General features: G+C 54.5%; 2 protein-coding genes across 7 annotated transcripts; one reads left to right on the top strand and one right to left on the bottom strand.

Moving 5' to 3' along the window:
• Positions 1 to 8,597: 8,597 nt before the first annotated feature.
• DGCR6L (DiGeorge syndrome critical region gene 6 like) lies at positions 8,598 to 14,108 on the top strand. Of its 2 annotated transcripts, XM_003801718.3 has the most exons (5): positions 8,598 to 8,812; positions 8,896 to 9,056; positions 12,560 to 12,660; positions 13,142 to 13,282; positions 13,599 to 14,108. In XM_003801718.3, the coding sequence occupies exons 1-5, from the start codon at positions 8,703 to 8,705 to the stop codon at positions 13,680 to 13,682; spliced, it is 597 nt and encodes a 198-aa protein (XP_003801766.1). In that variant the 5' UTR covers positions 8,598 to 8,702; the 3' UTR covers positions 13,683 to 14,108. The 2 variants fall into 2 exon arrangements, with proteins under 2 accessions (XP_003801766.1, XP_012668158.1); XM_012812704.2 differs by having other exon boundaries at positions 13,142 to 13,675.
• Positions 14,109 to 14,733: 625 nt separating this feature from the next.
• On the bottom strand, positions 14,734 to 35,665 carry LOC100963160 (proline dehydrogenase 1, mitochondrial). 5 transcript variants are annotated; one of them, XR_001161791.2, is made up of 15 exons: positions 35,373 to 35,665; positions 31,059 to 31,267; positions 25,770 to 25,804; positions 25,287 to 25,436; positions 24,303 to 24,367; positions 24,036 to 24,152; positions 23,492 to 23,571; positions 22,679 to 22,760; positions 21,076 to 21,168; positions 20,819 to 20,965; positions 19,347 to 19,522; positions 17,710 to 17,808; positions 17,013 to 17,130; positions 15,388 to 15,476; positions 15,085 to 15,311 (listed from the first exon to the last, which is right to left on the bottom strand). XR_001161791.2 is itself a non-coding variant. In XM_012812701.2 (15 exons), exons 1-14 carry the CDS (start codon positions 35,643 to 35,645, stop codon positions 15,418 to 15,420), a joined length of 1,755 nt encoding a protein of 584 aa, XP_012668155.1. In that variant the 5' UTR covers positions 35,646 to 35,665; the 3' UTR covers positions 15,085 to 15,311; positions 15,388 to 15,417. The 5 variants fall into 5 exon arrangements, 4 of the variants coding, with proteins under 4 accessions (XP_003801765.1, XP_012668156.1, XP_012668155.1 ...); XM_012812701.2 differs by having other exon boundaries at positions 15,388 to 15,528; XM_003801717.3 differs by lacking the exon at positions 17,013 to 17,130 and having other exon boundaries at positions 14,734 to 15,311.
• Positions 35,666 to 60,998: the final 25,333 nt, after the last annotated feature.

The following is a 60,998-nucleotide window of genomic DNA, read 5'->3' as shown; positions in this document are numbered from 1 at the left end:
AGGATTGAATGGCAGGTCTACTTTTACTTCCCTAAATGTTCTCCAAATTTCTTTCCAAAAGGAACGTATTAGCTTCCATTCCCACCAGCAGTGGAGAAGTGTTCCCTTTTCTCCACATCCACACCAACATCTGTAGTTTTGGGATTTTATTATGTGGGCTAATGTTACTGGAGTTAGATGATATCTCAAAGTGGTTTTGATCTGCATTTCTCTGATGCTTAAAGGTGATGAGCATATTTTCATGTGTCTGTAGACCATGCGCCTGTCTTCTTCAGAGAAGTTTCTGGTCAAGTCTCTTGTCCACCCTGAAGTGGGATCACTTGTTCTTTTCTTATTAATAAGTTTGAGTTGTCTGTGGATTCTGATTATCAAACCTGATAGGTTTGATATAGTCAGAAACATAACCTACAAATATCTTCTCCCATTCTGAGGGCTATCTGCTTACTTTACTTACTGTATTCTTGGCTGTGAAGAAGCTTTTTAGTTTGATCAGATCCCAGTAATGTATTTTTGGTGTTGCATCAATTCCCTGGGGGGAGGGGTGCTCCTCCTCATAAGAATTCTGCCAGACCAATTTCTTCAAGTATTTCCCCTGTACTCTCTCCAAGTATCTTTATAGTTTCATGTCTTAAATTTAAATCTTTTATCCAGTGAGAATCAATTTTTATTAATGGTGAAAGGTGTGGGTCTATTTTCAGTCTTCTACAAGTCACCAGCCTATTCATCCAGCATCATTTGTTAAATAGAGAATCTTTCCTCCTATTTATGTTTTTGATAGACTTATCAAAGATCAAATGACAATAAGTGTCTGGTTCATCTATTGGTTCTCTATTCTATTCCATACATCTACCTCTCTATTTGTGTGCCAGTACCAGGCTGTTTTGATCACTATAGATTTATAGTATAGTCTGAAGTCTGGTAGCATGATTCCTCCTGATTTGTTTTTATTTCGGAGTAATGTCTTGGCTATTTGAGGTTTTTTTCTGTTCCCATATAAAACAAAGTAGTATATTTTCCAGCTCTTTAAAGTATGACAGTAGTGCTTTAATAGGGATTGTATTAAATTTGTATATTGCTTTGGGTAGTATGGACATTTTAACAATGTTGATTCTTCTCAGCCATGAGCATGGTATGTTTTTCCATTTGTTAACATCTTTAGCTATTTCTTCGAGTTTCATAGTTCTCTTCGTAGAAGTCTTTCATGTCCTTTGTTAGGTAAATACACAGATATTTAATCTTTGGCACTACTGTAAAAGTAGTCCTTGACTATTTCTTTAGCTGGACTATTCTTAGTATATATAAAAGCTAGTGATTTGTGAGTATTGATTTTGTATCCTGAGACGCTGCTATATTCCTTGATCATTTCTAAGAGTTTTGTAACTAAGATAGATTCTCACTGGATTAAGGACTTAAACTTAAGACATGAAACCATAAAAATACTCGAAGAAAGTGCAGAGAAAACACTTGAAGAAATCGGCCTGGCGAATTTTTTATGATACAGACCCCATGGGCAATTGAAGCAACATCAAAAATACACTATTGGGACCTGATTAAACTAAACAGCTTCTGCACAGCCAAGAGCACAGTAAGTAGGGCATGCAGACAGCCCTCAGAGTGGGAGAAAATATTTGCAGGTTATGTCTCTGACAAAGGTTTAATAACCAGAATCCATAGAGAACTCAAACTTATTAACAAAAAAATAACAAGTGATCCCACTGCAAGGTGGGCAAAGGACTTGAAGAGAAATTTCACCAAAGAAGATAGGCATGCAGCCTATAGATATATGAAAAAATGCTCACCAGCCTTCATCATTAGAGAAATGCAAATCAAAACTACTCTAAGATATCACCTCACTCCAGCAAGATTAGCCCATATCACAAAATCCCAAAACCAGAGTTGCTGGCGTGGATGCGTAGAAAAGGGAACACTTCTACACTGCTGGTAGGAATGCAAACTAATACGTTCCTTTTGGAAAGATGTCTGGAGAACACATAGAGAACTAAAAATTGACCTGCCATTCAATCCTGCAATTGCACTATTAGGTATATACCCAGAAGATAAAAAATCACATTACAATAAAGATATTTGTATCAGAATGTTTATTGCAGCCCAATTCATAATTGCCAGGTCATGGAAGAAGCCCAAGTGCCCATCGATCCACGAATGGATCAATAAACTCTGGTATATGTACACCATGGAATACTATGCAGCCCTAAAGAAAAACGAAGACTTTACCTCCTTCATGTTTACATCGATGGAACTGGAAAATGTTCTTCTTAGCAAAGTATCACAGGAATGGAAGAAAAAGTATCCAATGTACACAGCCCTTATATGAAACTAATTTATAGCTCTCAAATGAAAGCTGCAACTTAATTCTAGCCTAAGAATATGGGGAGGGGTGGGGAAGGGGAGGGAAGAAGGTCAGCTGGGTGGTGGGAGGGTTACTGGCGAGATCACCTATATATCTGTCTAACAAGGGTACAAGTGAACTTTTCTAGAACTAGAGTATAAATGTTTTGACACAATGACTAAGTAAATGACATGAAGTCTATGTTAACCAACTTGATGAAAGTATTTCAAATTGTATATGAAAACACTACACTGTAACCCATGTTTGCATTAATGTATATAGCTATCATTTAATTAAAAAAAAGAATATAAATGTCTTAACACAATAACTAAGAAAATGCAGTGAAGGCTATGTTAACCAGTTTGATGAAAATACTTCAAATGGTATATAAAATCAGCACATTGTACCCCAAGATTGCATTAATGTACACAGCTATGATTTAATTTAAAAAAAAGAAAAGAAAAGTAATGAATGAAGACTGCGACATAAAGGACATTAGAAACCAAGAAGGGGGAGGGGATAAAAACTCACCTATCGGGCACAATGAATGCTATTCTGGTGATGGGTCCCCAGAAGCCCTGACTTCAGCATTATACAGGATATCCTTATAACAAAAATACTTGTACCTCCTTAATATTTTGAAATTTAAAATGATAATAATAATCTTAAGAAGAAAAGAAAGGGCTCCACGCCTGTGGCTCAAGTGGCTAAGGTGCCAGCCACATACACCTAAAGTGGTGGGTTCGAATCCAGCCTGGCCCGCCAAATAACAATTATGGCTGCAACCAAAAAATAGCTGGGCGTTGTGGTGGGTGTCTGTGGTCCCAGCTACTTGGGAGGCTGAGGCAGGAGACTCGCTTGAGCCCAGGAGTTGGCGGTTGCTGTGAGCGGTGATGCTACGGCACTCTACCCAGGGGGACAGCTTGAGGCTCTGTCTCAAAAAAAAAAAAAAAAAGAAGAAGAAGAAAAGAAAGAAAGAAATGGGTGAAGAGACCAGCCCTGTCGTCACAGAGCTGGGGTCTCCGCGGTGCTAACTGACTTGTCTGATTATGTGCTGTTACCAACTATACTCCGCCCCTGCCCATGTCCGGCCTCCACACCCCCCACCACTCTTCCCCGCCGGAGTCACTACGGAAGGACCCCGGGAAGTACATTTTACCTTTTAATAGTTCTTACTTTATAAGCATGTTTAGGGTGGAGGAGAAAGAGAGACATTCTGGTCCCCCTCGCAGTCATAAGATTGCGCTCTGGATTCCACCGAGTTGGAGAAGAGCCCAGGGGACCTCGGGAGAGGATCCAGCATCCCCGCCCCGGCCCCGCCCCAGGCAACGCCAGGCAGGTGCGGCCGGTGCAGCAGAAGGGCACTTAGATAATTTTTTGTGAGATCCCTGCGACCACCGTTCCCGCGAAGGACGGCTGCGGAGAACAGACTCTCCGCACGACTCCTGGGCTGCGCCGGCAGGTTCTAGCGAGTCAAGCCCAGACTGCACCGCTGTACCAAATACACACCCGAAGGAATCCAGCTTGAACCAGTAAACCTATTAATGTGGGCAGAGGTGGAAGTGTCACTTTTTATTCCATTATTTCGGCGTGGAGGTCTCGCTAAATCACAAAACGAAGCCCAGGAGCTATCAGGAAAGGATTAAGAAACTTGACCATGTAAAGTCCAAACAAGATTTATCATTGATACAGCACGAGTATGCAAATGATGAACTAATGACTAAAATAATAGTCCTTAACAGTAGTCAGTTAAAAAAAAAAATCCCAGCACACTCATACAATGCAATGTTTGTGAGGTTTTTGAAATAAGGTGAATGTTGTGAAGAACTGTTAAATGAAATATGCTGTCACTTCACTCATACAAACATTAACTGGAAATTGGGCTCCTATTTAAATGTAAGACATAAAACTTTATTCAACTTTAGGGAAATGTTCTAAAAGAAAAATTGGGACCTAAAGCTAGACAAAGGTTTTAGATTTGATACCAAAAGAATGACCCATAAAAAAATGGATAAATCAGAATTCATCAAAATTAGAAATCCGGGGCTCTATGAAAGATTGTCTTAAGAGGACAAAATGATAGATCATTCTGATCTGACACAAATCAGAACAAAATGAAGGCATTCTTCGGAGATGTGGAAGACCACCACAATAAAAGAAAATGTTGAAATAAAGTCAGTCACACACATTCCCAGTGCATATAAATTTATGTTAACACTACCCTTCAGTCTATTAAGTGTGTAATAGCATGATGTCAAAAAATGTACATACTTTAATTTAAAAATTCTTTATTGCTAAACAAAAATGCTAACAATCATCTGAGCCCTCAGCTAGTCCTAATCTTTTGCTGGTGGAGGCTCTAGAAGCTATCGGCTGCTCATTGATCAGGATGGTGGTTGCTGAGTGTTGGGGTGGCTGTGGTAATTTCTGAAAATAAGACAATAATGAAGTTTGCCACATTGGTTGACTCTTCCTCACAAAAGATTTTTCTGTAGCATGCTGTGCTTTTTGACAGCATTGTACCCACAGAACTCTTTCAAAATGGAAGTCAATCCTCTCAAACCCTGCTTCTGCTATATCACTAAATTTATGTACTATTCTAAATCTGATGTCCTTTCAACAATGTTCAGAGCATCTTCATCAAGGGTAGATTCCATCTTTAAAAAAAAAAAGCACCCTACTTTCTTTGTTCACCCACAAGAAGCAACTCCTTATCCATTCAAGTCTGTCATGTCTTTTTGAGAATGAGCCCGTTAGCATTGTTATATCCTTCGTTCCTGATAATTTTCATTGCTATCCAGCCACTATCATGCCTTCCCAGGTAGCTATTTCAGAAGCAAGACAGCTGGCGTCACTCTCCTGGCCAAGGATCTTCCTAAAGCCACCTTGTGAGAGGATTCAAGGCAGAGTCTGGGCTGCATAGCAGACCACATCCTGCTGTTCCAGGGTCATGACTGTGGTGCCCTGAAGTTGCCACTCTCATAGGGAGAGGACAGTGATAACCATGAACCTGGCAGAAGCTGCAAGCAATGCCTGTATGCCATATTTAGGACAAAAGGCTATCTGGAGAGGCTGTTCATCACAGGGTAGTGACCCTGCAGTCAAAGATCCAGGCTGTGAGGGGCTCAAAGCCAGGAAGATTAATCCTCAGGTCCTTCAGCACTGTAATGAACCTTAATTGTGGGTGACTGAGAAGGATTTTCCTCAAACCAGTGGGCATGAGGGACCAATGGAGTTGTGGGTCCAGTTTTTGGAGATTGGGTGGCAGAGAGCTTCATACCTCATCAGAACTGGGGCAGGAGGTGATGGGAAACTGTCTCATGAGACAGAGAGGGTCTCAGGGTTGGGCTTGGAACAGTCTGGTGTCCTGGGAGAAGCACAGGCACGCTGCCAAGACTCACAGCAGCTGTGGCACATACCATTGCATGGCCCATGAGTATCCAGCTGGGCTCCACGGCACAACTGCTTCACCACATATACAGAAACATGAAGAGGGATACCCAACACTCAAACACAGGCCCACCCAGTGAAGCACCAGACACACACACAGGCCCCACCCCCACCCCTTCATAACACAGGCTCAGCTCTGCTTACCCAGCCACACTCAGAGACAGGGCATACACTAGTCACCACACACCAGCCTGAGGTGTCACAAAACAGCTTGGAGGACTTGGAGAGCCAAGTGGAGATGGACTAGGTAGACAGTGGCTGCAGAGTAAAGGCCCACAGTGGCCACCTCCCAACTCAGCCTGCCAAGTGGCCTTACCATGCCCACCATCCAGGGGACATGCACCCCCACTGCACTTCTGCATGCCAGTGCCTCATTCTGGAGCACACCTCCCAGGGAGACAGTGCCCATGCCACCTATCCCTGGTGCTCTTCCTTCCATATCAGGCCCTTCCCAGTGACCCAGAGGTGGCCTAGGAATTCCCATGCCTGAGTAACCCATTGTCTGTGTCAATAAGACATCTTTTATTTAAGGAATGGGAGCCCCCTTTAATTAGGCCTAAAGAGGCACAGGAATGCAAAAGCAGTCACATCTCACTGCCTCTTTGAGCTAAATAATTACCTCTTGAAGCCATTGGCTACGTGGGCTGTAGGCTAACTGATGCCAAGTAGCCATAAAATGCCATACACTGAACACCATAATTCATACCCTATTTTTACACCCGAAACAGTGGAATAGACAAACGCCAGCACACTGAGTCCAAATTAAGCAAGGGTCCTTTACTGATTGGCTGGTCTGAGAGCAGGCTTATGCCTCAAAGTCTCTCAACCCCTAGAAGCAGGGGAAAAGCTTTTATAAGGAGCTTTTGGTAGGGGAGGGGGGAGTCCTTAACGCAAGCCAAATTTCACAAGAGCCAACGCCTGGTAAAGAGAGTGCCTACCAGGGGAAGCTGGGGTTTCACAGGATTTTGCAGTTATTACTAAACTCTTTCAGCTGAGCTTCCTATTTTAAAGGGGGAGTGTGGAAAGCCCTTAGCAAGATGGAGTTAGGGCATAAACTATAGCTCAACAAAGTATATCCAATTGCTAATCAATGCTAACTCTGTAAGCCAATAAGAATTCCTGTCCAACAACTTTGTATCAGCCCATTCCTTGTCCCTCTTTGCCTGGAAAAACCTGCTGTGTCAAAGGCCAGTTGGAGCATTCTAGGCAATGTGAAATTGTGTCCTGGACAGCTGTCCTCATCCTTGGCCCAAGTAAACTCTCTACGTTAATTTTGCCTCCGTTTCTTTCTTTAAGTTTGAATGTCAATTCACACAAGGGAGGGGTGTTGCTGGGGTGGGGGTGGGGAAGCTAGTTCAGGTTAGACAAGACAATGTAACAGGGCCTTCCTGTCACCAGCTGGCCACAGAACATATCCTTATCGCACCGGGCTTCACAGCACACACCGGTTTTAACACAGATGCCCTTTGCCGACAGAGGGGTTGAAAGCAGAGGGTACAAGTGAAAGGTGCACCCAGAGTCAAAGTCCTCAGACGGGTGTCTCCACCCAGCTGCTGGTAGCCCACCCACAGGCCCCCAGCTGGCTCCTGCAGCATCCCCCCACCGCCACCTCTGCAGGCTTTGCCCCCACAAGCTCCAGAGTCACACATCAGGGTGCCCCCTCCCAGGGGACTTGCAAGGTAGGTGTTTCTGGTTCTGGGTGGTGGCCACCCTCCATACACCATGGCAATGGCCTGAGCACTTGTCATTATTCATTCCCGGTTTCTGGTCAGAAGGGATCACAGGGACACTGGGGCACGGACAGCAGCCAGCTCTGGCTACTGACGAAATAAGACTCCTGGAGGCAACTGGAGACCACAGAGAACGTCAGCGTGACCCCACGTAGCTTGAGAACCCGTCCAACTCCCTTTGTCAACCTCTCCTAGTGGAAGCAAGGTCACCTAACACAGTCCCCCCAATCAGCACGGCAGCTAAAGAGTGTCTTGTGAAACGCAAATCAGGTTGGGTCTGTGCCCCCAAACCCTTCGGAGCTTCCCACTGCTCTGAGAAAAAGCTCCTCACAGCCTCTGTAACGTGTGGCCCTGGCCCTGATTGTCAGCAGGACTTTGCACCAGCCGTTCTTTCCACCAGAACCCCGCCTGTTTATAGCTAGATCAACTCCAGCCAGCTAGAAGCCCCTCAGGGTGGGACCCTCAACGCCCAGCAAAACAGCAGGCACGGGCACCCAGCTGGTGGGGGTACCTAGGGCATAGGAGGAACTGGGAGCATGCAGTCTGGCTTCAGGGTCTAGCATGTGGTGTGAGAAGCACTAGGTGATCACGGCAGCCTCAGATGGGGACTCAGTGCCCAACCGTCCTGGCCAAGCAGCTCCAGATGTTGTCCTTTGCCAGCGTCAGCGTCCCAACTCGCAGGACACAGTGCCCCCCAGTACTAGGCTTAGACAGTGAGCAGCCCGTGAACCGCTCCTCAGTGGAACTGTGGGCGGACAGGGCCCACAGAGCCCCACTCGGGAGCGCTCCAGTGCGGGTCCAGGGGGCCGTCCGCTCAGGCTTGGTGCGGGCGTGTATGTGTGTGTGCGCGCGCGGTGGGCAATGTCTTTTTTAAATCCCGCGATATCGAGGCGATGGAGTCTGGTCTTAAAGTTGCGCGGAAGGAGAAACAAGGTAGGCGTAGGGCTAGGAGGTAATTCCTTGGAGGCCTCCGCGAAGGGCTGTTGGGAGCTCCGCTCTGAATGACGCACGAAGCTCTGCGCTTGGCGGAAAGGGCGAACCGGCGGGCGGAAAGACGTACAAATGAGCCGGGTTGAGTGGCGCTCAGAACTGTAGTTAACAGGGCGGGGCGCCGCAGAGAGCCTGGCGTAAGGGGGCGGGGCGTGCCGTGCAGCGGGTGGCGGGCGGGCGCCATGGAGCGGTATGCCGGTGCATTGGAGGAGGCGGGGGACGGGGCCCGGCAGCAGGAGCGGCACTACCAGCTGCTTTCGGCGCTGCAGAGCCTAGTCAAGGAGTTGCCCAGGTACGCGAGAGGGGAGGGGCGGGCAGGCGGCGGGCCTAGTTGGACTCGGGCGGCCCGCGCTCACCGCGCCGTCCTACCCGCAGTTCCTTCCAGCAGCGCCTGTCCTACACCACGCTCAGCGACCTGGCCCTGGCACTTCTCGACGGCACGGTGTTCGAGATTGTGCAGGGGCTGCTGGAGATTCAGCATCTCACCGAGAAGAGCCTTTACAACCAGCGCCTGCGCCTGCAGAACGAGCACCGAGGTGCGCGGGCGCGACGGGTCGGCGCGCAGGCCGGGCCCTTCCCTGAACGTTGCTGGGAAGAGGTCCCTAAGGCTGACCAGATCAAGGGCGCAACGCCTTCCCGAGTGTTTTTGTTTGTTTCTTTTTGGTAACAGATGAGCTGAAACACTATCATTTTATCTTTGCACAGTCCCACTCTTGGCTTGACATCCAAAACTCCCTGTTCAGGCTTCCCTGTGTCCCCATCCCCTTCCAGGCGGGATGGCACAAGGCATCGGTGTTTGGCCCGCCCACAGGCAGACCCTGTGGTGGCCTTTGACAGAAGTGCCCTGCCCCTATGGTCTTTTGACAGCTCTGTGTCTGGCATCACCCTTTAGGATCAGATCCCTCTCATGGCACCCCACCAGCTGCACATCACATTCTTGAAAACCGTCCTGTTGCACTCTCCTGTACTAAAGAGTTCTACTGTAGCACTAGGGTTAGCCCCTCTGGGACATTCCCCACTAGGAGGGAGCTTCCTTCCTGCAGATTATTGGGGAAATCTCCCCCTGCATTATCAGATTTCCACGTTTATTTTGTTTTTCACTTATTTTAAAAGTTGAAACATTGGCTCGGCGCCTGTGGCTCAAGTGGCTAAGGTGCCAGCCAGGTACACCCAAGGTGGCGGGTTCAAATCCAGCCCAGGCCCGCCAAACAACAATGACAGCTGCAACTAAAAAATAGCTGGGTGGTCCCAGCTACTCAGGAGGCTGAGGCAGGAGACTCGCTTGAGCCCAGGAGTTGGAGGTTGCTGTGAGCTGTGATGCCACAGCACTCTATCCAGGGGAAGAACTTGAGGCTCCTATATCAAAAAAAAAAAAAAAAAGTCAAAACATTTAGGAAAGTTGAAGGAATGAGATAATGAATACCTTGTGCTCTCAAGATTGAATAATTAACATTTTGCAAAAGTCCTTTCTATCCCTAAATACATGCAACTTCAGCAGGAGTCCTCAGCATTCCTCCATACCAGGGTTTTCAGCGCCTCACTCCCCACACTGTTGACATCTTCAGCTGGATGAGTCTTTATAGTGAGACACTGTCTTGTGCACTGCCGGATGACAATGGCACCTTCCCCTAGTCATGACAACCAAAACCCACTCCAGACAACCCTGGGGTCACTCTTGGCCTTAGATTGTGAGTGTTCTAGAACAAGAACACACCACAGCCACAGAGGGTAGCCTCCTGAGAAATATTCCAGGGCGTCTCCTGACCCTCAATGCAGGGCCAAAGGACCCTATATAGGTTCATGCATTGCAGTTACACACTTTGGTCTCACTTCTGGAACAGTCCTCAGCATTTACTGTGGCGTTGACTTTTTCAGGAGTCCAGGCATTCATTCTATCTGTAGAATGTCCCCGATCTGGATCTCTCAGACTGCTCACTGGTGCTGTCATCTAACCTGGTTCTCCACCCCTGTTTTCTGTAAATTGGGCAATGGGTAAGAGCCTGATTAGATGCAGGTTGAATGTCAAAAAAATTTCTCAAGATGCCAGGCCCCTTCTCTAGAGGGCAAGCAACATCCATCTGTCCCAGGATTAGGGTGTTTCTCTTAGGAGTGGATGCTGGATTTTATCAGATCCTTTTTCTGCATCTGTTGAGGTGATTACAGTGAATCATCATTTCTGTTACTGTGGTGAATTACAAAGACTTGTCTCCCATCCTACTTGGTGATGATATATTATCCTTTTTATATATGCTGGATTTTATTTGCTAAGATCTTGTTAAGAATTTTTTTCTCTTTGTTCATGACAGATGTTGGTCTGTAGTTTTCTTGTAAAATCTTAGTCAGATTTGGGTATCAGGGTACTGCTGGCCTCACAGGACAAGTCAGGAAGTGTTCTCTTCAGTTTTCGAGAAGAGTGTGTGTAGAATTGCTGTTACTACTTACACCAGTGTTTAGGCGATTGTCTTTTTCTACATTTCTGCTGAGGTATAAGATGTTCATGGCTTACAGACCTGAAGGAGGCAGCCCGTATTCTTTTTAGTGCTCATTCTCTGCTGTGTTGGGCCAGCAGGGGGACTTCAGGTTGGTTGCCATCCTTCTTTGAGCACCTCCTGCTTTCTGGTAAGGGAAGGTGCTTCCCTTGTGCATTCTTTCTCTACCTTGGTTGTGGAATTGGCCATTTCTCCAGGCAGCCCTGGTTCCCCTTAGTGGGGGAGTCTTTGGTAGTTCTAGACCCTTTGCTGTTTGTCCTTCAAGAGGCTCAGGTCAGGTCCTGGTGCCACTGGCATCTCTCTGCTTTTCCCGGTGATTTAGCAGGTGATTGGCTTCTGCCACCTTCTTTGCATTCCTTGGTCATTACTCAGGCCAAGCCCTTTGTGCCCAGGGAGCTGGAACAGTTCTTTTCTTAGCATTTGGCTGCCTACCCAGTGGAACCTGGCAGTCAACTTGGGCCTTGCAGCAACTTTTGATGAATAGAGTGAAGGAAACCCATTTCCCTGCATTTGTTTCCTTGCACCCTGCCTCTCCTTATTTATCTTGCAACCAGATAACTTAGGGTTCTCTCTTTTGTCCTTCTACTGTGGACTACTAAGGAGGGACATTGAATATGATAAATGCCATCATCCAGATGTGTACAGAATGCCAAAAGGCAGGAGATTGGGGAAGGCTGCAGGCACAATAGGTATCAGGCTGCCTGCAGGGAACCTCAGGGACCCTCCTGAGAAGAGCTGCAAGTGAGGTCTCTTTCTAGGAACAGAGTGTTGGGGGACTTATGGCCAGGACCCCTTCTTCCTGGGAGATCTAGCCATTTGACACCACTTGTCCAAGTTTTGTGACAGTAGTTTCTTTTCATCTGTGATACCATCTTCCTGTGTCTATTCCTGTCAGACTGGACAGTTGGTACATGTGGGTGCTTATGGCACAGTTCATCAGGGACCCCAGGGTGAGCCCCTCTCAGAGCTCCATGTTCCCCTACACAGAGCATGTGTAGGCTAGTGATACCCCAGGCCTACCCCAGTCTTGGGCCTCCCAGTCTGTGCTTACCTGTCCCCCTCCAGCTGCTATGTGGGGGCTAGGAGGTGATATGGGGGTTGTCTGTCCACCCTAAAGGCCCACACTTGGCACACTGACCCTCTCCTTCTGCTCCTTTCTCGGGCCTTTCCTCAAGTGGTCTTGGACACTTGAGTGGCTGTCCCAAGGGTGATGGGGCAGGGCACACCCAGGACTGCTGGCCTGTGGCTATGTCCAGAAGCCTCCAGACTGCAGCTTCCCTCACACCAATCTTCTGAGCCCAGCGTAGCTCTGGTCCTATCCCAACAGAGTTCCCTGCCCTGCATCTTCTGGAATGCCTTGCCCTGGGTGTGAGCGAGCCTGGGGGTATGAGGGGCCCAGATGAGGGCAGGCACTGTGCCCAGCCTCCCAGTACTGGGCTTCTCCACCCTTTGGCCCTGGCTGCTCTGTGGTGGGGGTCAGGCACTGGACAAGGTGTCCCCTGGGGCTGCAGACCCCCACCGGCTGCTGACAGGCCCTCTTCTCTTCCCAGTGCTCAGGCAGGCACTGCGGCAGAGGCACCAGGATGCCCAGCAGGTCTGCCGGCCCCACAGCCTGCCAGTGCTCCAGGCAGCCCAGCAGCGGGAACTGGAGGTACATGGCTTACAGAGGCCCTGCACACAGGGCTCAGGGTGGCTGTTCTGAGCTCCTCCAGGGAGCTGGGTGGGGAGTGAAGGAACCCTGTGAGCCTCTTGCTCAACAGGACAGCAGTTCTACATGGGAGGAGGCACATTGTGCCTGGTAGCCTCAGGGGTGCAAGGGCAGTGGGGGGTGACAGAGCTAGCCAGCAAGGAAGAGGCCCATCCTTCTCCCAGGGAGCTTAGGAACAACCAACAAGCCATGCAGATGCCTGGGAGATGCATAAGGTGCTGCAGTGTGCAGGGAGCCCCTGGAGCCCTACAGGCCTTAGCTAAGCAGCAGGGATGGGCACAGGTGGGCGTGTCTGAGTACTTGTGGGTGCACTGGGACCCAATGCCCCTGGGGATGAGGAGGGGCTGGGGAAGCAGGCAGGAGCATGTGTTTGGGACACTGATCAGGGGCTAAACCTGAGCTGTCCCCTCCCCCATTGTGGCAGGCCATGGAGCACCGGATCAGAGAGGAGCAGCGGGCTATGGACTGCAAGATTGTCCTGGAGCTGGACCGGAAGGTGGCTGACCAGCAGAGCACACTTGAAAAGGCGGGGGTGGCAGGCTTCTACGTGACCACCAACCCACAGGTCAGCGCCCAGGTCTGCCTGCCCCTAGCTCAAGTGTCACTAGTCCCCAAAGGCCAGTTCCATCTAGGTTTTACTGTTGGTCCCTGATAAGCCAGGCCCACTGTGCCCTCTAGGGCTCCATCTTGCATGCCACTCCAGTGCACCAAGCCAGGCAAGAGCTGAGGGTAGAGGCCCTGGTTCCCCCACTTTCAGATGGGCCATACACAGGCTGCATGGGACCCACTGCCTGGCACCCCTGGCCCTGGCACCTATCTCTGGGCCAGGGCAGAAGGGGGCTGGCCACTATGCAGCCCTCATGGGGCCTTCTGCATGCCAGGAGCTGATGCTGCAGATGAACCTGCTGGAGCTCATCCGTAAGCTGCAGCAGAGGGGTTGCCAAACAGGGAAGGCAGCCCTATGACAGCACCCTGCAGCCACCCGCTGCCCAGCATGGCTGGAAGGCAGCCCTGCCCCACTGGCATGGAACTGAGTGGAACATGTCTTCCTAACATCTGGCCACTGCCCTGTCAACTGCCTGCAGGGGTTACCAGAGGAGAGCCTGGTGGACCCTGGCTGTGCCTGTCACCTGCTTCTATCTTAGTTTTTCTGTCTAAACTCTAGGATGGTCTCAGAAAGGGGAGGCAGACCCAGCCTGCTCACTGCCTCCCAGGACTGGGCAGGGAGGAGGGAGGGAGTTCTAGCACTTTCTCACTCGAAGGGACACATCCTGACCCTATAGGGCCCAAGTGCTTAATCTGGGCTCAAACCTTCCCTTGGCTGTTGTGAAGGGACTCTTAAGTCCTAAGCCCAAGATGACTCAGAGAAATAAAGATGCCTTGTGGTCTGCCTGTGGTTTGTGTGACTGCTCTGTGGTTTCTCCTGCCACTGGGGCCAGGTAGGACCCTCACATGGTATGTGTATGTCCATGGCCTGCAGTGTGGGGGCCCCCCTCATGCCTTCCTGCTATAACAGAGGCTTCTGCCTGGGGCTCCCTCCCGGGCCATATGCCCAGCTTCACCACCATCCTCATCCCTATGGAGACTGGAAGCCTCCTGGCCTCCCCTGGGGCTGGAAAGCATGGAGGAGACAGGGAGTGGGCACCTGACTTGGGCTTGGTCCCGGGCCTGTCAGAGTGACAGAAGCCCCAAGCGTATCACTGGGGTGAAGGCCCTGGGGCAGCAGGAAGGGTCTGAGGGGAAGCCCACTGGAGCTGCACTGGGCCTACCCTGGGAGCTTGGCCTGGGCATCACACATGTCCTGTCTATGCTGGTCTGAGCCCCTCCTGGATTATGGAGTCGGGGATAGGGTGTGTCCAGCATCCTGGGTGGCTGAGTCTACATTAGACTGGCCTCCAGAGACAGATGGTGCCAGAGAGAGCAGAGCCTATGGGCCCTTTCCAAGGCACCCCCTTCCTGTTGCCCAGAGCTGACCCCATGTGACGTCACCGCAGTGAATAGTCAAAGGCCCTTGGCTACAAGAACAGTGGTTTACTGACCAGGCAGGCCTACACAGCCTAGCCACTGGCCACCCAAGGGGCTCAGGTTGTGGGCTGGCCCCCAGTAGAAGACTGTCCTCTGGGTCCAAAGACATGGGGTCACAGAGGTGGGAAGTCCCAACAGTTCATAGTGGCTTAGCTAGGTATCAGACTTGGCCCAGGCTGGGTGCCCACACCCTGGGCAGGCCCCCTTCCCACAGGTCTGAAGTCTTGGGTGTAAACGGGAATCCACAAGGTTGGTCTGCAGCTGTGGTGACAGCTTAGGGACCACTCAGGCCCCACCCCCAAGTTCCAGCTCAGCATGAGGGTGCTGGGAGGACATAGTGAGGGTGCGTGGAGACCAAGGGCAGTAGCTGTGGCCAGGGTGCTAGGCTGGGCAGTGAAAGAGGCTGCCAGTGAGGAGCCGCCGCTTCAGCTCCTTCCATAGCAGCTGCCGTTCCCGTTGGGCACCCTTCATCAGGCTGCTGTTCTCTAGGGCACGGCGGGACAGGTAGGGCAGCACCTCCATCACAGGGCCATAGGGCACGTACTTGTACACGGGGAAGCCCGCCTGGCCTGCACACATGCACAGAGCATGAGTCCCAGCCCACCACCCACTCCCACCCACCCACTCAGGGAACACCCAGCTCACCCAGCGGGAAGCTGATCTGATCACACATGCCTAGCAGCTGTCCAAAGTACACCTGCCGGTCAACGGGATGCAGGCCCAGCTCCTCCATCCTGCGAGCAGGCGAAGCTGGGCAGGTGAGGGGTGGCCCCAGAACACTATCCCCTGGTACAGGGGTTAGAGTCCCTGTCTTAGCACCAAGCCCCTCCTGCCACACCCAGGCCCCTCAACTGCATGCTCTGGCCTACATCCCCTGAGGGTTAAGGCTGGGGTCTAGGCTCTACCCTGCCCCACCCCAACCAGGCCTCGTTCCAGAAAGGCTCTGCTGAGCTCTACCTGAAGAGGCCTCGGCCTACAGCCAGCAAGGTGCCCCTTCCCCAACCACCCTCCACACCAACTCCCCCCGAATCCTCCCTCTTGGAAAGTACTGCCCCTCCTGGTGCCCTGGCCCAAGAGGCAGACTGACCAGCAGCCCCTTGTCCAGGGCAACTCCAGGGCTCTGCCTGGTACCTGGTCCCCTGCCTGCCCCCAACCCATCCTCCCTTTACTGGCTGCTTCTCTGCCCATATCCAAGCTGCTCTGTCCACATGACAGTAAGTAGTAGTCCTAAGTGGTGACCACTCTGAAGTGAGATGTGCTGCAAGTTAAATATTTTGAATATTTGGGGCTAATTAAAATGTGTTATTGAAATTAATTTTACATTTTTAACATAGCTACTAAATTTAAAATTACAGATTTCGGGGTTTGATACATCCACATGTTTATGATTCCCATGTCTTCCCCTTCAGGCTCCCACATCCAAATATCCAGACTTGGCATGTCTGCACCAGTACTTGGGACCTTGCCCCTGGGCATATTCAGCCAGGTCCTCACCCCACCCAGCCTGGGAGATGAAGCCTGTGCTTCCTCTCCTACTTCAGGGCCCACCCTCTGCTGTTCTCATCCCAGTCTCTCCCTAGCCCAGGCTCCCTGGAGGAGGGTCAGCCACAGACCCTCTCTCCATTCCCAGTCCAGCATCAGATCTGCCTAGTCCAAAGCAGGAATCTGTCTCTGCCACATCACCCTGGTTCTGAATTTGTCTTTCTCTGCCACTGGCACATGAACCACCAAGAAAGCCAGGCTATTCCTATTCTGCAGCTTCCCCTGCAGGAGCCCATAGCTCTGCCACATGACCATGGCTTCCCCCAGCACAGGGCAGAGGGGCTCTGTGCCTGACAGCTGGGCTTGGCCTCCTGACGTCCTTTGGCCAACAAGGAGGTAAGAAGCCTGACAGCATGATGCCAGCAGAGCTTGTCCTCTCCGGGGCTTCCAGCGGCCTGAGACTACCGTGTGACCAAGCCCAGACTGCCTATAGGGTCCTGGACAGGGGATGACTCACTTCACTGCCTCAGCTGTGAATAAGGTCGTTACGACCCATCAGACCCCAGGTGACCACAGGCACAGGAGAGACCCAGGCAAGGCCAGCAGAAGCACCGTCTAGCCCAGCCCACCACCAACCCTCAGAGCACACTGCTGTTCTAGCCTCTGAATTTGGAGCTAGTTTGTTACTCAGCCAAAAGCCAACCCAGGGTTTTGAAGTGCCTAGATGTGTGGTATGGTGGCCTGAGCAGAGGACAGAGCAGCCACAACCATCAGGGACCCAGAATCACCTCGCCAGAAGAGGTGGCCCAGCTTCCCAGGGCTTCCCAGCAGCCAAGAGTGGGGACATGGACCCCTGGCCTGCAGGCACCAAACCTTCTCAGTGTTGGTAGAGTCCAGCATAGGACCCTGGAGGATACAGGGAAAGGGAGAGCCCAGCTTCCACTGGGGAGAAGGGGAAGCTGGTCCCAAGGGAGGGGGCACAGCTGTGGCAACGTAATGGAGACAGGCTCAGGTTGGGGTGAGATGTAGAAGTCAGAAGAGAAAGGAAGCCTACTGCAGGGAGTCTGGGCTGTGTGCCCAGCATGCTGGCTCACACCTCTAATCATGTATGTGGGAGCCCAAAGCAGGAGAATCACTTGAGTGCAGGAGTTCCCCACCAGCCTGAGCAAGAACAAGACCCCCAAATTAGCCAAGCATTGTGGGCATCTGTAGTCCTAGCTACTTGGGAGACTGAGGCAAGAGGGTCACTTGAGCCCAAGAGTTTGAGGTTGCTATGATCTGTGATGACTAAAAATAGCCTTCCTGCTCCCATGGTACAGCAGTGGGCTTGCCAGCCCACCTAGGGCCTGCAAGGCATTGAGGCTACCACACCTGCTTGTTTCACAGACCTTCCCCCAGACATTGCCCACACCCAACCATCACTGCCTACCCTGGGCTGCCTCAGACTGCCCACAGCCAGAGACCCCACCAGCACAGGCACCCTACCTGCACAGCGTGAAGCGTATGGTGTCCTCATTGTGGGAGGCCACCATCACCTGGGCCTTGGCATTGTGCTTAAGCTCCTGTAGCACGTAGTCCAGGCACCTGCAAGCAGCGCCATGTAAGCCTGGCCCCTTGCTGCTGGCCCCATGGGGTGGGAGGCCTCAGGTGGGCTCTAGGCCTGTCCAGCGAACTGGCTCCCACCTCAGCTACCCACAGTTTCAGGAGAGACAAGAGCAGCGTCCACCCCCTCCTCTGTCCTTCATGAAAAAAAGCCACCAACAAAAACAACCTAGCATCATCTGGGAGTGGGTGGTTCAGGGAGAGAGTCGAGCCAGGTTACAATGTTTCTGTATCAAACGGTGTTGTGACTACAGGGCCCAATGGGGCCCAGCCCGGACCTGCCCGTGTTCCTGACATGCAGCTCCAAATGTGGAAAGGGCTCCTGCAGTCACCCCTGGAACCATGAGAAAACACAGGAAGGCAGGTCCCCAGAGGCCTGGAGGGGTGGCATCCTTGCACCCCAGGGAGATTGAGCAGTACCACCCTCCCTCATGCATCAGGGACATCATCTCTCCCTGGAAGTTCCATTTCCAGGAGTGTGCGAGAGCTGTGTCCTCAGACACAGAGAAGCCCTGACAGCACGTGTGTGACAGAGGAGAACACGGTGCTAGTGAGTCCTTGTTATAATAACTAGGCTGAAAAACCAAAGATCCCTCAAGCCCCAGACGCCCCATTCTGGCTGTTAAGAGCATCTTGGGGGGCTCAGCGCCTATGGCTCAAGCAGCTAAGGTGCCAGCCACATACACCTGAGCTGGCAGGTTCGAATCCAACCCGGGCCCGCCAAACAATGATGGCTGCAACCAAAAAATAGCCGGGCATTGTGGCGGGCGCCTATAGTCCCAGCTACTTGGGAGGCAGAGGCAGGAGACTCGCTTGAGCCCAGGAGTTGGAGGTTGCTGTGAGCTGTGAGCTGTGATGCCACAGCACTCTACCCAGGGTGGCAGCTTGAGGCTGTCTCACCAAAAAAAAAAGAGCATCATGGGGATCCAGACAGAGGGTTAAATAAATAATACAAGGGGCAGAGGATAGGGTGCACACCATGCGCATGATGGGGCCGGCATGTGCAGGTGGCACAGGTATGCAGGGTGGGCTGTGGAGAGGGAGATGGAGCCAGCAAGGGACGCCAGGGGTCTCTGGTTTTACAACACGCATACACACCTCTGAGAGAAAAAAGCTCAGGGTCGGTCTGCCTGTGCCTCATAGAAAGATCTCCCAGATACTAGAGCAATAAAAGCAGGTACAGAACAGCTGATACACCACATGAATTGAAAAGGAAACAAGCTGGCCGTGGTGTGTGGGGCCAGGTGCCCAAGCACGTCTCTCACTATTTAAATGCCAGGGGACTGTGGCCAGTTTTGTTCAGTAGCGTTTCCTATATTTAAGAAAGAAAAACCTTAGTGATGTGAAAAATTTGACACAAAAGCAGTAGAACTATCAGTCCTGGCCTCAATGCACACAGCTCCCAGGCCTGCTGGAGGTTTCTGGCCCAGAGGGTCAGGTCAACAGCACACCCCTGAGGCCCTCCCTCAGCCTGTCCCTCATGCCCTGCTCTGGAAGCCTGGGGCAGGAGGGCCACACACCTGTGATACATGGTGTTGGTGGCCTCGTACGTGGAGTTGATGGGGTCTTCATAGCCAATCTCTGCTGCACGGGCGCGCTCCTGGGCCATGTATGCCCCCCGTACCAGCTTGGCCCCAAAACACCAGCCCTCTCGGTGAGCCAGCTCCATGTCCAAAGTCACATTGTCATAGGCATCCTGTGGGGCCAGGGTCAAAATTCGCAGGGACCCTGCTGAGCCAGGGTGACAGCAGGAGGGGGCCTTCCTGGAGCCATGTACTCCCAGGCATAGTCACAACTAGGGACACTTGGGCCTGGGCAGCAGCCATCTAGAGGATGTGTGGCTCAGGAGCTAGAGCATATGTGGGTGAGGATGGGCCTCTGACCTCTATCCTTAAGGAGCAGTAAGAGTGGGATCCTCTGTAGCCTCCTGTATGGCCTAGGGATACCCCTGTATGGCATGGCCCTGTGGGGGAGGACAGCCCTACGTGGAGGCAGCCCTGTTCAGAGGAAGCTGTGTGAGGGGGAGGACAGCCCTGTGAGGGGGCAGCCCTGTGTGGGGGGCAGCCCTCTAGGGGGATGGCCTTGTCAGGGAGGGCCAGGCCAGTTGGGAGGTGGTGGCCCAAGGGGCAGGTGACCCAGATACCAGCCATCACTGTATGCTCCAGATTCTTGGGCTGACTGGGACAGGGTACATGCCCGGCCCACCTGCCTGGACTGCCCCCCCCAGGGGGGCATCTGACTGATCCTCAGAGCTCGGGATGGTGGCAGCTCAGTGCCCTCAGGTTGAAACCCACCTGGGCTCCATGAGGACATGCAGAATCCTGGGTGTGTCTCCTGGGGAAAGCCCTAGAACCTTCATTAAATTCTTAGAGGGTTGCTTTTTATTTTGGGTTTTTTTTATAGAGACGGAGTCTCACTTTATCACCCTCAGTAGAGTGCCATGTTGTCACAGCTCACAGCAACCTCTAGCTCCTGGGCTTAGGTGATTCTCTTGCCTCAGCTTCCTGAGTAGCTGGGATTACAGGCACCCACCACAACGCCCAGCTATTTTTTTGTTGCAGTTTGGCTGAGGCCAGGTTTGAACCCACCACCTTCAGTATACAGGGCCGGCACCCTACCCACTGAGCCACAGGCGCCACCCTCTTAGAGGGTTCTGACCTAAACCCAAGCTGGAGGAAACGGTGACGAAGCCTTCAAGTATGGAGTGCCAGGCATGTCAAGTGGACCTTTAAAAGCTCCTTTGTCTTCCTCCCATTCCCTACCTGCTCTTGGCTCCAAGGAGGTAAGACACAGGTGCTGGGCAGGGGCCTCCTTCCTGGATACCAGGGCCCCACAAGGGCCCTACCAAGGCCACCTCTGCTGCAGAGGACCCTAGGGAAGGCCCACTCCCTTCTCATTCATCCCCCAGCCTAGGCAGACAGACTGGACAAGGGCACCCCCACCCCTGCACACAGAAGGGCTGAGCCAGCCACAGAAGGGAGGGCAGGCTGACCTTGAGGTAGCACTGATACGTGTTGAAGATAAGTGGCCTGTCCACATTGAACTTGCGCTGCATTTCCAGTGTCAGGTGGCTGATAGCTGGCTGGAAGTAGGTCTGCTCGGCATCCACCATCAGCCGCACACCCATCTCCCTGGCTTTCTGAGAGGTGCAGGGGTGTGTTTGTGGTTCGAGCAAAGCAGGCACCCTCCCCTCTGTACAAATCCCAGGGCCCTCAGGCCCCAGCCTCCCACCATGCAGGGCTGGCTCACCTTGGCCAGCACATCTATCCGCTGCAGCATCCTTGTCATCTGTAGCTCCTCCTCCTCAGTGAACTGAGACAACAGGGGCTCCAGCTGTCCTGTCTGAGGGTACAGCACATGGTCGGGGCACAGCAAGTGCTGGGAGGCCCCACACTGAGGCCCATGCTACACCTCTCTCAACAGTGCCACCCCAGCCCACAGGTACCCTTGCACCCTCCATACAGAGTGGCCCCAGATTCAGCCAGGCCTCCTCACCACCACTGTCTGCACATGAAGGCCAGCGCCCTGCCCCATGCTGGCTGGACATAGTGACCTGGTAACCTGACACCCCACAGCCAGGCAGCACACTGCCCTATGCACAGGGCCTGGCAGCACCAGGAGGGATCTTGGTGCCCACGCCAGGACTGAGCCCCAAAACATGTGCTCCCATAATCTCCCCAGATCCCTAAGAAGCCCCACCACCATGGGGAGGATCCCTTTGGCTTCTGCAGAACACTAAGGAAGTAAACACTGATCACTCAGTCCAACCAGAAGGGCTTAGCTCGGAGCAGAAAGAACCTGTGGCTATGGGCCGGAAGAACGGCCATGCAGCATTTACTGACACATGTGAGGGGCCAAGACACCCTCCAGGACAATGCTTTCAAGAAGCTGGGGGCTCAGGGTGGCAGGCACCCACCCTGCAGGGCCCAGGAAGCATCAGGGCCTTCTGCAGCCCCATGCTAGCCCCAGCAGCCTTGAGTACAGATGGTATCCCTCTTAGCCACACACATGCTGAAGTGTCCAATAGCTGGTGGCCCTGCAGCAGGGCTGTACCCCTGGGTTAGTGGCTCAAAATTCGAGCTGAGCCTTAGTTGGTTGGGACTGAGGGTGTCATGGAAAGCTGCATTTGCACAACATTTTCTGAAAGTGATTCTTAAGATCCCACCCAGGTGGTAGTTTCAAACAGCCCATGATTCCCAGGCACCCTCCTAGGAGCAGGCTCCTCTCCCCCCTGAATACAGGCTGGCCCAGCAACTCACTTCTAAGACATGCACTTCAGCAGAAGTGACACCACATGACTTTTGAGGTGACACTGGACAAAGTAACCAGCTTCTGCCTGGCTGTCATCTCAGAGGACACTTGCCCTTAGAACTCAGCTGCCATGTTGGCAGGAAGCCCACACCAGCAACCAGAACCAACATTCTGATATGCCATTAGGGTACTTCAGGGAGGACCCCAGCCCTGCCAACCTCTGAGTACAGCTGCCTAGGAGAAACTGAGCAAGAATTGTCCGGCCAAATCGTACCAACCCTAGAATCATAAGGGGAAAATAAACTAGCCTCTGAGATTTGAGGAGACCCAACACACACACACAGGATAGATGATTCAGGGATGGTCCCCAGACACTCTCTCCTCATGGTGCAAAGCCACATGTGGGTCTCTGTCCCACCAAGCACTCTGTGGACACTAGTGGGTTTGTCTTCTTTCTCCTGGGCCATGGGAGTGTCTGAGGGGCCCATGGTCTTGGTCATGCTGAGTCCCCAATGTGGACCACAGGAGACACACATGGCAAGGTGAATTCTCACCTCAGCCCAGTGCTCTGTTGAGCTGGGTCAGTGAGGGAACACGTTACCTGTGTGTTGGGGACCACCAGGTGCTGGGAGAGCTTGGTCCTGCTGTCGATGAGGCTACTCCAGTCCAGCAAGTCCACAGTGCTGGAGGACAAGACATGTCAGCAGAGAGGAAGTAGGCAGCTCTACCCTGAGCATTAGGATGAGTCAGGGGACCTAGGCCCAAACCAGCCCATTCCCCAAAAGAGCACTCTAAACCAAACCACCACAAAAACCACCTCAGTGTTGTTTTTAAGAGAGAAAATGTAATCATTGTTCTCCCTTTAAAAGAATTATAACCAGAACACAAATGTTCCTGCATCTAGATGACAGTAAAAATGTTGGACACATTAGGCAACCTGGGCCAGTGGAGTTCAGAAGGGAGCCCAGCAGAGACCACACATGGCCTCTGAGGGGCAGGACAGCAGCCCACAGGTGAGGGGATGGCTCCCTATTCAACTATGGGCCCCTGGTGACCTTGGTCCCAGTCTCTGGCCCTGAGGATGAAGGGAGGGGCTCTGATCCTTCACCTGCCCCAGGGAAGATGAGGCATGACACCCTTGCTCTAGGACCCACGTAATCCCATAAGAAATCCTCTGTGGCGTCAGGGCTGGCCTGGCATCCATGCTGCCCAGCCCCAGCCCAACCCAACCCAGGGACTCCTGGCATGCTGTCAAGTCCTGCTCTGTGTGTCTCAGGGGAATAGTTCCTTCAGCACATTCATCAGTGAGGCCCACCCTCCCAGGGAGGCAGCCAGATGGGGAGATGCTGCTGGAGCTCGGCTGGAACCCTGACTGAACCAGATGCTCCCTTCTTGGCCAGGGGGCTATTCTCACCCAGACACGCCTAGAGTCTCCACTGTGAACCAGTCCTGGATCTCTGCCCTGGGCGCTATGCCCATCTTGGCGATGCTTTCCTTGATGAGTGAGAAGGCCTGGGTCAGCCCCATCCACTCACGTTTCATCACCCATCCCCCAACACTTGCTCATAGTGCTGTGTATCTAGTACTGTTAAGGACAGCAGAACCCCCTTCTGGCTTCATTTCTGTGACACAGACAGGTCTATTCCTGCCCATGTGCTCATGTGAGGCCCTTCTCTACAGCTCCAAACTCCCTGCTCCCTACAGGGCCAGCTCCCTGTGCTTTCCCCTTTCCCCTGCTGCTGGAGGTGGGAGATGCTACACCTCCTCCCATCTGTATTCGGCCTCAAGTCCTGTCCAGAGTCCCTCAAACCTCCCCCTCCTCCCAGACAACTCCAGCAATGGTGCAGTGAGCCACAAACCCAGCCCTGCAAAAGGGCCAGAAACCTCCTAGCACCACTGTTTTGCCACTTCCTCTGGGTGCCCATCGACAGCCTCCAGGGAGGGGAAGGTTGCCTCACCTGCAGGGCAGCCACCTCCAGCTTCATGTCCTTGGCAGCCAGCCCTGCCTGCCCTTGCTCTGCAGCCATTTGGTGAAAGAAGCGTCTCCACTTGGTCAGCACATCTGAGAACTGCAGCTGCAAACACAGGCCTGAAAGCCTTCTGGGGTGCACACCCACTGCCAGCCCAGCCCTACACAGCACCCGCACCTGGCTCAAGCCTCCACAGCATCTGCACCTGTGCTTGCAAAGCACCAGCTTCAGCAGGTGGAAGCTTCTAGCACTTACCAGAAACTGGGGTCTCCCCAACGCAGTGAGCTTAATGGCTGAGAAACCGTCCTCACAGGCGCAGCCTGTCAGAAGCCACAGGAGGGGGCATAGGGTAGGTGAGGAAGGGCAGGAGCCTAGACAGGGCAGATGTGAAGGCCTCACGCCATTCCTGAGGCCCCTAGGGGTGGGAAGGGGCAAGTTTTGTTTGCCGTAGTTGCCATAGTTCGCTCGAAGAATTGCCTGCCAATGCCAAGTAGCCCCAACCGGCTCCCTGCCTCAGTTTCTTTCCCTGTGCCAGGAGCACCACAGGCAGCCCCCTGGGTGGGGGTACAGGACTGAGAGGTGCTAAGCAGAGCGCAGGCAAGAACACTTGCTTCTGGTGGTCCTCCCCTCTGTCTACCCCCCGGAAAAGAAGGCAGTGGCCAGGAGAAGACACCCCTCACACTGAAGCTCTGACAAGAGCTTCAAGTGGCCCTTGATGGCCACTCAGGACCTCCAGCCCAGTTAGAAACCTAAACCATTCAGAAGGCATGGGACCCACTGCCTCTCATGGGAGGGCTGCTGGACTGGAACAGGCTGTACAGGGACTGGTGTGCTTCTGACAGAGGACACTAGGCTTCAGGGAGCTTGGCCTTCACTTGTCAGCTGCAGCAGCTGCTCCCCCAACCCAAGGGGCCCCCAGAGGCTATGCCAGGGAGGGATTCCCTGTTAGAGGACAGGGCACCAGCTCCCTGAAGGGAAATTCAACCCTGGGGACTATGGGCAGCTCAGCTAGCTGACACAGGCCAACTTCCTATAGCTCCATCCTGGCATGGAATCCAGGAGAAAGAGCATAGGGTGAGGCAGGAGGCACCTTTGGAAGCAGCCAGGCCCCTCAGGAAGGAGATAGACCAGCACCACCCAGTATGACCAGAGCTCACCCCCGTCACTGAGCAAAGCCTGGTATGCATCCACCAGTATCCCCATGAGTCCAGGGGTCTGCCAGCCAGGAGGGGGCCTCACCTGAGGCCTCGATGCAGCGCAGGAAAGTCTCCAGGTGGCTGTCACATTTGGCCTCGTTGGCATAGAAATAGGTGCGGGCACTAATGACACCATCCCTGCGGTCTCCGAAGGCCCAGTGAGCCTGGTACTGCTTCTTCCTCTTACTTGTCCCTGGGAAGGTGCACACATCCTGGGCCCAGACACAAGCTCTGCACTGCAGTCTCCACACCCCTCCTGGCACCAACACCCCTGGGTCCCCTGCCCAGCCTGCCCTTCTTCCTGTTCCCGCCTCCATCTCCCTATCTAAACTCCAGACACCGTGGCTAAGACTGGAGCCAGGAGGGCAAAGCCTCATTAGAGGCCTGTTCCACCAGGAGTACCAGAAGAAGGCAGAGAGCATCCTTCACCAGGTGCCATAGGCATATCAGAGCCCAGGGCTGCAGGGCCTGCTTGTGCTTGACTCCCAGGGTGTGCACCAGGGAGCACACTATTCCTGACACTCACCACTGCCATCCCTCTCTGCCGCTGAGGTACAGGACCTGTCAGAAGGGAGAGAGCAAAGGTTAGGGTCATAGCATCTGGGCTGCAGTTGATAAGCACATTCCCATTCTGGCCATGGACAGCTGGCTCCAAGGCACAACCCTACCCAGGCCTGAGGCAGAACCACCTGAGCAAAAAGGGCAGCAGTTTACAGGGCTCCTGAGGAAGTCCTCAGAAAGCCTGGGGTCCTCATGGGTGTAGTCCCTCCCTACCAGCCCAGGGCATGCAACAGATATTCCAAGGAAAAGATGAAGACACAGAACCCATTGGAGCTAGGAAGACCTCCAAAATCCAGCAGGAGGCTCCTTGCTCTCTGATGACACCTGCCCCCACTGCTAAGGTCAGCCCAGTCCTGCCCTCCAGGCAGCCCCCTCTTGTATTCTGGCCCCTGAGGCCAATTTTCCAAGCAGTAACCAGAAACATTCTTTTAAAATACAGATCACATCTCACCCTCTTATCTGGTTTAAACCCTTCACTGGGTTCCCATCATGCCCCAGGCGTAGCCCAAGTCCTCATAAGGACACGTTGGTGAGGCCAGGCTCTGCCATCAGTCCAGGCTGCTATAGCTTTCCTCCAGAGTGCCTGCCCACACCCCGACCCTCTACCACCCCTGCACCCCAGCCAGAGCCACAGCAGATACCATCCTCCTCCTCACAGAGGCAGATATCTTCCTGGGCTTAGTTTGGGAGCCGTGCCATTTGGGACAGAGCTGTGGCCATGAAGTCTATTCAAAAGAAGGGGCAGCTCCTCCAACCCTGACACCTCCAGCAGCTTTATACTTTGTGTGATTTTGCATTGAAAGCCTTACTAAGTTGGTTACCACAGAGAGAACTCAGCTACCTGGCCAGCAGAGGCCAGAGCCTCAGACTCTGACAGGAAGGGCAGTGATGAATGAACTTGGCGTTGGAAGCCTCAGCATCAGGGGTGCTGGCTGCTGCTTTTTGACCTCATAGCTCTCGGAGCAAGTCCTAGGCTACTGAGCCACTGCCAGGAAGGCCTCTCTCCCTGTTCAGCTCCTAGGCAACCTCAGGTCCCTTAGCTGGGGACTCTGAGCCAGGCACCAGTCAGGACCCCAAAAGTCTTGCAACCAAGCATGGCCTATACTGGCTTCCCAACTGCTACCACATCCACAAGGCCCAACCCACCCAGCCACTGCGGACAGGAACCAGCAGACGGCTGGTGACCCATCACTGTGTGGCAAGAGAGGAGGCAAGCCCTGTGTGACCTGCATCCCATGAGGGAGCTCCCTGGGCCCTCCCAAGTTCCCTAGCTTGGAACCATGAGACCAGTCACAGGGCCAGCTTCAGGCCCTAAGCCAAGGCCAGGTACAACCAAGCAAAAGCCATCCCAGGAGGGACCCACTGTCCAAACTAAGGCAGGGAGGCACCCAGATGCTTCCTGGAGCAGAAACCCACATGGCAAGGATAGCAGATATAGGTCTCAGGACCTGCAAGACCCTAGGGGAAGGCTTGACCCTGAAACCTCCCAGCCCACATTTCAGACAACACAGGTGTTGCTGTAAGGGTCTCGCAGAAAAGTGATGTTGTGGAGAATAAGCATGCTTATTAAAATTGTGTTTTAAATAAAGGTGACCATCTGCTCGCTCAGGCAAAACGGCAAGCTTTCTTTATTCACTGTTGGTTTATATAGTCAATCTTGCGCATGTGCAATCCCTCTGCACATGTGCATTGGACATCAATGACGCCATTAATCCATTTAAACATCTTATGACCACTCGCCCTGTAAGTAGCTCCTCACTAGTAATCTGATAATCCACCCAACATACACCTTTAAGCATAACCCTTTCAATATAACCCAGTTTAATATAACTTAATGAAGAACATGTCAGTCATTACTTTCTTTGTTCTTATCTGATGAAGCCTGAGGCTACCAGGGAAAGAGAGGATTTAAATGTCTGTTCTATTGACCATGCCATTTGGAGGCCATTACTTCGAATCTTTAAGCAAAGCATAGAGAAACTTCTTGGGAAACCTCTGCTCCCATGTAGGTCTTAAGTCAGAGGGGGTTTGCTGGAACCTTTTATAAGGAATTTTCAGACTTGAATTCTCAAAAGCCTTTCATGAGCCCAGGTTTTATCTGTGCCATTAGATACCTGTATGCTTTGGGTAAATTCCTCTTCTCTTGAGGTCCCCTAGCACATTTCCATTCCTGGACCCGTCAGCAAGTGACTTTCGTCACTTACCACAGATCAGGAAAGGTTACTGATGGGTATCTGGCCAGTTTTCCAAAGGGCTTTTTCGTTGGCCTTATAAAATCAACCCTTAATTCCTTAATGCAGTCTGGAAATGCTATTCCAGCCAAAGCCCCGCTCATGTTAGGCCTGCAACTAACCTGGCCACATGGAATTCTGCCTCAGTTTCTCACAAGTATGCCTGCACAAAGTCTTTTCACTGCTCTCTCTCAAATGGCATTTTTGGCCAGAGGCATATAGGCATTTCGCCTATACATAGGCAACTGCCTATAAGAGGCCAACCACCTTCCAGGGCACAGGTCATCTTAGAAGCCCTCAGCATTTCCATAGCTGGCTCATCCATCCACCCTTGTAGGCCAGAAGCGGAGCCACTCCCTTTCTTGCTCCCACATGCTCAGCCACGTGAAACCTCCTAGGTTTTAGAAACAGGCAAGCAGAGTAGTCGAGCTAACTGCCCAACATCTGCAGGGACAGGGCCACAATCCCACTAGGTCTAGCTGGTGAGTCATGAGGCTGTTCCCAGGCAGGCCCAGGGTCATGTTCCCATGGAGGGTAGGAGTAGAGCCTGCACCCTGTGCATAGCTGGGACAGGTAAAGACACCTGGCCTTCCACACGCAGGATGTTGCCGGATCCGGGTGCAGCCTTCACAGGGAAGTTGCGGCATTTGACATGGGTGAGCACAGGATTCTAGAGGTGGAAGGATGAATGGTCACACTGGGGCCCTGAGCAGGGATGAGTACCACATTCTGATGCTCCCCCAGCCGCCCCCCCAATGCTGCCTTGACCAGATGACCAGAACACAGTGCATAGAATGGCACAGGTGTGCAGACACCTCACACAGAGGCTGCTGGGACAGGGGAGGAAACAGTGCAATGGGGTTGGGGGGTCCCTCTGGGCAGCCTGTGGCCTGGTGCCTGCTTGAAACAAATGGGACTGAGGGGAACCTCCCCTGCCTCCCCATCCCCTCACTCAAGGTCCGATACTGCACACATTCCAGGCAGGCTGCTGGCCACCCTGGCGACCAGGGACCAGGCCCCTCCAGCCAGTCCTGGACTTGCACAGCCAGACACCTGCTGTCTAAGCCACCCAGGGAACCCTTACAACATCACTATCAGGAAGACACCCTGGCCCCTTGCTCCATGGGCCTCCTCTCCTGGGCTATGGCCAGGCCCTGACCTCTGCATTCTCACAGACCTCTGGCAAGCACAGCCCACCCCTCCTCCAGGGTAGCACACCTGACAGCCTCCTGTCACTTCCTCCTCCCTTGGCCAGACGCTCAGATACCTCTATCCTTCCTGTGCTGCTCACGGGCCTGGCATCCCCCAGTGGCCTTAATTTGGGGTGATAGCCTCTGCTGCTTTTCCTAAAGTCAACTCTGTAGACCTTGGGATAGAAACATGATGAGGGAGATGGATCTCTGGGCCTCACCAAGGACACTTGAAGCAGATCCCCACACTGGGGTCTGTATGGCTGGTTCCACCAGTGAGCCAGGTGAGCCCCACCAGTGTGGACATGGAACCCACACTTGCAAGCCCAGCTCTGCCCTCAGGGTCTAGGCAGATGGGAACGGATGGCCACGCCTGTCTCATAACCCCAGTAGTGCTCCTGTAGACTGCATCTGCCAGCAGCAGAGTAGCCTGGGGAGGCACAGCCTTGGCCAGGCAAAGGACTCAGGCTCCCAAAGGCACATGGTGGGGGGGGAGTGGGGGAGGTAGATGAGGGCAGGTCCCTGTCAGGGTGCAGGCTGGCCCACCTCTAAACTTCCCTGTGAGGCAGCAAGGAAGCGAGGCAGGGCCCTGGGAAAGGAATCTCTTCTGAAAGTGAAAACCCCATTGTGAAACCAACAAGCACTCAGCTGAATACACACAGCCCATTAGTTATTCAACAGGAGCCCTGCTAGGAACATGGGGGTCCTCAGGCTGGGGCACTCCGCCTTCAAAATAGCCAATCACAGGGCAGGCCCCTCTGCCCAATCCTCCCTTGCTGGCCTGCTTTAGTAAGAAGCAGGGACATTCTGTCCCCAGGGCTGGAGGCCTCATGTGACTACTTTTCCCTCCACACCCAGGCCAGCCAGCTGGGAGGGGCAGAGTAAATACCAAGCCTGACAGGGTCCACCATGAGGTACCCCAAGCTTCACCTGCATCTGGCCCAGCTGCTGTCAGGGCACCAAATCCCAGTGACGGCCTGGCCTAGAGGCAAACAGGCACCAGCACAGACACTTCCCAAAGAAAGTGCTATCCTGTCTAGCATCAGCCTGTCATTCTCTCCTGCTGAAAGGAGCTGGCCCCTATCCTACCTACACGCACCACCCAAGAAAGGCGCCCAGCAACAGGTTGATGACCTTGGGAGGAGACTCAGGCCTATCTGCTCCTGAGTGCACCTCCCTTCTCCATGAACACCCAGGCAGGGGTGGAGCCTGGGAGGCTCCAGGCCCATCTGCAAGGAGGAAACTATCTCAGGGCAGCCTGGGCCTGGCAAGTCTGGGCAGTTCCGCCTATGGTAAGGAATCCCTCCAGCAGAGAGGGAGGACAGAGGAGGGAGCCACAGTGGCCTCCTATAGGGGGTGGCAAACATCTGTGTGGGCAGCCACCTTTCACTTGTTCTCAGCTCCTCTGCCACAACTACTCAACTCTGCTCCTACCAAACTGAACTTCACACAATTTTCATGTGCCACAAAATAGTACTTCTGTTTTGATTTCTTTCAACCATTTGAAATTGGGAAAACCATTCTCAGCCTGCAAACCAGGTGGGGGGTTGGACAAAGCTGGGGACTGCAGTTTGCCTGATCCCAACCCTCATCCCTGCTCAGGCCTCAAGCACACCTGAGAGCCCAGAGCTGTCACAGGCATGATGACAATGCAGGAACTCAGGCAGAAGCCAAGAGAGCCATCAGCAAGGGGCTGACCATACTCTCCCCACCTTCACCTCAGCCCAGCCCAGGCTGAAGCCCAGCAGTGGACATGGCACCATCAACCCTCAACAGCCCTGGGGTGATTTGGGGTCACCACCACCATGCCTGTAGCCTTGGGGCATGCCTTACTCCATCTCCTTGCACTGGGCCTCCTCGGTGCTCAGATCCTCCTCCACGCCATAGTCCAGGATGGAGCCGACACCGAAAGCCCTGTTGTGCTGGATCAAGGGCCGGATAGATTCTTGGTCCTCACCAGCCACAAACTGCCCATAGAAGGTCATCTTCATGAGCTTATCAAACAGCCTTTGCCCCAGGAGTTTCCTGGTGATGTGGAGTAGCTGAAAGACACAGCGAAACAGTTATCCAGGGCTGCCCTGGCCTCCCCCTCCCCATGGGATACTCAGGCTTTCCCTGACCCCAATACTTCACTCCAACCACAGGGCCTCAACATGGTCTCCTGGGGCAGACTCAGCTCACACCGTCAACTTTTTGGCAAAGGCCACCAAAGCAGCTGGCTTCTGCACACACCACAGCATCAACCACGTTAGCCTCCACCCAGAGCAGGGCTCCATCCCTGACACCTCGAGCACATTGTTCTGGCCTAAGTGCCACCCCCACAGGGCCCGCTCACGGGATGTCCTCACCATACACAGGGCTTCTTCCTGACCACTGCTTGGTGAGTAAAGAGACTCCCTGGGGTCAGCACTGGGTGTTTTCCAAACATTCTCTGTAACTGCACTTCAGCAATTCCACTGGGAAGAAGGCAGATCTGACGAGACTTTCCAGAATTCAAGTTCCCAGATTTTTCAGTATTTGGTTCAGTCTTATTCCAAGTCCCTAAAACAGTGAGGCTGGCATGAGGCCAGCCCTCAAATGGCTTGCTAATGCTAAACAAGGAACACACATAAAACCTGGTCTGAGTGCGAGCTCAGTGGGAGTGCGGTGGGCCCAGCTGAGAACTGTGAATCCAGGAACTGTGAATCCAGGAACTATCCAGGTCTGCATAGGCCTATGAGATGACTGCCCACCTCAGGGCCAGTGGGGGTGTGGCAGGTCCTCCAGGGCTGGCCAGCCACATGGATGGATATGCCCCTGAGGAAGACACTGCCCAGAAATCACCCAGCTCTTTCCCCCAATCACTTCACAACATGGTTCATTCAAGTGTCCAGAGCTGCTGCTGCCAGGAGCAGTCCTCATGACCGGAAACAACTAGAGGAAACCAATCAGGAGCTCACACCCTGCAGGAGGTGTCCCAAACAGGAGCATCTTCACATGACTCAGAAAGGGGAGGGGGGAAGAAAGCCCACAAGTTGAGGAGGGATAGGCTAAACTGAGGAGCTTTGTGGGGAGGTGCAGCCAGACAGAAAAAATGGTGACAGCAGGAGTCTGAGGGGCTGGGATGGCCACACATCATGCTTGAAGCACACACCACCCTGTGTGAAAGCCCCCATGTTCACTGCCCCCACCCCCCGCCACTCGGCCACAAGACAGGAAGAACCTAGGGTTTCTCAAGTCCGATGGATACCAGAACCACTTTGTCATAGAGAGCATCTCTTGGGACCAGGGTTTTAGGAACAACTTCTAGTCTAAGCCAAAGCATCAGCAAGTCAAACACCTTTCTCCACAAGCTAGTCCCCAGCAACCCTGAGCTGGCCCATAGGCACGTGTGGCCTGCTGCCTTCTTCCTTAACTGCACAGAGGCAGTTAAGTGGAAGTGCCTCTCAGCTGCCCTTCTGTGTAGCACCTGGAAGCCCCAGGGACCAGGGTTTCCCAGGCAGCCTCTGCCCAGCATCTGACTGTATTGAATTTTGTTCTTCCATAAAGAGAATTAGAAACTGGCAAGTAAGCATGCCAATACTGGGGACACAGGCAGGCCTCCAGGTCTCACTGAGCAGCCTTTTCCCTGCCAGGCAGAACCCAGGAAAACATGGGTCTTAGATATATCAAAGGCCATCCAAGCGGCAGGTGGGGCAGAAATGGGGACCTGAAAACCATCATTCAGCTCTAGAAAAGAGCTCTTGACCTCATCCACACCAGCACTAACGACGCCATCAGAAACATACCACAAGGATATGAATGCCTGCAGCAGGGACCAGTGAACTTTCTGTACAGAACTAGGCCATCACTAGGTAACTAACTGCTCCCCCCGCCACAGCCAATGCTCAACGAAGGGGCAGCAGCCAGGCTGCACTGGCTCCAAGAACACTTTATTCCAAAGTCAGGACAGGTAGGACCTGGAGGGGCCATGCTTGGAAGCTCCTGGCACAAGGCTGCAGAAGCAGATGATCTGGCTGGTAATTTTAAAGCAGGCTCCAAAGTGTAAAACCATCCTGGTGTCGTGTGTTCCAGCAAGACACCACTGAAAAAAGAAGCCCCACCTGTTCTCCCCATGGAGACCTTTTGAGGATGCAAGAACTTGTATCTGCATGTGAGTCTTTCACCTGTTTCTACCATGACTCACATGTACAGAGACACACTGACCCTGGATCCTGTTCTTCCTCCCTTTTGCCCCCCAGGGAGCCACTATACCCCTTGCTCTTGTCCCCTCTTCTGCCACACCTCACACCCAAGCATAGCACTGCTGTCAGGGAAAGTCTGGACTTCCTGGAACCTCCTTAAGAAGGCCTGCTTTCAGGCAAGTACAGGCCCCAACAGAGTCCCTCATAGTCCCCATCCAAAGCTGCAGCTCAAACCTCAGTACCCATAGCCTGACACTCCTCCAGGCAGGTTTGACAGCCCAGACTTTCCCAGCCACAGCCTCACAAACCCTGTTTGTGGAGGAATTTTTTGCTGTAGGTCAAATTTTTTGCTGTAGGGTGAGGGAGGCTGCCCCCAGAACCAGATTCTGGTGAGCAGCTCACATGCTCACAGCCTGACCAGGCCAGATGCTTCTAGCACAAGGTGCTGAGGCCACTAACACCTGTGGGGCCACCAGCAATGAAAACAGCACAGACTCTACAAAGGGGTTCCCAGGGCACAGGCTGGACCCGAGGGGAGTCTGAAAAAGGTTGTCACAGGATGCTCTATCTCTTCCAGGTACCCACAGTACCCTCCCTGACCCCCAGCACATGCCAGGCAGGCACCCCAATGGCAGTGGAGCCAACACATCCTTCTCATGGTTAGCATCAAGGTGCTGGGACTCACTTCCCCCAGCAAGCTGGATACCAAACCCCATGCCTCAGCTCTGCTGGCTACTCAGTGAGATGGCTAGTTTTGAATCTGGGTAAGAAAGCTCAGCACTTAGCCTAGAGAGGTTTGGCCTGGTTTCTCACCCTCTTTCCCTCCTAGGAAGCCACAGGGTAGGCATGGCTCCTGCTCTGCTGGCCTCGTCCCACCTGGCAGCCACCCAATGCACCTGTCCTTGCCCTCCACAGAGGTCCTAGCATTGGTTGTTCCCTCCCCTAGCATTTCTGCCCCTGATGCGTCACCCTCTCTGTTGCAACATCACCAGGACCTGCTGCTATTTCCTAGATGCTGGTACTCCCCGGAGGGTCCTCATCACCTTCTCCTCCCCCCACAGGTTCTTTCACCAGGAATGTCTCTTCTCACCCTCCTGCCCCCTTGGTCTGGCTCTCCATAGACAGGGCTTAACCTCCAAAATCTGCACAAACACAGAGATTGGCCTCCCAAAGGCCTCCAGCTACTCAGTCCAGCCCTTCTTCCATTGCCTCCCTACTCCTGGGCTCCAAAGCTAACAATGAGCCTCCCCTGGGATTCAGACAAATACCTCCACTGGTCTCACAGCAACCTGATTCTGAGTGTACAGACTTCTGCCCTCACCTCTCACCAGCAAACTAACCTGTGACTTCCCAACAACTTCCCAAGTGGCCAAGAGGGGCATGTCAGCACAGTCTTACCTGAGGAAGCAGTAGCACCAGACTCCAGGGCCAACAACTTGACCCCTGAAAACTCTTGCCAGGGTCACCTCAACATACCTAATTCCCCTACATTGTGGTCTTCTGCTTGTCACTCCTGTAAAGCCCTCACATATTTTAAAGTTACCAAGTGCAAGTTTAAGGTTGGCCATTGGAGAGTTTTCCCCTCTGTCCCCAACGCTGTCCAGAGTGGCTGTGCCTTACCAGCTGCCTGGTAAGCAGCTGGGTCCCCGCCTGCAGAGCTCTGGGGTCCCAGGCCCTGAAACCTTGAATGCCCCATACTTCTCTAGGGGCAACAATAAAGACTAAGTTATAAATTCTAGGTGACAATTCTGTACTCCAAATGATATATTCCTTAAAACTTAAAACAGTTTTTGGTGTAGTTGGCAGCAATAACTGACAAGAAAATCCCCGAAGTCGGAAAGTGAATGCAGAAAACGTCTCCCTTCCTGGCTCCCAAGCTACAGGTGATGCTCAACAGACTTCGGCTTAACAACTGCAAACTCCATAACGTCTCCCTCGACCAACAGAGGACCCCTGCCGCCCGCCCCGCCTGCCCACTGCACACCTGCTCGTGGCGCGCCAACAGCGTGGTCGAGGCGCACAAGCGCAACACCAGCAGGCTGCGCACCAGCTCCCAACTACGCCGGCTGCGGTACGCTTCCTGCGCGTTGCCAAAGTCCACAGAGGGCACCGGCGGCCGTACGGTCTCGGCAACCCCACATGCCGACACAGCCCGTGGGCCCGCGGCGGACTGCTCGCGAGCCGCCGGTGCCGTGGACAGTGGGGCGAGGCGGGGGAGACCGGGGCATAAGAATGACCAGACATGCTTCAGAGCCATGGCGGGGACGCTGGGCTCGCCCGGGCCGCATAAGTATGGACCTCTGGCCGGGCCCCGCCCCGAGTCCCCGCCCCATTGTTCTAGTCACGCCCCCCTGCAGGAGGTCCCGCCCCGCGCCCGAGCCGCGCCCAGAGTAGGCGCAGTTCAGCGCTTAGGCCCCGCTCCCAGCGGTGGCCGCACTCCATCCCACGACCCGTGCCTTCCGTCTGGGAGGCCCCACTCCGCCCCAGGACCCGTGCCTCTCCTCAGAAGGCCCCACCCAGGACCAGCGCTTTCTTTCCTGGAAGCCCGCCCTCCCCCCCGCGAGCCGCGCCCCTCCGCCCAGGGCCGCGCCCCCGTAATGGAGAGATTCTGCCCCAGGACGCGCGCCTTCTTTCCGGCAGGCCTGCTCCGGCGGGGGGCCCGGGCCCAGTCTTCAAGAGACCCCGCCCCAGAACCCGCGCCTACTTCAGAGAGGCCCCGCCCGCGCTCCGAGCCGCGCCTTCTCTCGGCGGGCGGGGGGGCGAGGGGGGGGGGGCCGCTCCGCACGCTGCACAGAGCAGTGCGTGGAAGGCAAGCCTCGCCCACCGGCTTTAGCGGCCCGGGCAGCTCCCGTCCCCACCCCCCAGACCTTGTCCTTTCAACTACTCACCCGTAGCCCCGCCTTTCCCATATGAGGCCCCTTCCCCTTGGGATATGGGTCCGAAACCAGGTGTGAGGTCTCCTTCCTAGGTGGTCAAGCGGGCCAGGTGGGTCTGGAGCCCACCAGTCAGCACCACCGCACACCTCCGCACCTAGGTTTCTCCCTTGAGGTTGAGCCGCGTGGGCGCGCCACTAAGGCCAGATGGATGAGAATCCAGTGCTAGAAGGTGGTTCCTCTTCTCTTGTTTACAGGGTCGTTTGGGAACCATCATCTCCCTCCCTTCCACCTCTCAGGGCTTGCACAATGCTGGTCTTCTCCTGTCCTCTCACCTATAGGGCAAGCACAGACCCAGAGGCGTCCCTTGGCATCCGTGCAGCGCCTTCGTTCCCTTCTCTACTTCTCCACTGCAGGTCTCCAGGGCTACTCCACCTCCTCCATTACCCTTCCCCTCAGTGCTACCTGTGGGGGGCTGAGCGAAGCCGTCTGTTTTGCCCCTTCCCTCAAGCCTCCCTCTCCTCCTGAGGTCTTTTCCACTCTGCACCCCTGCCTCAGATACTCTTCACAGGTGTCACCTGTTGGAGGGACCTGCCCTCACAGCCCACCAGGGCACATCCCTCCCCCTCACTCACCCCTCTCACATCTCCTCCTTCTCCACTGCCCGTGACACTCCTGCACCAGCACAGATGCGTGGTCTCACTGTGGGTGCCACCCCAACACCTCATCCACCTGGCCTCCCCTTCCCCACCCCATCCCCATGCACCTTGGTGGAAAAGCCCCAGGTAGGGCTGGCTGTTCAGCAGTGATGATATTTGAGGCCCAATTATCAGCATCTCTGGCTTTCACTCGCCAGACAGCCATAGCATGCTAGCATACACACACACACACACACACACACACAGTTGTGACAACACAAAACATCTGTAGACATTGCCAGGTACCCCTGGGGGACATTACCACCATCACCACTGTTCCAGATTGAGAGAGGCTTCCTGACCAAGCCATGGTTTTTCTGCCCCCTTCCTCCTGCTGGAATTGGGGAGGAAAAGCTGGAGACAAAAGGGGAAGGTGAGTCAAACCTCAGAGGTGAGAACTCAAGGATCCCTCCTGCAACTTAGAAACTTTTGTGAGTTGGAAATGGGCCAGCCTTGACATCTGGCTATAGCCACCAGAGTCTTCCCTTCCCTCCTTCTGGTGGCCACTGCCCACACTCTCCAGAGCTCTCTCCTGTGCTGGTCCTTCTGCTGGCCCCAGCTCTGGGCCCCGGCTGTATGCACACTGCTGTCCTGCCTGCATCCCTCCCTGTACCCCCGTGTGCTCTCAGGCTCAGCTTGGTGGCTACCTCCCCTGGAAGGCCCTCCCTGACCCATGGGGCTGGCCTAGGCACCTGAGTGGCTGCAACTCCCTCTCCTCCCCTCTTCTTGCACCTCCAGCTGGTGACTTTGATGGCTGTGTCCCAACTACACTGCCACCTTAATGTGTATTCAGTGAATGGAGGAATTGATATTGGGGGCAGCTGTGTCATCTGTCACTGAGCTGATGATGGAGAAAGCTGTTGGCCCACCATGTAACACACACACCTCTGGCAAAGCAACTGTGTATGTGACAGCCAGCTCGCTGGCTTACCACCATATCACTTGTCCTCTAACATTCATGACAAATGGCAGACAAGGCCCAAGACTTCTCCTCTGCTTTTCCAGCTAGCATACACACACACACACACACACACACACACAGTTGTCTAACATCAGAGTCTAAGCCAGAATACACCTGGAAAGAGCACAGTGAGGCCATGGTGAAACTCACAGGCACAGTGACTGTTGGCATGTGGTCATCTGTGTTGAACCAGTCTGCCTCCAGCAATGCTGCTACCCAAGACTGTCCTTAGGGTGTTCTCAGGCCTGTCGTGTGTGGGGGAGGGTCACACTGGGTCCATCAACCCATGTCTTACAGTAAAACTTTTACTCCACAACCTGTGGCTCAGAAGCAAAGGGTTTGGGAGTTACATCCAAGAAGAGCAGAGCAGGAAGCTCAGGAGCCTGTCTGCCCACTGGAAGACAACTAAACTGTGAGGAACTATCTGAAGCAATGACTGTGGAACTCTGGAATCTGGTAGGGGACTACACTTGTCAAGGGGACAGCTTGATGAAGAGGCTGGCCGTTTCTGCCTTAATGGGGACCACCATGCCCATTCTGCATCCCAGTAGAGCAAAGCAAGCCCTGGTTCACAGCAACTGTGTTCTGTAGCCAGAGTGTGCAAATGACCCGACATCCCGGGCTGCTGGCCTGGAGTCACCAAGCAGGTAGATAAACTAAATCCTTCTGTACGATGGAGCACTATTCAGCCATAAAAAAGAAATGAAGTACTGATGTGTGCTATGACGTGGATGAACATCAGGTGGGTGCTGGGAGTGGTGGATGAGACACATGAGGGTGACCACTAACAGCATGGAGTTTCTTCAGGTTTGGACTCTCACTGAAACTGGGGAGTGGTGATGTTTGCTCAGTCTTCTGAGTGGACTGGAAGCCATGCATGCCCTGGAACTGGGAGGATTGTATGGTATGTGAATTGTATGTCAATAAAGCTTCCATGTTAAAGAATAAAGCAAAAAGCTCAAAGTGACAACATTTGCTTCAAGAAAGCCTGTGACCCAGCACAGAGGCAAAAGCACAGGGGCTGCTAGGTGTGGGGCTGCAGAGAAAGGGTATGAGAAGCAGGGGTGCAGGGTTTTTCTGGGGGGGCCGCTCACCTCCAGACTGTGGCTTCCCACCTGAGAGAATGCCTGCAGAGCCCGGCCTCAGAGTCCCCATATGGCTGTCACTTATTTCACAGGTGCTCTGTAAACTCTAGAAAGCTGGTCCTGCGCTCAGCAGGGCACCCCGCACCACGCAACTATCCTGTGCCAGTGGGGGGTCCCTAGAGCCAGAGGGTCCCAGTTAGATTGAGGGGCCTGTCCTTATTGAGGTTGGCACTGCAGAAAGGGGTGGACTCCTGTTTCCCAGCTTAGGAGACTGGGGCAGATACAACAGGACCAAGCTTGGGCATGTGGCAGGGCTCAGCTGCGGCTCACCCCCCAATGTTGGACCAGTCACTAGGGCCAGTGGCTCTGAAGGAAGAAGCAGATAAGAGACAGACCTTCAAGGGTAGAAGGGCCACAATGCTGCCCACTGAGGCCCACTGAGGCCCCTCAGGTCATTCAGATAGCTCCTCAGAACACCTCCCATGTCCCCTCTTTCATTGACATGCCGCAAAATATTTGTTTCTACTTCAGCCATGGAGATGACTTGGGAACTCAGTCAAAGTTATTTTTTGCCATGTGTCTCTTGCCTGTCTGTATTTCCTAAAATATTTGTTTGTCTGCCCAAGTTGTGGCTGCCTGTTCCCTCTGATTTGTTACATTTTGCTTCTTGCTGTGTACTGACTTCTACTGATATATTTGCTCTGTCTGCAGGCAGAGGAATTCATTCACGTTTGTTTAATTTGGGGCTTGTCTTTCTGTTATCAACATGCACCAAACTTGGACTGGTATTTGCTCCCCGTGCATGTAAATTCCCTCATTGAAAAGTTATCCTTTTATCCACGCCACTCCAGCATTCATAGATCCTACTTGAGTTCTATTTAACTATGTCATTTTATTCATTTTTATCTTGGAGCTAGTAAAATATGATTGCATACCCTAAAGTTAAGGTTGTCCGCTAGATCCCAGGACACACCACTATGTTTACCTGAATGCAACCAGGCCTCTCCACTTTAGATAACCATTTCAATTCATGTCTGAGGAAAGGTACTCAGATTCCACTTCTGCCGTCCTACCCCAGATTCCTTCCTTGTCAAATTAGGTGAGCATGGCATTTACAACCTTCCTGTGGGTGGCTGGTGCCTGTGTGGGCAGGATAAGGTCCTAGGAGACCTCACTGGAGGCCTGACAGGTACCAGGCAGGATCTCAGAGGCAGGGCCATTCCAGAACTTTGGTCTCCCTGCATTCCTTCCCTGAGGGGACACATACACATACTCTGTGAGTCTGGGGCCTACACCCTTCATATCTGAGTATGGTGTCAGATCTGTGGGGTTCTGTGGGGTTAACCAGGAGCCAGATGCTTGGGACTCCAGGCCAACAGCCCAGGATGGTCTCCCCACCACTCCCGGCCCACTGCACCCTCTCTCTCCAGCCCATCTGAGGCAGCGTGAATGTCTGAAATGTACCCAGTGCCCAAGTGAGGTTCCCCCCTAGGGAGCAGTGACTGGCCATCAATAAGGCTCAAGGCCTCAGGTCAGGAGATAGCAAGATGCCAAGGTGGGCATCTCTCTGCCTGGGCCCCAGGGCTCTGGTGGACATCCATGATGGGCTGGCCCAAGGCAGGGTTATGTGACAGACTCTCTTGGCTTTCAACACTGGTGGAAATGGCTCTGTCTCTGCCAGGTGCCACAGCAAGGGTTACAGCCGTAGTGTTGGCTGTGCCTCCTGGGCCCCTAATCAGGGACTAGGGGCTTTCCAGAGGAGGTGACAGCTGAGCTGAGCTAAGGAGGACCCTGCCCAGATGAAGGAGAGCCAGGGCCATGTAGCCACAGTGAGATTTTGGCCCAAGGGAATAAGACCAGCACCTCAACGTACCCCCAAGCCTGCCCCCACTCAGTCAAGGGAGCATCCCAGGCAGCTGGCAGCCTCCACTTCTGACCTGGACACCTGAATTCCCCCTTACTCTCCACCCAGCAATACAAAGAACGGGGGTCCAGACCCTGCTGGCACCATCGGTCCCAGCTCCTGGATCTGGAGCACGGAGCCATAGTCTCCACTGGAGTTCTGGGCATAGGGGGATTAGAGCACCCTGCTCGCCCCTCCTAAGTGTATCAGAATTACAGTGAAGACTTCCATAGGGGTCACCAAGGCAAGTTCCCTTGGGTGGGGACAGGAACAGACAGGGCTGACACAAGTGAGAGCTCTGTGTGTCCTGCTGTCCCAGGGCCTCTTGGGGGCTTCTGGCTTCAGCAGGGACCATCTTTGTTGGATAGGGTGGGAGGCATTTCAGCCCCAGACTCCAGTGGGTGGTCACCCAGGGGCACAATAGAGGTAAGCCTACCTGGTTTCCTGGGCTGGCCCTTCTGAGCCCCCAACCTCTGATCTCCAAAGCGGTGGCCAGAGCCAAGGTTCCTGATAAGGAGTGCACATGAATCTCCACCATGGGGGTAGACAGGCTCAGAGCACCATGATGTGTGCCAAGGTGACAGATGGCACCCACCTGGATATTAGCAACTGGACATATATTCCTGACACACAAGGAGGGAAGAGATCACATGGCAAAGCCATATGCCCATGTAGGCCACATGTGGATGGGAGCAAGGACACCAGGATGAAGAAGGCAGGACTCAGACTCGGGAGGACTCTGGGTTTTTTATGGTAATGTTTTGCAGCAATTGCTCTTCTAGGAAGAGTTGCTGTCAGTTTTTACAAAAGCAATGACACTGTAACACAACCCCACAGCTTATTCTGTGATGTCTAATACTCAAGGCCTCCAGAGATGTGCCCTCCCAGGGGCAGACCCACAATGGTCACTCTCAGCCAGCCTCTCCAGGGCTCCTTTGCCAGGAGTATTGGCTGGTGTTGGCCACATCTGGCGCTGGCCAGGAATGTCTCCAGAGATCTTTGAGGGCTTCATCTCCTCTTTCTAGTAGCAGCTCAGATGGAGTCAGTGAGAAGCCTGTCCTCCCAGCCAGGGAAGTTCTGAGCCAATGGTTGGGCACCCGCATGGCTCTGTTGCTGCCCTGGGGGCAGGCTCTGACACAGGTAGAAGCCGCTTCTGCTGTGTCTGTGGTCAGTCCTCTGCCCAGCATCGATTTTCCTTCCTTGTGCTAACCAGGCTTTGTTGTCAGTACTTGCTGTACCCTTAGGTTCTGACCTTGGCCTCCCAGGCCCAAGCGGTACTCTAAGCTGACATCTTCCAGCACATCCTGCCACCCTGCAAACAATAGGCATGGGTGACCTGGCCTGTGGTCATCATCCTGGCTGTGTGGGGCCCTGTGATTGTTGAGAGGTGGCTGCCAGGCTGGACTGGGGCTAATAAATGGCCTTGAGCCATGTCAGACCCCTGTCACCACAGATAGCCGCACATGGGCCTTCCCCACCTCTGCTCAATGTTTTAAACCCATGTGCATCCGTGTGGGAGCCAGTGAGAAAGAGTAGGGTGGGGAGTTGTGGCATTCTAGGAACCCTTCCCCCAGAAGGGATGCACTGGTATGCAGATACCACAGAGAACCCAGAAGCCACTGGAGTCTCCCTCCCCAGGAGGAAACAGAAGGTGAGGCAAGTGAGACAAGAGGGCAGATGAAAGAGAAGCAAGGGAACACAATGGGGGTCCCTGCTCCCTCTGTGGGGTGGGGGCTGAGCCTGGGGAATGAGAGATGCCTAAGCAGGTGAGCCCTTGCCAATTTCCCAGGGCCAAGGTGGGTCTAGGAGCAGGTGTCCAAGGGCAGGACAGGGCCCCGGTCCCTCCTCCAGGCCAATAAGGAAGTCAGCTGGGGACATACTGTGAATGAAGACCACTCCTCTGGAAAGAAATAATTTCATCCCTGATGCTAAAACTGGTGGTTAGCACATGGAAAGTTGGTGAAGACAACCAGGTCCGACATCCCAGCACCCAGGACAGGAAGCCAGAGCAGAGATTTGGACACGTTTCTTCTTCATGGTGGCTTTTCCATGAAGGTGTGACACAGATGTGCACACACACTACACCCATGCAGACACACACACACCCACATGTGCACAAGTACAGACATGTGCAGGACATTTGCCCTGCCCTGTGGTGTGTAATAGAGTATACACACCCACACTCAAGAGGAAGGCATGTTCACACCTCTACACACACCTGAGGCCACTCTGTCTCTGCAGCCCACCATGAATTTCCTGGGAGGAGCATTCCCATCTCACTGAGAGTTCCTCGTGATGGTCTCCCCTGGGCCTTTCCTCCCTGTCACCAGCCACATACTGGCTCATGTGCCCCCAATACTCCCTTCCAGCATCTGTCTGTGTCCTCACAGGGCCTAAATGATGAGAAATGAGCCTGGGACAGCCCAGGACAAGTGGCAATGGCCGAGTGAGTTCTTGGGACACGAGATAGCCCAAGCTGGACTCAGGGCTCTAGATGGGCCCTAAGGCCCTGGGGAGAGCTTATAGATACCCTCTGCACTTGTCTCGCCAGCAGCCTGCCAGGGCTGGTGGGGTCAAGGCAGCAGCCACCAAAGACACCCAAACACTGCCAAAGTGCAGGGTGGCTCCAGGTGATGCTCTAGAGGGACAGGAGTTGGGAGGGAGGAGGAAGGGAGCCAGGGACCCCCAAGGGCTTCTCATCACATAGTATCCATCCTGCTCCCATTTCACAAGCCAGGATCTCTGGGACCCAGCATACTCTCTGGCCAAAGTGGGGAAGCTGAGGTCTGCACCAGACCCTCATGTCCAACCTCAGCCTCCCAGGTCCCAGCCACAACCCCACCACACGTCTCCTGGGGCTCCAGAACTACGTGTGGGCTAAGCCCTGGGGGTACCCAGCTAGGCTGGCCTGGCCCCATCCTGGTGCACATCTCACTCTCAGCACACACATGTGTCCCATGGCTGTGGCGCCTGACCTTAACTGTCATTAAGATGGATGGAATTAATTTTGAGTGTCCAGAACTCTGTGGCACACAGAGAAAGATCCACCAAAAATAGGCTTTCCGCAGTCTTGCCTGTGAGCCCCATGGTAGGAGGGGCTAGGGGATCAGGGCTCCATTTAGGATGTAGCTGGGGACACAAGACAGGAGGCAGGTGGGGCCTTGCCCTTAGCCTCTTCTCAGAGGCCCCAAGGGCCTTGATGGGGAACCACAGTGAGAAAACCGAGCACAGATTCTCCTGTCCCTCAGACCGCAGCCTCTCCAGGGCCCTCCTGTAGGTGCCTTTCTGAGGGGCACTCTGTCTCCACTTGCTGTATGATCATGGACATCTGTTCAACCTTTCTAAGCCCCTCTTTCTGCAGACCCCAGACTCCCACCAGAGACAGTTCTTTGAGAGCCACTAGTTAGGACAAGGCTGGGCACAGGGATGGACATAAGCTCCCACCCCTTCAGACCCCCTCAGACGGGTGGGATTCCACCCTGTCCTGGCTTCTAGGCTCTGAGGGTCCAGCCCGCACATGAGCAGGAGTCCTGTCCCTACAGGTAGCTGGCCTGCAGGACAGAGTAGGACAGCAGAGGGCAGCAGAGGACCATGTGTACTCCGCTCAGAGTACTCACTAGGCACCTGGCCTCATCCCACCTCCCAGACACTCCAGACCTGGCCAGGCAATGCAGAGAGAGCCAGGCCTCACTCCTTACTCCTAACCTCAGCCGCTTCAGGCCTCTGTCCCTGCACCCCTGCACCAGCCCTCTCTCGGGTCCACCTCCTGCACACCTTCCGTGGATAGCTGGAGCCTGCACACAGGAGGCTCTGAAGGACAGGGTGAGGCTCTGTCTAGCACCTTCTGAGTAGTGCTCAAGATGAATAAACTCCAGGGGCCATAAAGTGTGTTTGTGCCAGCCCTGCACCACACACTCTGCACACACTCCAGCAACACGGAGATCCATGTCAGCACGCCATCATCTACACATGCAGACACAGGACAGGCCCCTTCAGGGGCCCCCTCCATAATGAGGATGCCATGTCACAGGGTGAGATCCCTGCACAGCCCCCAGGGCTGGCCATGCTGGGCCAGGTCTAAGCTTCCTCAGAAGCCAAACTTTCCCCATGGAGTCCCCACAACGGTGGCCACAGTCTATGCCCATGCAAGGCCACTTGGAGCCTAGCACTTGAGAACTGCAGAGCCTCATGGCCCTGGCCAGTGGTCATTTCCCTCGTGTCCTCAGGGAGCTCCCAGAGGGTGGGGTAGGCCCTGGGGCCCTGAGACACTAGAGGCCACAGGCCTTTGTTGGTGTCCATATCCAGTATCTTGCCTATAAGTAGGGTTCCCCTCCAAAACTGGGGAGGCCCACAATCCTCACCCCAACCTGCCTCCTCTAGACTCAGTCCTGTGCTGGCTCACTAGCCTCACTCCATCCTGCCCAGCCAGGGATAGCACCCTTCATTCTCCTCCACTGTCCCTGCCTCCCAACCCCATCACTAGGTCCTGAGCCTGCCCTACACAGAAGCTCCTAGCTTCCGCCTATACCTACCCACTCCTGAGAAACCTCCTGGGGCCACCTGTTCCCTTAAGGACCAGCCAGGTGCCTAGCTGGCCCCAACTCTCTCCCACAGTGAGGTGGTCTTAGCTTAATAGTGCAGTTATGTCCCTGCCACAGTGGCTAGTCAGGAATGAACAGAACCCAGGATGAGCAGGTAATTGTGACCAGGCCCAGGCACCATGATAGTCCAGGCTGGTGCCCAAGGGAGAAGCCCGGGTGGCTGAGGGACAACCAGGGTGACAGGTGCTGACAGGGGCTCCCAGAGGGTGGGGTAAGCCCTGGGGCAGCACCACTGAGGGAACCCACAGGGCAGAGCTGAGTCCTAAGTACGCAGCACCTGAAACCCACCCTCTGGGACCTCTCCCAGGTATACAAGCCTGGAAGTCCCACTCACCATGTCACAGATTGTGGTGGGTTGTCTGGGTCTTAAGAGCCACAAACTCACTTTGTGTCTTCTCTGTCCTTCATCCTGCCCCAGCCCGGCCAGGCTCTTTGCTGAATGCTAGTCACTTACATTTGCCTATATTGGGGTGACAATTTGCCTTTCAGCAGTGAGCTGGAGGGGGAACAAAGCTAGGTATGCCTGAGCCACAGCCTTTGCCTCGCTCTAGACAGCTCTCTCACTGGACCATGTGGGAAGAAGACCTGAGCACCCCAGGAAAGCCATGCTCTCCCCAGAGGACAGACAGGCTGAGAGTGCCACTTCCTAACCAGGAGTCCCAGGACTTGAAGATAGTGGTCCCTACATGTAAGAAAAGAGGGGAGGCTTCTGGGAGGCAGAGGAGGGTGGTTGTGGAGGAACCAGCTTCACTTGTAGGATCCTGAGGCATCTTCAGGATACCTCAGCACCAGCCTTCCTCCCTTGACTACCCCCCAAAAATGCCACCTCCCCCAGCAGACACATGGGGGCTCCCAACTAGGGGTGGGATTGGACAGACCATTGAGTCCCTGAGTCCCAGTGGAGTGGATGCACCCCAGAGCTTGGCTGCATGTTAAAAGGCTGTCTTTCCAATTACCTGCAGCCAGCTTGCCCTGGAGATAATTGGCTCCAGTGAGGCCTGTGCCTCCAGAGAAAGCAGCAAGGAACAGTCTGAGGACAAGTACGTTGACATTGGTGCAGGACCCCTGACACACCTGGTGTTCCCTAGGTCCCAGCACTGGTCCCCTAGATAGGCCCTTCCAGGGGACAGTCAGTGGGCAGGTGAAGGGAACACTCCCTGGGACATGCTCCCTGGAAGTCATTGTACCCAAGAGAATCCTTTGTCCTGAACACAAACCCTCAGGTCAGACTGCAGGGAAACTCCAACCAACCCCTCCACCTACCCTATCCTCATAGCCCAGGAGCTCCCGCAGGCTTGGTCTGCCCACTGCTCCTCTCAACTCCACTCCCTTGTCCTCAGGTGCACCAGGAAAACAGGAGAGGCCTCAACATCCACCTGTGTGGCACTGGGTTCAAGACTAGAAGGATGCTGGGACCTATGGTGGCCTTGGCTGGGTCTCAGATGACTTTGAGAAGCTAGCAAAACCCTCCTAGGGACCCCAAAGCTTGCCTCCCTCCTTGGAGCTCAGGAATGACATCGCCCTGGGCATCTGCAAGGAGCCCCTTCACCAAGCCCAACTTGAAAATGCCCACACCACCCCCGACATCACTCAGCTCCCCAAGAACAGCAAGTGGTCTGGTCTCGCTAAACGCAGGCCTGGCATCCCAGTGGGGTGGGGGCAGCTGATTTGTATCACCTGCCCCAGCACGCAGGCCAGGCCAGGCAGGGGCTACTACATCTTAGGTGAGCTCAGCGGGGACCCAGCTGGACTGGCTTTGCTGAGCTCCTCTCTGGCACACGGCATTTTCAAGGACGGGGCATTTTGTAACAGGCAAGGCAACTGAGGAAAGGAAGCAACTTCCTACCCACTGTCAGAGCTGCCACCGACGCTGCAGACTCAGAACAAGGGCCTTGTGTCCTGGCCTTGCCCTCCCAGGCCATATGTCCCCTCTGATCCAGCCACTGGGCTTCCTAGACCCCCTAATTGCTACTGTCCTGGGAGACAGCTCCCACTGCACCCCCCTCTGTGGCACCCTCTGAGTAGGCCACCAAGAGGACACTAAGGCCCCAGCTGGCATAGCCCCATCTGTCCCCTCCTAGGAGGCTGCAGCTTGGTGGCCACCATCTCTCTACCATTGGGAGTGCCCTGCAGCAGGGTGGCTGGGGAAGGGTGAAGAGGATGCTTGGAGACCCCCGGCATGCCCATCTCTGACATCCACTAGTAGGGCTGGAGAAAGACGATGTGTGTCCTCACAGACATGGCATCTTAGGGCTGTGGCTATGCCAGTCTGCCCACACATGGGCCAATGGGGGCATGGTAGGCACTGGGGGGGGGGTCATTGAAGGTGCCCTGACCACACATGTGGGTGGGCAGGGTCTGTTCTCATGGATAGTCTGGGGAAACTCCACATCAGGCCAGCCTAGCTGGAACACTGACTGCCTCTCCCAACTGTTTGGCCCCAGCTATTTTCTCATCTCTAGAATAAAGTTGAGGTGGGAAGAAGTGAGAGCATGAGACATCCCACCCACTCTGGCAAGAGAAGTTGTCCAGTAGGGTGGGAGAGGGCCCATGGAACCAGGGGGGAGCATGCAGCAGCCATGAGAGGGCTTGTCTAGGCTGGAGTCCCAAAGTGGGGGGCAGTGGCCATAGTTAGGATGTGCCACTTGAATGTGGTGGGGTGTCAAGGACTATCACCCATGCTTCCTGGGCCAGGGGTCCCATCTTTGGAAAGGAGGGGCCCGGGCAGTTCCAGAACTGTGTCCATGGAGAGGTTACCTGCCCACCTCGGCCAGCTCCTTCCCAATGTACCATGGCCTCTGGCCTATGTGAGAGTGTCTCCTCTCACTCCTGCCCAGTCCCCTAGAGCCCTCCCACCCCTGACTGAGGCTCAGTTGAAGATAAAACTGACCCAGTGGACAGTGCAAGGACGGGGCAGACAAGCTCAATGGGGCAAAGTGGGTGTGGGAGGCAACCAGAGCTCAAACTCAGCCTGTGAGTCTCAGGCTCCAGGCTCCCTGGGTCCTAAGAGGCTGGCAAGTTCCCAGGTGGCTCAGATCTGGGCAAAGGGGACACAGTGTCTTCCCAATGGCTCCCAACTATAGACGCCTGGCTCCTCACTGACATCTAGGGCTTCATTCCACCCCCACCTGGGCTCAAACCACAGCACACTCACAATACAGGTGCACTGTCTTATTGGTTTTGAATTTCTACTGTACTCCTAGAATTTCACAAATCCTGCTGCAATTTGAATATTTTCCAGGAAAGGAGAAGGGGGAGGGCAGGGCTGGAGGTAGGTGGATCTCTTTTTCTTGCTCACTCTCTCCTTTCAACCTGGCTCAAAGATTTTTAAAAATGAAATAAAATTTCCACAGTGCCCCCATTGTGGTGCCACAGGTGGCATCTCCTGTGTTTGGGTGGCTCAGGTAACAGGTATAAACACAGAGGGGAGCCTGGGAATGGAAGCCAGGAGCACCCCGTTCATAGGAGGTGGGAGCCCCAACTCCTGGGCCCAAACCCCCCGCCCTAGTCCAAGATGAGGATCCATGGCCAGGTGGCCTGGGGAGATGCCTGAGCTAGATGGACCCTGCTGCTCAAGTGTCCACCTTCTTGCCTGGCCTGACTCAAGGCTTTTGCACCTGTGGCTCTTTCTGCTCCCATCCAGCTCCTTTTAGCTGCCTCTCCCACAAAGAGAGCCCCTGAAAGCACCCCTGCCTGAGTTCCATTTCTGCAGGGCTGGTTTCAGGTGGCATTTCCTCCCTCTTTGTCCAGCAAGCTCTCAGCATGCCACCTGCCTGGGTACATAAGCCATGGAGACTGGGGCATTATGAATGGTGGGGGGGTCCTTCTCTCCTGGGGTCCTCTGAGGTCGCTGTCCAGCCTGGGTGCCCCTACTCTGCCCACACGCTGTCCTCCTGGCCAGGCCAGATGGGCCAGTCGTGTGCGATATGGGTGCTACTCAGGGGCCCAAGCTACAGGGCAGGGGGCATGGCCTCAAGACAGGGGGCCTGGCCATAAACATGGGTGCAGTCTGTCTCCTGATGCTCCCTCCCCATAAATAAAGGATTCCCTTCCTCTTTCCAGCCTTGCACAGCCGCTTGCTTGCTGGCCCAGCCCTTTGTGCCCACACGTTGCCATGGAGATGGGCGATTCAAAGTCCTGGCACTTCAAGGCTTCCCTCCTCTCCTGGCAGGCTGGGGCGGGGGTAGCTGAGATGGTTGCCCAAGCCCAGCGGTGCTGCCTTCTCCTTTCCTCCATCCAGCCAAATGCAGCCCCTGCCAGGGCCAGTGTGGGTGGCTAATTCTCAGCCCCGCCCTGGGAACAGGTGTACTTTTGCAGGGACTTAATTCAAAGTTTGGTATAATGAAGGAAACTGAGGCAGGTCCAGGCCTTGGGGAGAACTGGCTCCCCTTGGTCACCCTACTGCACAGAGGGCCCTGACAAGCAGGCTGACACTTCTCACTTCCCTTGCTGAGCCCAATTGCCACCATCTGAGGGCTGCTTCCTTCTGGGGGCAGGCAGGGTCCTTGAGGGTCCAGGGTGTGACCCTGGAGAGATGTGGCCCTTCCCCTCTGCCAGCACAGGATGGCCCAGGGCTGGCAGCTGGGATTTGGGACAAGCTGCATGGGGTGCCTAATCCAGAGACAGAGCCTGTCCCCTCAGAGCTGTGTGCCCTGAAGGTTGGTGCTATCTCTGAGTCACTGTCAAGGGCGTCATGGGGTCTGTGAGGCTCCTTTGCTCCCTTCTGTCCTGTGTACCTCTCATACTTTTAATCTCCCCCAATCTATCCTTTAATCATCTCCTCAGACTCACACAACTGGAAAAATCCACGGCAGAATTTTTTAGTTGCAGCACCTCCTCCCATCTACCCTGGCATGGAGGAGGGAAAGGCACTTGGACAGGTCTGGGACTACTCTGGGCCTCAGTGTCCTCGCCTATATAATGGAAATGATGGTCCACTGCCTGGTGCAGGAATTTCCTCTATGGAGCTGCAACACCCAAGTTAACCTTGTTGACTTGGGAGCTCATGTCTACCATGTCTGGGCGCAGGGCTCTGTTCTGAGCCCAGGAACAGGACACTCCACTTCTTTGGGTGGACCCTGCCCCATTGCTCCAGCCCAGGACCCTGGTGGGGTTGACCAATCCCAGACCTGTTCCTCAGTCCCAGGGCAGGCCTGGCACTTGGCTGGGCCCCATGGAGGCTTCCTGGGAGTTGCAGGGTGGAGGGAGGGGAGCCAGGGAAAGGCAGGGAAAGCAGAGCTGGTTGCACCCCAGGCAAGATCCTTGGGGCCTGGCCTCAAACCCACCCCCCTAAACTGGGCCCCTGCCCCACCTCAGCAGCCTGGCCCAGGGTACCCCTCACTCTCCCAGGCTGCATGGATAGTAGCCTGGTCCTGACATCCCCGACAAGAGAGAGGTATGGACACAAACATGATTGTGCAGGCAGAGCCATTCCTTATCACATCTGCCTCCTAGGAGGAGTTCTCCCTTCTGGAAGGGTTCTAGGGACAGACCCAGGGCTCTTTTCAGTGGAAGAGTCCCCTGTCACCAAATGCCATGATGCCCCACGAGAAGCCCCCAAGCTCAGGTGTGAGGTGTCCAAAGATGAAGCTGGCCCAATTCCCAGCCAGGCTTAAGCCTCCTTGAGGTGCTACCCAGTGGTGTCTTGGGTCAGAAAGTAGGAGTTTTAGTGGACAGGTGGGCCTCAGGCTGTGTCAGGGCTTGGCTCCCCAAGCAGGAGGCATAGTGCATGTCAGCCACCAGCTCCCCAGCCAAGGATGAGTCTTTAGATTGTTGTTCTAAGCCACTTGGGCTCCATACAGCATGAGTCTCCAGGCAGCCAGTCCAGCTGGGCCCCAAGACTTGTCAGGGCAATGGGGGGCTGGGACTGCCTATAGGCCTCAGGCAGGGCAGACCCCCAGAGCCCAGCACACACAGATTATTAACAGAGCTGGGCCCTCCCCTCATTCTTACCCCCAGCACTCCTGGGGAATATGACCTCCCAGATGTCACCAGGGCTAACTTGAGTGTCCCAGCCCCATAGAGGAAACTCTTACGCCAGGCAGAGACCCACTTGGCTCCCCACTGGCCAAGTGCTACTGCCCTCCCTGTCCTGCAATCAAGTTAAATGACAGCTGTCTTGTCTACAGGGCCCCACCAAAGCACCCCAGCCGCTCAGCCAGGAGTTAAGGTGCCAGCACAGGACTCTGTCCTGGCCTGCCACACCTTTAGGCCAGGGTGTCCCCCACCACACACTGCTTTCTGCCAAAGAGCAGAAGGAGGCCAGGGAGGCCAGAAACTCAGCCACAGCCACATGGGAGAGGGCCAGGTGGGTCTAAAGCCTCCACCCCTAACCTCCCAAGAGCTCCGATGGGCCAAGCCCGTGTGTACACTGGGTACCATGGGGACAGGGTTGACCTTGGCCCACAGGGAAGGGAGGCCAGGCTAGGTCCATGGTGTAGGGAAGCCCTTGGCAGAGCCACTGCTACGACTGAGCAGGACAGAGGGACCCTCACTACCAAGGAGAGCTCTTCAGAGAGGGCCAGGCCAGGCCGTTGGTCCTATGAGGATAGGATTGCTGGTCAGCCTGAGCAGGGCTGGGTATTGGTTCCCTATACCCTGGATTTTTTTATAATAAGTTCATCCTTTTTTGTAAAATAAACTTTTTAATTTTAGAACAGTTTTATATTTACAGGAAAATTGAGAAGACAATACGGAAAGCTGCCATACACTACACACCCAGGTCCCTGCTGCCAGCATCTGACATCAGTGCAGGAGCCAAGACTACAGCCTCCCCACCAGCCAGAGTCCAGGCTCCACTCCTGCTGCCTCTGTTCTCACTTGGGCTCGTTTTTCCATTCCAGGATCTGACTCTTGGTCATCAGAACACCCCCAAAATAAGGGGACACAGACATGGATTTGGTCATCTGGGCCTCTGACTTCTCCCTCATCCAAGATGCCCTTTCCTGGCCCCTAGGCATTCAGGGCCTTTCCCAGGAGTCAGGCTGTGGGAGTGAAGATAGGTGGTGCCATTCCCCTCCTTATTTGTGAGGAGCCAGAGACACCCTCTGGGGCCTCGGGTCCCACACTGTGACGTGGGGTGGCTGCTATATCAGCTACGCCATGCCCAATACCAAGTAGGCAGGTGACGGGGCCTTTCCCCATTCAGGTCTAGTTAGGCACTGCCAGGGTCAATGTCCCCACCTAGACTGTGAGGCTTCATATGAGGCCTCCGTGTCCTAGAGCCCAGTGGGGCAGAGCTGGGGGAAAGGCCTGTACTCCAGGGCCCATGGAGGGGCCTCAAGTGCAAAAGGTTTTGAGGCAACTACCCCAACTCTCACACCAGCTCTCATCCCCCACTTTCATCCCACCAACTGCCACTCTGACTCCCCCCCACACACTCCCTCCACTTCTTCCCACTCAAGAATGTTTCCTCTGCATATCCCCCTTGTCCCACCCTCCCCATTCCCATGGATTGTCTTTGTTAGGAAGTGGTTCTCACTCCCTTTCACCATCAGGGAAACTGAGGCTGGGAAGGCAAAGAGATGGCCCAGAGCCATGTCTGTGGTTTGCTGGTGGCCTGCGACAGATGAAGACGGTTGTGGTGAGACAGCATTGAGTGGGCATGAATGGCCACAGCCACTGATCAGAGGTAGTGAATCCGTGGTGAGGCCTGGGGACAAAGCGAGGCCCCTGTGCCCCACCCCCACCCTGAGGAACCTGGGGCTGCTCATGAGAAGCGAGACAAGAGGCTAATGACAGCAGGCCTCTGCTAACAGGGCACTGATGGAGACAAAGGGGGGAGTGAGTGCTAGGAGTACTTGGCACCAGACCTGGTAGTGGGCTGGCCTTGAGAGCCTGCCCACAGCCACATCAGCTGTGGCAGCAAAATGGATGGGTGTCAGTTGTTTTATTTTAAAGCATACTTTTATTTGCTATTTTGAACAGATCTCTCCTTTCCCATCTCCAGCTACCTGACAGCCCCAGACGCACATGTGGTGTCCCTAGCACCCACAAGGAATTCTCCACCTTGACAAAGGCTGTTCCCCTCCCCCGCCCCGTGGGTGAGGGGAACTGCCTCACACTGGAACTTAAATTTGCACCTTTCTCATTTCTTGCGAAGTTTGACAGCTTTATCTCTTGTCTTTGCCCATTTTTCTCTTCAGCTGTTGGCCTTTTCCTTACCAATTTGTATATATAAAACCAAAAACATCCCTCTGTGAGATGAGTTGCCAATATTTGTACACTTTGTTGTTTATCTTTTTGTTTTGGTTTTTTCCTTCTACACATCTTCCTTTTATTTTTATGAGGTTGAACATATCCATCTTTTACTTTATGGCTTCTGGGTTTTATATGATTCTTAGAATGATTTCAAGATTATGGATTTTTTTTTTATTCCATGTTTCTTCTAGTAGCTTCATGGTCTCATTTTTACTTTTTAAATATTTGGTCCATTTGGAACTTACTTTAGTGCCAAGGAGTAAGGTAGAAATCTGAGTTTCCCCCACATGCCAATTTAGTTATCCTGAAGCCAGATATTGATTGTGTGTTCAGAATTACTTATTGAATATTCCACCTTTTCCTTCCAGATTTGCCCCACTCATAACTGCATTTGCATCTCTTTCTGGACTTTCTGGTCATCTGACTGTCCAAGGGCTGTGTGATGACCATGGTCTTAGAACACAATTTGTTCAGGGCACTCTTACTATTTTATGTAAACTTCAGAATTGGTTCAGAATTGGCCTCCTGATTCATTTATAAAGAACGAGCATGGGAGGCGCCTGTGGCTTAAAGGAGTAGGGCGCCCACCCCATATGCTGGAGCTGGTAGGTTCAAACCCAGCTCCGGCCAAAAACTGCAAAAAAAAAAAAAAAAAGAACGAGCAGTCAGAGGTTTAGCCAGGCTGGAGACCAGGCCAAATGTCTCTACACTGGGTCCATCACATTGTCATGTGGCCTTGACTCTTGCTCTCTGGGACGCAACCATATCCGGTGGATGGAGTACATGGCTCAGTGCTGTCTGCAAGGCTGGACTTGGTTCTGCCTATGGCTATGGGGTGGAGGACTGTCCCAAGGGAATGGTCAATGTAGAAGCCCTTCTTTCTGTATGTCCTCACTTACTTATGAGAGGGGAGGTAGTCCAGGCCAAGCTGAGAGGCTCTGCAGGCCCAAGTATGGGCCCCTTACACACTTGTGTCTCAATATGTCTGGCCTGGCCCTGCAGAACTGGCCCCAGAGGCCCTCTGGCCAAGCGAAGACAGGGCTGTTCAGGAGGGAAGCTGCATCTGTGGCAGGCACTATGGCCACTTTGCTGAGCCTCCAAACTCTTAGCTGAGAATCCAGAGCAATGAGAGCCTCTAAGAAAGCTGAGCCTCAGGAAGGCTGGTTGAGAGGGGCAGCTGGGAGCCCAGGACCCAGGACCCAGACAGCCCAGGTAGCCTATTCTCAGCCATATCCCCAGGACCCCAGCTCACTCCCTGGAAGAGCTTTGCCCCACTAGGCTGGATGGTTTGGTGGGCTGGGGGCACCAAGCAGAAGATGGGGTCTGGGCAGACCCCAGATGTCCTGACGCAGGCTGAAAGAAGTGCCTCTGATGCTGGCAGTGAACCTCGGCCAGCCTGGACTGTCAGCAGGAATTCCAGCTAAAAATACCCTAGTCTCAGAGGCCCGCCGGCTGCTGCAGCCTCCTCAGAGCCCCCCTCCTCACACCAGGCACCGCCTATGTGCCCCTCAATCTCCCTCCAAAGAGGTCGGTGATGGGGCCCATTGGACAACAGAGAAAACTCAGACCCTGTGCCCATTGGGTCCCAGCCCAATCTGGTCTTCAGGGTGGTCCACAAAGACCTCCATCTCGCCACTGGCCAGGGCTGGCCACACCCTGCTCCCTGCCAGTGAGCCAAGAAGGGGTGATGTGAGACTCAGTCTGGAATCAGCTCAGGTAAGGGTGAGGGGTATTCTGGCCCCACCATGCAAAGCTTCCTGTCCTGTAGCTCTTGGGGGCAGAGCCACTTGCTGGGGGGCAGAGACTTGCTGAGGGCTTGGTCTGAGTCATCCAGGCAGGATGTGGGGTGCCAGGGAGGTGCCAGATGTGCCCTGCCTAATCATCCCTGTGGGCTTCCACAAAGACATTCCCTTTGTTCTGGGGTGGCTAGCTCAGGGACCCAGAGCAAGGCCCTCCTTCCTGGAACTCAAGCTTCTTCACCTGTACCCTGTCAGGATGGGGGCAGTGAGGTCACTCTGTGGGGATGAGGGGAATAAAGCTGGAGCCAGCCTCCCAGAGTGTCTGTTGAATGACAAAACGACTGAGGAAACAATCAGATAAAGGCAGTGAGGAGAGGCAGCACCTCCACACTGCCCCTTCTGTGGGACCACTGAGCTCTGAGTCAGGCTGGCCCTTCTGTGTCCTAGGCAGGACACTGTGAAGTGAGCCCTTAGTCTCTCCATCTGAGAAATGGAGCAAAGCTATATGCTCTGTGGATTGTGGGGCCCAAAAAGAGGGGTTCAGGGGCCCAAGGAGCCCTAAGAAGAGCAAGGCAGGGCACTGGCCAGCCAAGGCATCCAGAACAAAGAACAGGCCTGAGCTGGCCTGTAAGGAGATCCCTCATTCTAGCCCCAGACTGTGTCTTCAAGGCCTACCCTGCCCCCACCTCTGTCCACTCCAGCTGACAGCTGTGGCTGTGCCCAGGCCTGCTTTCCCTGGCCTGTTAGGAGCTCACAAGCACACTCAGCAGAGCCCCTCCCCCCACCACGACCCGGTTTTGACTGCCCGCTGGGCTCCTGGTGTGAACAGCATCTCCCAATTTAGCTGTCACTGCCAGGTGGGTGGCTCTAGAAGGATCTGCATTCCCTGAAGGGGTGGGGGAGGGGCATGAAGCCACAGCAGATGATGCTTTTGGGCACAGCCCAGGGACCCCGCCTTGGAGCTCTGCCTATACACCAGACTTTGGGCCCTCAGGGACCAGAAGTGTCCAATTCATGCCCACCCCCAGCCCAGAAGCCACCAACTCGGCTACACCAGTTGGGAGAGGACCCTGAGCACACCACTGGTGACCAGAGGGCCCCAAGGCCTTAGGAACTCTCTCCCCTTCCTCTGGGAATCAAGAGAAGGTAATAGAGCCAGCTATGGGATCCAAAGGCCAGCACTGGGTGTCCCACCCAGCCTGAGTCTCCTCCACTGTCCTGGCCCAGGCTCCATCCTGTAGATGATCCACAGAAGACCCGGCCCAGGGTTGGGGAGGCAGAAGTGAGCGCCATCACTGTGAAATTCCCACACTGGCCTTTGGGGGTGAGGGGGTTGGAGGTACACATGGCCTGGCAGGAGCTGTGCCCAGTGTGGGAGAATTCAGGATGCCCTCTGTAAAAGAAGGCCCTGCTCAGTGCAGAGGGTAGAGGCATTTGGAGATGGACTAGCTCAGTGGGATGCTTGGGGACACTGCCAGGGGCTGGGCTGCTGATCCCTTTCCTGCACAAGCCCCGGTTGCTGCTGTGTGTAGCTTTGATGAATAAGAGATGAGAAAGCAGATTAATTATGGCTTAATATGCACCAAAGTTGGGCAGAGGGACCCCTCAGAATGGGAGCCCTCAGGGGGCACAGATCTACTGAGGAAAGGCCAGGACACCCTCTGAGGCCCTGAGGCTAGGGGAGGGTGAGAGGCTTCTGGAGGAAGCAGGGGCTACCAGGGTAAGCAGTGTCCAAGGGGGGCTTCCAGGACGTGGGGCCACCCAAGCCCTTCCCAGATCTCCATTACCTATCTGGAAAATAGTGGTGGTAGTGGTGTCTACAGCACAGGACCAAATGAGACTACATACTTAGCAGGCTTGGCACAGAGTCCTCTCAGGCCTTGGGCACACAGCCACCCTCCGTGGTGACAGCAGATGGCAGGTCGGCACCCCCCAGCTCCCTGGCACTGGGACCACATCCCCAGCCACCCACACACAGTGCAGAGAAGGGCTGGTCACATTGGCACACTTGTGCAGCAGGCACACATTCGCCACATGACCTTCGAGCCTCATCCCTGTCTCTCCTCACATTTTCCTGGAGTGGTCCGGGATGTGTGCACCAAAGACCAAGTTCCCTAGTTCTTCCACCCCTCCCAGGAGGACACTGAAGGCCTGGATATCTGTGGGGACCACACAGGGATGCTTGAGCAAAGCCATGACAGGTCTGTCTCTCCAGGATGGAAACACCCTCAAAGCCAGTAACCTTCCAGTGAGGTGAGCCATGTCTCTGCCAGTCCAGGACTGGCCACAGTAAAGTGTTGCTTTGCCCCAAGCTGGGTTCTGAGTGGACCTGAAGGTCTGAGCGGAAGTCCTGCACTGCCATATTGGGGCCCCACAAGTCTCTTAGGAGACAGGAGAGGTGGGTAGAGGAGAGACAGTGGCCAACTGACCAAGAGGCATCAGTGTCTGCCTCATTCACGTGATGCACCCAGCTCAGATAGTCTAAGGGCTGGGCCAGGCCTCACATGCTGGTTATGGAGGCTAAGTCCTGGGTGTGTCTGAGAGGTGAGGGGCCCTGTGGCAGCCCAAGGCCTCCCTGAAGCACACAGAGGGTGGAGAGGGCTGTAGAGTGTGTCTGCCTCATTCACGTGATGCACCCAGCTCAGAGAGTCTGAGGGCTGGGCCAGGCCTCACATGCTGGTTATGGAGGCTAAGTCCTGGGTGTGTCTGGGGGGTGAGGGGCCCTGTGGCAGCCCAAGGCCTCCCTGAAGCACACAGAGGGTGGAGAGGGCTGTAGAGTGTGGGGATTGGGACCAATTCAAGAAGAGACTAGTGTAGCCCTGTGGCCCAGCCTCAGGCCATGCATGACAGGCCTATCGAGTCTCCAGCTCACTCCTGGTCACCAGGGCCATGTGTCTTAAAAGCTTGGGAGCTCGGCTCAGCGCCTGTGGCTCAAGTGGTTAAGGTGCCAGCCACATATACCTAAGGTGGCAGGTTCAAATCCAGCCTGGGCCTGCCAAACATCAATGTTGACTGCAACCCAAAAATAGGTGGGCGTTGTGGTGGGCACCTGTGGTCCCAGCTACTTGGGAGGTTGAGGCAGGAGACTTGCTTGAACCCAGGAGTTGGAGGCTGCTGTGAGCTGTGATGCCCAGGGGGATAGCTTGAGGCTCTGTCTCAAAAAAAAAAAAAGCTTAAGAGCTCAATCTGCTCAGCCAAATGGCCTGTCCTCTCAGCACCCTGGCTGGACTTCCCAAGAACTGAGTGGTATAGACCCCCATGAAAGAGGAGGTGGTGGCCAGATTCTGCCCACAGAGTCTCTGGGTTCTTCCACAGGGTTAGCCCACAGAGCTGGCTGTGCCCCTCAACCAGAAGCTCCAGCCCTAGCTAGCCCTCCCTACTGGCTTCTAGCCAGCTATCAGCTGCCCACCCTCCCTTGCCTGTTGGGTCCTGGAGGTGATGCCTCCATGACAACCTGCCTATAGAGTTCTCCATCCCCCATGAACCACCTCTCTGCCCCCCAAGAATCCCCTCAGCACTGGCCTGAACCTATCCATCAGAGCAAACACCCCGAAGTAGAGCCCAACCTCTAGCAGCAGGGGCACTGGCCAAGGTGCTGACCATGGGCAAAGGAAACTGGCACTGCCAGCTCCCTCTGCAGGCCTTGGCCCTGCTCCCACTTCACAGACCTGTGGGCAGGTGGAGGCCCAGGTCCCAGCCTAAAACAACCTGGAACAGCCAGGCATGGCTGCTGGAGAGGGCTCCAGTGCCAGAAGCCTCCATGGCACTGCTGGCTCCTCATTCACTCCCATGCCACCCTGACCCAGCTGCTCTAGAAGTAGAGTACAACTCTCAGCCATAGTGGGCTGGGTCACTGATCATGAAAGCCCACATGCCCAGTCAGTAGGAAAGGGTCCTCTCAAGTCCCCTCTGCAGGCACAGGGCAGCCTAAGACTGAGGCCTGGACCACACCAGCCCTGTCCTCAGACTGATAGCCACACAATCTCTCTCCTGGAAAAGGCACCTCTGCAGAAAGAGTTCAGGTCCTAGTCTGGGGGCTAAGAGGCCCAACAGGAAGGGTGCTGGTTTCAGGGTCAGGCTTCAGCTTCTCTCTGACTTTGTGAGCACAGCCTCAGGTTTTTCATTTGTGCAATGGGTAACAGAGCTCCTATGTGGCTGCAGGAGACTAACTGAGCCACCAGCGGCCCAGCTGGTGGCCCTCAGCAGTCAGAACCTACTGCAGAGGTGATGGTGGGTGTACACCCTGCCCCTTCAGGGGCTAGGGGCAGAATGACTGGGGGTTCTGGGCTCCATCTTATCTCCCAAGTGCCTGGGAATTGAGTGCACTCCACAATGGCCCAGAAAACCAAGGCTGAACAAGGGTGGCAGGGACAAAGCAGGCAGAGGTGTGGTCAGGGACACAGAGCAGCAGCCAGAGGAGTCTGGGCAGTGCAGCCTTCACACCAGGTCAGAGGACCATTCCAGCATGGCACAGCCCTACCAGGCTGCCTGCTGTCCTATGCTCAGATGGGAACTGGAGCTCCGGAGATCCTGCTTTCCTGGATAAGGTGGGTGGGCCACCAGCCCTGAGCTCTGCTCATCTCCCTTGGCTCATCTTCCTCCATGGTTTGGGGCCATGTCTAGGAGGAGGCAGAGTATACAGAGTGGCCTAGTCACCAGGTCTCTCTGCTTCATGTCACCAAATGAGGCTAACAAGTCTCCAGCCACAGGCAGGAGCCAGGATCTGGCCTCAGGCTGGCCCATGGGTTTCCTTGGGTCAGGGTCCTCCAGCCTGGCACCAACTCCGCCAGCTTTCATCCACGTGGCCCCCTCACCTGCAGGGTGGGTTTAGGGAGGCTGGGGCTGACCTGGCTCCCAATGCTCTACCCCTGGCAGGGCAGCCTACAGGACACCAGACTGGCAGTGGTCTGCAGACCCCAGGATGCACCAGGAGCTCATTTGTGAGGCTGAGCACAGATCCTCCCAGCAAGAGAGGGAGTTGGGACACTCATCAGTGTGTGTGTGAGGGTGGGGTTGTCACTGGGGTCCCTCAATTGTCACTGGGGGCTGGCTTGGTGAAGAGCGGGGGACACTAAGCAGGTGGGCTTGGGAAAGGTCTCCTAGGTTTGGAGGCACAGAAGGGAAGAGGCAGGGGACACCTGCGGGATTAAGAGTAGGATGAGGCTGGGTCCCATCCCAGTCCTGCGATGATACAGAGAGGGGTGCAAGGGTCAGTGGGCCCCCTGGAACTTTCTTAAACGTTGAACCCCCTTTTACTTACTGAAAAATGGAGGCCGTCCCACTCCGGAAAAGAGCTGCTGTAGGGGGGTAGGGGATCAAGAATTTAGCAGGGCAAGTAGGGCAGAGGCCTGGGGCACAACTCCTATCCCCAGGCCTCGGGACGAAGCCCTCGCAGGTTCGCGCCCACCCAAGCCGCCACGCCCTCCAGCCCGCTCCCCCAGCCCACTCCGGCCCCGGCCGCCATCTCCGCGGCCGCCTGCAGGGGCCGCCGCCTCTTCAGGAATGCGCCGCCTTTGTCTAGGGCGGTGCAGCGCCTGAGCTGCGGCGGGTG

This window comes from Otolemur garnettii, unplaced genomic scaffold, assembly GCF_000181295.1.
Source record: "Otolemur garnettii isolate 467f Iridium unplaced genomic scaffold, OtoGar3 scaffold00218, whole genome shotgun sequence".
In the NCBI taxonomy this organism is placed as follows: Eukaryota; Metazoa; Chordata; class Mammalia; order Primates; family Galagidae; genus Otolemur; species Otolemur garnettii.
Note: the sequence above shows the minus strand (reverse complement) of the source record. Positions and strands in the feature narration are given on the sequence as shown.

Excerpts from the sequence above, each read along its gene's own strand:
- LOC100963160 (XM_003801717.3), bottom strand. The coding sequence starts at position 35,645 with ATGGCTCTGAAGCATGTCTGGTCATTCTTATGCCCCGGTCTCCCCCGC. Across the intron at positions 24,368-25,286 it reads GCGCTGCATCGAGGCCTCAG|GCTGCGCCTGTGAGGACGGT; the intron begins GTGAGGCCCCCT and ends GGCTTCTGACAG. Across the intron at positions 17,809-19,346 it reads ACCAACACCATGTATCACAG|GTGCCTGGACTACGTGCTAC; the intron begins GTGTGTGGCCCT and ends CGCTGCTTGCAG.
- DGCR6L (XM_012812704.2), top strand. The coding sequence starts at position 8,703 with ATGGAGCGGTATGCCGGTGCATTGGAGGAGGCGGGGGACGGGGCCCGG. Across the intron at positions 8,813-8,895 it reads CTAGTCAAGGAGTTGCCCAG|TTCCTTCCAGCAGCGCCTGT; the intron begins GTACGCGAGAGG and ends TCCTACCCGCAG. Across the intron at positions 12,661-13,141 it reads CCCAGCAGCGGGAACTGGAG|GCCATGGAGCACCGGATCAG; the intron begins GTACATGGCTTA and ends CCATTGTGGCAG.